The 64458-nt window shown below is 38.7% G+C and overlaps 2 protein-coding genes across 2 annotated transcripts; both read right to left on the bottom strand.

Moving 5' to 3' along the window:
* Nucleotides 1–2994: 2994 nt before the first annotated feature.
* Nucleotides 2995–13628, bottom strand: LOC137291677 (sodium-coupled monocarboxylate transporter 1-like). The gene is made up of 16 exons (XM_067823106.1): nucleotides 13282–13628; nucleotides 12875–12943; nucleotides 12036–12087; nucleotides 11749–11816; nucleotides 11123–11203; nucleotides 10625–10695; nucleotides 7931–8068; nucleotides 7128–7263; nucleotides 6730–6818; nucleotides 6414–6526; nucleotides 6133–6206; nucleotides 5682–5765; nucleotides 5262–5458; nucleotides 4578–4678; nucleotides 4323–4402; nucleotides 2995–3708 (listed from the first exon to the last, which is right to left on the bottom strand). The coding sequence occupies exons 1-16, from the start codon at nucleotides 13615–13617 to the stop codon at nucleotides 3613–3615; spliced, it is 1785 nt and encodes a 594-aa protein (XP_067679207.1). The 5' UTR covers nucleotides 13618–13628; the 3' UTR covers nucleotides 2995–3612.
* A 4302-nt stretch (nucleotides 13629–17930) lies between these two features.
* Nucleotides 17931–60146, bottom strand: LOC137292115 (sodium-coupled monocarboxylate transporter 1-like). The gene is made up of 17 exons (XM_067823656.1): nucleotides 59808–60146; nucleotides 59643–59711; nucleotides 59173–59224; nucleotides 58591–58658; nucleotides 56991–57071; nucleotides 56636–56706; nucleotides 56141–56278; nucleotides 55698–55833; nucleotides 55414–55502; nucleotides 54771–54883; nucleotides 54279–54352; nucleotides 43700–43786; nucleotides 43225–43439; nucleotides 37711–37811; nucleotides 37330–37448; nucleotides 18360–18461; nucleotides 17931–17993 (listed from the first exon to the last, which is right to left on the bottom strand). The coding sequence occupies exons 1-17, from the start codon at nucleotides 60144–60146 to the stop codon at nucleotides 17931–17933; spliced, it is 1917 nt and encodes a 638-aa protein (XP_067679757.1).
* Between the last annotated feature and the right edge of the window lie 4312 nt (nucleotides 60147–64458).

Raw genomic sequence — 64458 nt, forward strand, 5'->3', positions numbered from 1 at the left:
TTTACATGACTTCGGCTTGCTAGGTCATTTCCGCAATTTATAGCCAACTTTTTAAATGACAGTCAATTTCAGGTCCGAGTGGGTTCTACCCTGTCTGATCATTACAATCAAGATCAGGGTGTTCCACAAGGCAGTATTTTGTCTGTCACTCTTTTTAGCATCAAGATCAACAGTCTATGTAAAGTTTTAAACGATTCAATAGATGGTTCGCTATTTGTGGATGATTTTAATATTTCTTGCCGAGGTAAAAATATGCATACTATTGAACGGCAACTGCAGCTGTGCTTAAACAAAATAGATAAATGGTGTCTCGAAAATGGCTTCAAATTTTCTAAATCAAAAACCAATTGTATACACTTCTGCCGTAAATATAAACCCCATAAAGACCCAGAACTATTTCTCAGTGGCACCCCTATCAAAGTTGTCAAGGAGGCTAAGTTCTTGGGACTTATTTTTGATTCACATTTGACCTTTGTGCCCCATATTAAATCCCTAAAAGCCAAATGCTTAAAGGCTCTCGATTTATTAAAGGTTGTGTCCAATTCAAAATGGGGAGGAGATCAGACTACCCTCCTTCACTTATATAGATCACTTGTGCGGTCAAAACTTGATTATGGTTCCATCATATATCGTGGAGCCTGTCAAAGCAACCTAAAACTACTTGATTCTGTCCATCACCAAGGCCTAAGACTTTGTCTTGGTTCTTTTAGAACCTCTCCTATTGACAGTCTTTATGTTGAAGCCGATGAGCCTTCTCTCAACCAACGCCGTATAAAACTTTACAATACATCACAAAATTAGCTTCCAATGAGTCTAATCCCGCATTTAATTGTGTCTTTAATCCTCTGTATGAGGATTTGTATAACAAAAAGTCTTCTCTTGTTCCGCCTCTTGGTCTCAGAATTAAGCCATTTCTTGCTGCTTCCGGCCTTGAGTTGGAAAATATAGCTCCTTTCCGACTTTTTTCTTCTCCTCCTTGGCAGTTGATTAGGCCACAAGTTGACCTAACATTAACTACATATAAAAAATCAGAAACGAATGAATTACAGTATAAACAAGAATATAATCAATTGAAACATAAATATAGCACTTAAACTCCTTAATTACAGATGGGTCCAAGGACGGTGGTGCAGTGGCTTGTGCCACTGTCATTGGATCCATAACAATATCTTTCAGATTACCGGATAATAGTTCTATTTTCACAGCGGAAGCAAACGCTATACTAACGGCTCTTAAATATATTGAAAGACATCCTATACATAAACAGATTCTCTTTCTTGCCTCCAGGCAATTAAAAACCTGTCATGTAAACATCCATTTGTAATAGAAATAATTGAACTATATAATAATCTTGCTACTGGCCAATACGACATCATCTTTTGTTGGTTACCAAGCCATGTGGGCATTTCTGGCAACACAATGGCTGATCTTACTGCCAAGGCAGCACTCAGCAAATCTGTGACTCCATTTCTTATTCCATACTCTGATTATAAAGCTACTATTAGAGCGTATATCCGTGATCTGATGCAGAAGAAGTGGGACACCCAAGTGGGTATCAATAAACTACATGAAATAAAACCTTCTATTGGTTATACCCACTTGGGTTGTCAGTCCAGATTTGAGGAGGTCATTTTACGGCGATGTCGTATTGGCCATACGAGATATACTCATAAATACCTTTTGAAAGGTGAGGATCCTCCGTTCTGCATCCCTTGTGATGAAAGAATCACAGTCAAGCATATCTTGCTTGACTGTGTTGAGTATTCCATCACAAGGGATCAGTATTTTAATTCACAATCTGTGCAGGATCTTTTTAGCAATATTAGTCCTCATTTAATTATTGCATTTTTAAAGGAATTAGATTTGTTAAATGAACTGTAAATAGATAAATATTTTACAATTGGAAGATTAAAATAGTAACTCAAATCGTTAGTGGCTGTACCCTCAAAGGGGGTTGAAGTACCGTAAAATAATTGTCCTCCTGAGAGGGTACGTAAGTCCAAAAACATTTGAAGTAAATTTCCAGCTTTTTAATCGTAGAATAAGTGTGTTTTTACTTTATGGCTAGATTTGTCTAAATTGCTAACAGCTGAAGGGATGATGTAAATCCAACTAGGGTCCATGCAGGAAGCAAATGTACTGTAAGTCCCCATGGTCCTTAGTATGGTGATCTACCTTCAGTTGTTGGCAACCTATAGCTCATTTTTATATTATACTGTCCTCTATAGATACGTTGTTTTAGGTCTATTCACTAGTTTTACCTTCTACTCTGTGATATTCTAGTTAGTTTTACTGTCCTTCCTTGACAGGGTTTTACACTGTATGTGCTATCAATTCATTTGTATTTTTATAATTAATCATTCTCGTCACGCTATGGCTGTAATATTGCCGATGTGACGTTAAATATTAACTCACTCACTCACTGTTTCTTCAGTCATTCACTTGAAGACGGCACGGATCTTTTTTCCCTTTTTTGTCCCATCATGTCTGTATGTTTTGTGTCGTACAAAGCGATATTCCAGTTATGTGGCAGTTTGAACCAGTCCGTCCAGTGGGTGAGTGAGTGAGTGAGTGAGTGAGTGGATTTGTTTAACGCTGCACTCAGCAATATTCCACCTATATGGCGGCGGTTTTTAAATAATCGAGTCTGGACCAGACAGTACACTGATCAACAGCATCAATCTGGGCGATTGGAACCAATGATATGTGAATCACGCCTAACCTACCGATCCCGTCAGTCGCCTCTTACGACAAGTTTAGTCGTGTTTTGTGGCAAGCACGGGTTGTTGAAAACATATTCTACCCCGGATCTTCACGGGTCGTTAGTCCAGTGAAAGACATAATGACCGAACCATCTAACCCATATCTTTACGAGTTCGTAGGTTTAAAGTTCGTAGGTTGTAATATCACACTATTTGCTGATTGAACTGTGTTAGTTAATTCACTGCAGATAATTCCCCTGTGAAAAGAGGGATTTGTCGGTAAAAACAGATGCAATTGAACATATATTTATTGTTGTCTTCATTTTCTAAACAAATACATGGATTTTACACGCTGAAAATGGTGTACAAATTCATTCGACAATATTTTAAATTGTATTTTTTTTAACTTATGGCTTTGATGGATTGACATTGACATCAATAAAGATTTAAAATATCGAGTCAAGATACTACATATGCCGGTGGAAACTGTACAAGCTGACAGTAGAACAGAACACAAATTTTGTCCTCAAAAGTTACATATCATGACACATAGAACACACGGCAATTTTATATATATTACAACATTAAGCAAAGTCCAATTTGATGAATTTGGCAATTTTAGAGTTAAATGGTGAATACTCACATTTCATTAGATACACAAATGTTTCAATAGTAGGAAGCTTACAGTAATATGGGGAAGAAATTAATGTCTGAGGGCATTGCGTGCTGGGCACTATAATGGAAAGTGAAGTTCATCATAGACAGATGATGCACAAAGTTCTATTCCAGGTTCTATTACATCGTTCATTGCATTACTCATAGCACAATGAGAAACCTGTAAAACACATACGTGTGTAACAGTTTGAAATAGTCTATGTTTAGGCCACTAATAAAACTGTGGTGATTGACCTCAACTTCTGATCAAAGATTCTGTTTGTTGTCCATTTGTTGAACTGCTGGGTCCTTCCATCGTTGCATCCGATATGTGCATTAACCTTGTTCCCCTCTGAAACAGAAACAGAGAAGCCCATGACGTAGCCTAGATTTATGGCTTTTAGCCAACATAACTTTAGTTTTAATTCGTGATATTGGATGAAAATGCATTGGTTGCATCCTACACAGGACACAGTTTAAGCTGTAAACCTTGAACTAAAAATTAGAAATCTATGAAACACATACCAATATCACCCCAAGCTGATTCTAAAGTAAAGTATTCGCTCGTGTCTCACGAGACCCGGGTTCAATAACCAACATGGGTACAATGTGTGAAATCCATTTATGGTGTCCTCGCATTGATATTGCTGGAATACTGCTAAAAGCGGTGTAAAACTAGACTCACTCACTCTGAACTGAATGTGATGCATGGCAACCAATGCCGATTAATAGATCAGGCTTAATAGATCGTTGGTCGCATGTCAATGTACTTCCCTCGAATAGAGCATTACTTATTACATCAACTATGGGTTTCGGGTACTCAAGACTCCAGTGTTTACAAGACGCCCGCTGAAATCATGGTTAGTGAGGCACCGATCAATTGATCACCTGAACAAATACGATCAATTAATTGCTGGTCATTTCACAAATCTATAATCCTTGTATTCTTGTCCATGATATACAGACCGCCTCGTGCTCCTTTTCCAGTTCGCGTCTCCTGTAGAACTTTCTCAAGTAGATAGAGTTAACCTCATCCTTGTTTCCACCTGCACAAAAACATAAGTTCATATCTTTGGACTTGTATCCTTCATACTCGTGGGATGTTGACCTGAATATTGTCTATCAAGAGATATAACCTAACATTTATTAGTGTAGGAAAACAGTCATAGTCAGACAGAAAGATAAGACGAAAAGATTAAATTTGGTTTTAATGTCATTTACCTGTGGCCAGACTTAGGGCAACGCCCACCACCAACACGATGAGGAACCCAAACATATAGTAAAGTGTGTAGGAGAGACTGTAGAAGGCGTCCAGACCTGACCTGGTAGACAGTAATTCTAAGTTACTGACAGAAAGAAAACATGGACACAGGGTTTGTTACGACACGTGTTTCATAAGGTGTGAACGTTCAGATGGGATACTTATTACAAGTCATCTCTACTGTTATAAGAAACGTATTGGGAAAACACTTAATCGATTAATTAATATGAAGCAGTTAGACGATTATTTGTGTTAGCCATTATTTTCTACATTGTTTGTTTACAAGATAAACAATACAAGTCCATGTAGGTAGCAAAAGTAAGGTAAGTCCCCATAGTCCCTAGTATGGTGATCTACCTTCACCTGTTGGCAATCTATAGCCCACTTTCTTCTTATATTGTGTTGTCCTCTATAGTTAAACTGTTTTAGATTTAATTCCTAGTTTTAAATGGATATATGTGATAATATTGTATACCAGTGGTTTTACTGTTCTTCGTCAACAGGGTTTAGTTTCTTATATTCATTCATTCTACAATCATGTTATTATTACTTGTTCTCGTCAAGATATGGCTGCAATATTGCCGATGTGACGATGAATAGTAACTCACTCACTCATAAAGAATACAAAATGTCGCCAAAGTAACCGAGTATATTGACGTGGATCATCATAGGTTGAGTTTGGTGTCGTCATGAGCACTTCAGTAGTGAGGTTGGCACTCGGGCAGTTATCTGTCGGGGCAGGGGGTAGAGGGGGCGTCTGTCGCACCCCTGGTGAAACACCAGCGCCGACCAACAGCCACGTCAAGAAGCTGACACCTGCCAGAACCGCACAAATGGCGCTCTGAGAAGATAAAGCAGATGCTTAGTATAAAGATATGTGTTTCAGTTTGGGGTTCTCTCCCTTTTCGGCAGACTGGGGTAACATGGTGTTTTACAATGAACAATGAACAGTTGCAAACTTGCCACACCCAGTAAACTTCAATAAATTTGATATGAACAGTCATTTTTCTCATCAGTCAGGGAGTAATTGCTTGAAAATTGGAATATCGACAATGGAAACATACTTTTGTATTGACAAATGGGAACATAGCACCGAGGTAGAAAAGGCCGACAACTGGACCAGCTATAACTGCATTGGCGCTGTAAATCTGCAACAAAGTGTCTCTTTGCAATTAGCCTTATTTCAAATACAACAGATGGTGAGAAAATATGCCGATGATGTAACATAAATCAGTTCATTCAGACTCAGCTGGTGGTTTTGAGACAGCATCTCTTGCTGCTTCCTTTTGTGCCACTGAAGAGTGAGTTTGGATTTATTCCGCTTTTAGCAATATTACAGCAATATCATGGGTGGAAACACCAGATATTGGCTTCCCATGCTGTACCCATTTAAGGAATAACCTTAATACTTGGCCCCTTGAGAGAAAGGTGAAGGAATAATTGTTTTAATACCCAGTTTGACATTATTACTTTAGTCCGTTCAAAGACAAATACTGCGCTTCAGTCCGTTATTACCTGGAGTAGAGGGATGGATTTGATAGATGCCGTACATATCGCCAGGCAACAAATGAGAATTCCCCACGCCACCACTGAAAAGAGAAGCATGCAGTAAGCACTCATTCCTATAGTGCAGTCTGTTTTAGTGTAACTTCCCTTTGATTATCTGAAACGTTTTCTATCATTAGTAACTGTTTATGCTAAAATATATTTGGTCAGTCGTCAACCATCTCTGATAATATAATATTATATACATGCATGTGATCTATAACACTCAGAAACTGGTATTGCGGTCATACCTGATATTTTGGCGACTGCAATTTGCTTAAATTCAGACATTGTTGACACGCGGGCTTTTACAAACTCCTCCCATGTTATGTTTGCGAAGGCTGACAGTCCTGAAGATAATGAGCTGAAATATTATGATATTTCATTTTTAAGTTCATAGGTTGCAGTCGTACAGTAAGTGTTTGCGCAATTTGTTTATCTGTAGATAGATGGATACAGAATACGTGATATCTTTCCTCCCTTACTTGTAAGTATGCATTGATATACTGTGAACGTAATCACCATTTTTGCTAAATGGCATGTGTCAAGGCATTTCATCAAACTGACCTGAGAGACGCACTGTACAGCGCTGCCAGAAATACTCCAGGCATTCCTGGCAGGTTCCGGAAAATGTCTATTGTCAAGAAAGGTAATACCTGGGAGGGTGAGAGAAGGAGGGTAATAGGAATGTTTCACTCATCCCCTTTTTCCAGTTGCATGTTTACCGTTGCAATATCCATACCCAATACATACAACACGTTAACAAAATCTAAATAGTAACGTATATGTTTAAAGGAACAATACAGGTTCATTGTTAAAGCTATTCTACTTTACTGCAGAGTCAGGATATGTGAACAGATTCACACATTTTACCACGCCTGTGAATATGCCAAATACTGAGAACCACTTGAGCAGATGATGTGGTAACTACTCTGTAGACAATAAATAAAAGATCAATATCGTACCTGGTTAATATTGTCGATTTGATTGGACGATACAGGGTCGCATCTCTTGTAGTCATAGTAACCATATGCCACAAGACCGCAGAGGACGCAAAGGACTCCAAAGATAGGACTACAGAAGAGCCCTATCAGCACCGCTCTTTAAAGGAAATATTATTATGGTACGTCAATCAACGTAAGAAGAAGATATATATCAGGTATCTAGATAACATGAGCTTCCATAACCGTCAGGCAAATATTTATGGCTTATATAGGTGGCTGTCAAAAGCAACACATTCAAGAAATTTGTTGTTTAACGCCTTACTCACCAATCTTCCAGCTACATGACGATAGTATGTTCACCAGGACATCAAGTATGCGACGTCATGACCATGGATGTACGCAAGCATTTGATGATGTATATCAACCAAGTCAACGATTATGACCAAACGCCCATGTTGGTCGCCTCTTACGACAAGCATGGGCTGTTCAAGACCAGTTCTCACCCACATTTTCATGTGTGTATGAATGTATCACCCACGATTTAACGGAAATATTTGTCAAATTGTAAGAAGAAACCTAAGAGAAATTGCCCTTAGACTGTGAGTTGGTATAATGTTATTCAGCAAGTACTCACAATATTTGTATACAGAGATTCACTCATCGGATACCACTGGCTGCAAATGGGACAGTGAATGTGATCTGTATGGATGAAGACTGAACTGTATTGGCCCATTGTGTGTTATGAGCAAAGGCGTACGCGTCCCTGGTATAATGCAATTACTACTTATGATTATGGAAACACTCGAGAAAATATATGCAGATACCTCCTTGCTTCAGCGAGTGACTTTGTGGCGGCAATACGCTGAAGATAGGCGGGCTGGAAAAGTAAACCGAACCCAACAAATACACGGGCAACCCCCAAGTTCCACACGGTATGTCGGATTGTGGGGTCAGGGTCAAATCTGCAAAACACACCAGCAGTATGAATGGACATATGAAAAATTATACACTGGACCTGTGAGACACTTTCATGTTCCCGAATTTGTATGTTTCCCAACGACCAAGAATATTCAGTTCATTTTGGAGCAGCCCTAATCAATAAACAACACCCTGTATCTATCTTTTTCATCTTGAGAAGGCATATGATACAACTTGGAAATATGGCATTTTAAGAGGTTTACATGACTTCGGCTTGCTAGGTCATTTCCGCAATTTATAGCCAACTTTTTAAATGACAGTCAATTTCAGGTCCGAGTGGGTTCTACCCTGTCTGATCATTACAATCAAGATCAGGGTGTTCCACAAGGCAGTATTTTGTCTGTCACACTTTTTAGTATAAAGATAAATAGTTTATCGAAAGTTTTAAACGATTCCATTGATGGATCGTTATTTGTGGATGATTTTAAGATTATCTCTTGTCGTGGTACAGATATGCATATTATTGAACGGCAACTGCGGTTATGTTTAAACAAAATAGATAAATGGTGTCTTGAAAACGGCTTTAAGTTTTCTAAGTCAAAAACTAATTGCATACAATTTGCCGTAAATATAAACTACATAAGGACCCTGAACTATATCTTTAGATGGCACGCCAACTAAAGTTGTGAAGGAAGCTAAGCTCTTGGGTCTAATCTTTGACGTTTTTACCGCATATTAAATCCCTTAAAACTAAATGCCTGGAAGCACTTGACTTGTTGAAAGTGGTTTCAAATTCTAAATGGGGAGGTGATCAAGCTACCCCTTCCATCTGTATCGATCACTGGTTCGTTCCAAACTTGATTATGGCTCCATCGTACTATGGCGGAGCTTGTAAAAGCAACCTAAAACTGTTAGATTCTGTTCACCACCAAGTACTAGGACTTTGTCTTGGGTCCCTTAGAACCTCTCCTGTTGACAGTATCTACGTCGAGGCAAAATATAGCCCCTTTCGGACTTCTTTCTTCTCCTCCCTGGCAGTTGGTTAGGCCACAAGTTCACCTAACATTAACTACATGTAAAAAGTCAGAAACTAACGAATTAAAATGTAAACAGGAATATAATCAATTAAAGAGTAAATATAGAAATTAAAAATCTTTATTTACAGATGGGTCCAAGGATGGTGGCACAGTAGCTTGTGCCACTGTCATTGGATCCAGAACAATATCTTCTAGATTACCAGAAAACAGTTCTATTTTTACAGTTGAAGCAAATATATTAACAGCCCTTAAATATATTCAAAGACACCCAAAGCGTAAACAATGTATAATCTATTCCGACTCTCTTTCTTGTCTTCAGGCGATTAAACATTTATCATGTAAACATCCACGTTTAATACAAATTATTGCATTATATAATGATCTTGATACTGACCAAAACGACATCGTCTTTGGTTGGTTACCCAGACGCGTTGGTACTTCTGGGAACACTGGCCGATCTTACAGCGATAGCAGCGCTCAACAAATCTGTGACACCACATCTTATTCCATATTCAGATTACATTAGAACGTATATCCCTGATCTGATGCAAAAGAAGTGAGACACACAAGTAGGTATAAATAAATTACATGCTATAAAACCCTATATTGGTTACACCTACTTGGGTTGTCAGTCCAGATTTGAGGCGGTCATCATGTCATGATGTCGCGTTGGTCACACAAGATATACACATGGATATTTGCTTAAAGGTGAGGATCCTCCTTTTTGCATCCCTGGTGATCAAAGAATCACGGTCAAGCATGTCTTGCTTGACTGTGTTGAATATTCCATCACAAGGGATACATATTTCAAATCCCGAACTATGAAGGATCTTTTTAATAATGTCAGTTGTTAGCAATCTCTGGCCCATTTTTATATTGTATTGTCCTCTTTTAGTTATGATTACTAGTTTTACATTTTTTTTTTCTGTTATATTCTAGTTGTTGTACTGTCCTTGGTCGACAGATTTTTATAATACACAAATATATCATTACAGTGTAATGTTTCCGTCACGATATGGCTGAAATATTGCCGATGTGACGTTAAATATTAGCTCACTCACTCATTAACTCACTCATTCTGGAGCAGTGCTTAATAATATCTATTCATATTTTGTATGTATGCGCACGTATGTATGTGTGTGTATGGCATAGAGGCAAATGTGCAATATATCGTCAGTGGACAATTACAGTGACAGGAGGGTATTATCGGAGTGGAACCTGAACGTGCTTGGCCTACAGGATCATCTCACAACTTTGATTACAGTTCGCCTAGTATTGAACACTTTATACAGTAACAGGGTGACAACTTTCTACAACCTTCGGTTAGAAAAAAGCCTTTATACGCATCCCGTCTGAAAGAAGGCATTTTGCGGAGATCCAAGAACGTCATTGAGCCAGTCAGCGATCAAGAAATGATTTACTTCTAATACACAGATGGTAGAATAAGTCACAAAAGGCTCCAATCGGTGAATATCTTTGAAATCTTGATGGAATAAATATGTACCTCACTATGTGGATCGGAGCTGTTCAACACAGTTTTCCCCAAACAACACCAGTACTCACATGAACACAAGTCGTCCTCCTGAAAGTACCCTGTTCCATATCTCCTGCACTCCTCCTACCTCGATGGTTCCCTTTAAATTGATGTAATATTATCATCAAATAACATGTTTGATAATTACACAATTATTCTAGCAAATATCATAGTGGGAAGGCGACACTTTCGATGGTAAGAGATGTGCCTACCATGGTGACAACGGGCAACGGAGAATCAGGGTTCGATTCCGGAGAGGGAGCATGAGAAACGGCTACCACATCCACATAGTACATTTTATAGTTCATACATTAGATTCGAACCCCTTCGATGCCAATGATCACTTAGCTATTCCACCAAACTCAACATCAAAAGAGATTTACTTGACATACATCTGGCCGTGAAGGACTTTCGTGAACACTACGTCTGCATGTTGCGTGACGTTAGCTTATCCTTTAAGGTTGATGTTGTTATTAATAAGTGCAATTTATGCACGTGAAAGTTATATTAAATTACATATTTCCCACCTTTATTATAACGGCTAGTACCCCAGCAAACATTATAATGTACTGAAGAACATCTGTCCATATCACAGCCTTTAGCCCACCCTGGAAACATAATAACAATATTTTGATCAAAAACAATGAGTGAGGTGTAAAGATCACTTTTAAACCTGTAGTGAAATACTCATTTTGAAATAGTAAAGTCGAAATTGATTATCTAAAGCGCGTTTTCCTGTATCAGTAGATAAAGGACCTTCTTGTCAACAATTTACCCAGCACCTTTGCCCCACATCACATTATGATATGATTGTAAAAGATACACGTGTTTCGCCAGATATTATATCTTATTCATCATTGCACAACATTGTTTAAGCGTATTTGGGTATTTGCCAGGAGTAGATTACGAAGGATATTGGAATTATGGAATATGTCAATACCACATCACAGTGCAATGACAACTTATGTTCATGTAGTTGGCGAGAAAACAATTTTTCAGTCAAAGTTCCAAGACATAAATGTGTTCCCCCGATAGAGATTGTCAAATAAAAACACATTTTGGGGAATAATTATTTTAAATTTGAAATAATCAAAGCGTGACAAATAGATACAAGGAAATAACACTAAATATTCTGTGGTTAAGAATAACTTACAATAGTTGTGTAAAGAACAACTGCCGCTGACGTCACTAGGATTGACCCCAATGTAGAGAATCCTGTCACTGGAAAATATGAACAAAATGTACAATGGCTACACACAAGTAAGAATAATGTCTGCAGATTGTTGTGTTTGTGCCACTGTTGGATTCATGTGTATTATGAGTGTGGTGTGGTTAGTCACTGTGTATGACACTTATGCTGGAATGTCTCCACCGTGTATAAATTCGTTCAGTCCACATACAACAGGGGATCTCTTATACAATATCGTTCAATTTCCTCACCAGCCTGCAATGCTATTCCTTGGCCAAACAAGATGATGCTCATGTAAAAGACCTGAAATATAAGCGGTATAGGTAAATGTAAACCAAACGTGACTTTTTTTCAATGAGCTCAGACCGAAAAACCGACCGACTGGTTCACTTCTGTGCTTACAGTGTCGATAAACATAATGTGTTAGCCAATATCCCATGCATCAAATACTCAATAACACCCGAAAGTTGCCCAAAAAATGATGTAAGACGATAAAGGACATGACTCTTAGTTAATTATTGTGATAGTAGATCTTGATGTACTATATAAGCTGAGTTTGTTAAATGTAACGATTTCAAACCACAGTTTGTTTTACTTGGGCGCCATGGCGGTTGTGTTTTACTGTTCTCCTCTAGGCATCATGTGGTGATGTGGTATCTGTCGGGCCTTTAGGAGTGAAGTGACGAAACAATGATAATACAAGCGGGGTACGTGCGAGTTTTCGGCGAGTACAATTTCCTTTAAAGACAGAAAATATATACATGGTGCTTTTCAACCGTTCCAGTGCCTTGAAGCAATGACATTCAAAATAATGCAGATCTGTCAAAAGCATTTTCTGAAACCTGCTCTTCCATCTTCTGTGGTTATGAGTATCGCCACTTAGTATTGCGGAAGAAATCGCCTACATCTTGTGTAAGAGGAATACCCTGAAGTTGGAAGTTTAGAGTCTTTCATAAGTTATCATTTCTTGCCTTTACTTCAGCACAACCAGACACACAAGTCACATTCAATATAACCAAAACTGGATTCGAAACTAACTAAATTTGAGGAACATAACAAATGTTTCTTTTAATGTCCACATGAGTCTTACATTCTCCACACAAGACGCTCCCATCACGATGAGACTGAGAACCCTCGACTTGAAGCGACCCTCGATATACTGAAAAAGAGAAAAATATAAGGATTTTGTTTTCAAAAGACATATCCTTCAAGGTAATGAAAATATAAAGATACAGTCTAAAATGCTCATCATTGAGTCCATTTCTTAGCCTTTGAAGAACCAAGCTAACAAACCTCGTTCATGGTAAGTGATAAAGATTACTGACGGAAGTTTCTCATAGCTCTGTGGGTTTATTCAAAATAATTGTAGATACATTTACCCAACTAACACATATGCAACCGAATATAGTGGGAGATGAGGATGAAAGAACGCAGAATCAACGCACTGTAGAGGACTGTGCATGCTCATGGAGAAGAGAGTACAAAAGGCAGCACTACCTGAAATGGGCTTGATATGTTTAGTCTCTTCAGGAGGGCCAAAAGCAGGTACATCTCCAGAAGTTTTCCGACGGAGAGCGCTATTTCACTGAGAATCCACATGATGCCGTTATTATATGCCTCTGCTGATGCTCCCAGTATTTTAATGTTCGATGTGAGGGTTGCAAGTACCGATAAGGCGACAGGGAAGAAGGTCAGCTTTCTTCCAGCCAGAAGATATTCGTCCAGGCTACCATGCCGGCCGACTATGGCATGGTATATACCAATACTCACCGAGACGGCCACCATGACTCCAAACACAGCATAATCCCATTTTCCAAACGTGTGAGACTCCATCTGTATTCCGTCTGCTTCTGTACAAAAGGTTTCAAACAAATAATCTATACCGTCATTAATAAGAGGGTTTTTGTAAATGCTTCTAAGATAAATCTTTCGAAGGGTCCATTATCGACAAACGAATGCTTTTAAGCCGTATCCCATATCCACGAAGGACAGGCAATATTTGAGCAATCCTGGGCAGCTTGCACTATGCAATCTAACATAAATCCAACAATGAAATGTACTCTATGTTAAATCTGCCAGAGAATCTATGTTAACAACCGTTTCTAACATATCAATAGATTTGCCATGTAATACAATATATTCAGTCCACATGACTTAAACCGAACCTTCAGGGTGTGACATGCATACTGGTTCAGTGGGTCTGAATGGTCTGGTTGAGGACAACGAGAAGGCTGTTTTGTCGTTCCAAATAAACCTTACATGCAAGTACGTGTTTTGAGTCACCTCTTCGTTTTTTGGTTAAGGGTATGGTCGCAACCTTTTCATTTTTTGTAAGTACATCAGCCTGTTTAGAAGGACTGCGCGAAAAGAGCAACCCAGATGGTATCTGCTATTTCAGCAAGGTTCCCTTTTGAGCTGCATTCGCTGCCTTACACGCGCAAGCTGCATGTCGTTGGTTAACTGGACCCTGGAGCTTCAACGGAGAATGTTTCCGTTTGTGCTTATGCAAATTTATAGCCAAGAAATTAAGGTTTCTGTGATTTTAGGCTGTCTGATTTTCTTCCACAGACATCTCGGTGGAAGGATTTTCTTCAACCCAGCCTTCGGCGGAAGTCACCTGCGCCATCGTATTTTGGAAGCCTTCTGCCTTGTCATATCTATGCATGTTACACATGGCTGGAAACCCGAGGAAACGCTCTCACCAAATATGCAAACTTGAATATTATGCTGCCCCAGGTAACCGGTCCAGATTGAATCTCCGACGTGATGGTTTGTGTAATTTTACTGAACTTCAGTCTTCTATATCACAGCTATCATCATGCCACCATGCGGTCATGATATAATGGCAACTACTATTACATCTCATCTCATAAACTGAATTTCTATAAAGCATTTGAAAGCCATTTAAAGCGTGTTTTAGACAATGTATAGAACGCACATGTTGCACATTTACTTGTGAAGCTATATATATAGGTATTACTGTGCGAAATGCAACATATACTGGAGGTGATATAGATTGGCGGAATATAGATAAATCTGTACACCAGTTGTACCGGCGTCGTTAATATTTAAGTAATAGTTAATATAACTATAAAGCATTTGCAAGATCGTTCATGTGGGAATCTGGAAATATGTGATATGTTTGTGTGCGACATTAGATATTCGAGTTATACAGGAATGAATAATTATATACTTGACAGAACTAAAGTTACAATAGATTGGAATAAAGCCATAACACACCAATACCTGTAGTCTTAATATTTAAACCTTTAGTGTGATGGAAAGCCCTTGCCAATGCGGTTCTGCCAAGGTATAATGTGCATTTGAGTCGCAGCTGAGAGTGTGGCTATATGTGTGATTGTGTAACTGGACTTGCCTTTATTGCGGGTAAAATCGGGGATCTGGTGCCCATTACCCGTCAGTGTTGCGGCAGCTATAATTTCACGATCCATCATCAAACATCTAATGTGTAAAATGCATCGGAAAGCATTTGAAAATGCAGATCTGCCAAGGTATAATACGTTTTCCACTCACATGTGATAATCAGGCAATGCGCGTCAATATGTAAGTGCACTTGTGCCTGTAAAAACGGGGATTTGGTGGGCATCTTTCGTCAGCTGTTATTTCAGTATCCGTCATCCGAAATTAAAGGTGTAAAATGCGTCGGAAATACCTTGAAAATGCGGATCTACCAAGGTATAATATGCATCGGAATATACGTGCCATTATGTAACGACGTGTGTCTGTTTCCGAGGGAAAAAGCAAGGAATATGACGGTCTCTGCCTACGTGCGGAAGGTGGAGGAGGCGAACCGGCGCTAGAAGCAGGTGTTGCGACGCCGTCTGGATGCCACTCTATGGGACCACGCCAGCACATGAGAATGTGACCTACACTACTAGGGAAGGATGGCGTCCATTTGACATCAAAAACCAGTGCCCAGTTCTGGCTTTCAGTTCGTAAGTGTATATGTAAGTATGTTAAACGCTTGCTCACTCACGTTTCGATGTACGTAACATGAAAAGTACCTACAGCGTGAAAAACGTTTTCAGGATAAATCGAGCTTAAAAGCGCCCTGGCGTCGAACCCGGTAAAGACTGTTCACCTCTGATGATACCACCAGACACCTGATGATACCACCTGGGGACCAGCATTACGTCGATGTGCATGTGAATAGGATGTGAATAGGATGTGAATATTCAACGTTCAAGTGACGCTTAAAAGATGCGTCAGTAAGGTTGTTTACAAGTCTGTAACAGATGACAAGATGGGCGTAGACGCCCAACCAGGTGGTCCACGTCGACAACCTCAGGTGCTTCATGCACCTGGCGACATATTCATATATGATATTCGTGCAATATGTCTCTTTCTGCGGGTGCGAGACGATTGGTGCAATCGGAATGCAGAGATCAAACTCCTGTGACGTAAACTCTGAACTGAACTTAGTAAAACGATCCTTCCTGGTTCGTGTTTTAAAATAGTTATCCCTGTGATGGAATATTCAACAGACTCACGCAAGACATACTAGACACAAGGGATGCAGAATGGAGGATCCTCGCCTTTTAATAGGTACTCATGAGTATATCTTGCGTGGCCAACACGACATCGTTCTATGATGGACTGCTAGTATGGTGATCTACCTTCAGTTGTTGGCGATCTTTAGTCTGCTTTTATATTGTATTGTCCATATAGTGATGTCAGTATTGTAACTTTCCATGCTAGTTTTAATGCTACTTGTGATATTCTGGTTGTTTTACTGTCCTTCGTTGACAGGTTTTTTAACATAGATATAGTCCTTTTCATTGCTAAATGTTCTCGTCACGATATGACTGAAATATTGCCGACGTGACGTTAAAAATTAACTCACTCACTCACTCTTCTGGACTGAAACACAAGTAGGTATAACCGACATAGGGTTTTATTTCGTGTAATTTATTGATACCTACTTGGGTGTCCAACTTCTGCATTATTTCACGGATGTAAGATCTTATAACAGCTTTATAATCATAGTATGGAATAAGAAATGGTGTCACAGATTTGTTTAGCGCTGCCTTAGCAGCAAAATTGGTCTGTGTGTTCCCAGAAATACCAACATGGCTGAGAAACCAACAAGAGACGATGTCGCACTGGCCCTTAGTAAGATCATTAAACAATTCGAACACTTCTGTAAAAAGAAAGATGTTTAAAGGCCTGAGAGCCAAGAGGTTAAAGCATTCGCTCGTTACACCGAAGGCTCGGGGGCAATGTAATGTGTGAAGCTGGAGCTGATTTATCTGATATCATTGATAACATCACCCGAACACAACCATCCTTAGAAACAACATGCAAAATGTGTGGCATGAATGTGCTCCACTCTTCACACATGCACCCTGTAAACCTACCTGTAATCATTCTTCCGATACAACAAGCGGGTCCTAACTTCATTTTATGGATGATAATGCCCGTGCATGATGACGATGTCTTAAAGAGATGTTGTTTTGAGTGCTCAACAACATCACACAAATGGTCTGGCCTGCAAGGACACATGAACTTAATCCCACTGAACATGCTTAGGACATTAATTGAAGTCTTTTCATGCTTTCTTTACAGAGAGAATGGCAATACATTCGACATCATTTGGCTCATTTGGCCAATGCCTAGACGTGTACCAGCCTGTAGTTGTGTTCATCAACCTTGCTTCACTGTCTGACTTGAACCTTAACATTTTTTCCATCACTGCAGCACGTTTTGCTCAACAGTTTCACACTTCAAAAGGGCCACAAAATGGCCACAGAAAAGTCAAAATGGCCACAGAAAAGTCAAAATGGCCACAATTCTCTAGTGAAAATGGCCATACCAAAACGTCAAAACGGCCATACCAAAAGGTCAAATTGGCCACACCAAAAAGTCAAAATTGCCATACATAATTATTATAATATTATACTAGTACTCATAACGTTTGTATTATTTGATACCATGGTATAAAGATACGAAAGGAACTTATATCAGACAAAACGTGATGTCTATGACACATAATCAAATCATTTGAAAAATACATATATATATGTTCTTTATTCGTGTACAAGCAGCTTTTTATTGTTAATTTTTACTGTTTGTGAGCTACTTATAGTTCTTATAGTATCTTCTAATGGTCCAGTCAGCTGTTAAATCTAGTCAAAGACATTATCATTCCAATAATCCTCCTGAAGATCGGCCATGGCTGCTGCCTTCACCTGAAAAGTATAAGAACAATTACAATGGGCACAAGGATAAACAACTAATTGATCAATGGCCGCTAGTTAACGAGGCAATTCTAGGTTCACATATTAATTAAGGTTACAAATGCATGTAATCATGTGCTGATTATTAATGAACACGCTAATTAGAGGATAAGTGGGCATTACATCTCCTGACCTCTTGACGACTAAAATGAAATAAACTTAATAAATATTGCAAAATACATTATAATGTTTGTATAATATTTACAACATTACATTACAAATATGTATACAGTAATAAAGCATTACCATGAATTACCATTATTTACTAGATGATATATATTTATCATTCCAAAAAATATTTGAGAACAAGGGAAATACCTTTTGTAGATAGGTGTATTCACTAGACTCCATCAGTAGAAGTTTCCCCGTCTGTGAGCCGGTCTCGAGAAGGGTGAAGTTCTCTTCCAAGTCAGTGACAATCTCAAAGTATCAATTAGGAAAGTACTTCAATAATTAACACCAAGTTTTGGGTAATATAACTTCCACTGTTATTTAACACTTTGATATCAGGTAATATAAATGTCATGAGTGTGGCCATTTTGACTTTTTGTGTCGCCATTTTGGCCAGGCGTTGTGGTCATTGTCACTTTTTTGTGTGGCCATTTTGACTATTGTCAATGTGCCCATTTTGTCGTGTTCCCTGCTTTTGATGATTTGTCTATTATTGCTCAATACCATTTCATTTCATTTTGTTAATTGTGTGTACATATGTTTCACCTTTCTATTGTATCATTCTTTGTACATATTTCTTTGATGCATTTGCGTTGCATTTTATGTCAGCTTCTTTCACTCAAAATCATCAGATTTTGCGTCTGAAATAACTTTTGAACCAAATTATGAAGATATGGTATTTTGATTTCATATTTATTTTAGTCCAACTTCTATGAATTATGACCAATATTTACATATCAATGTGCCCGTTGCTGCATCACGACCAAAAAAACTTCAAGAATTAGAAAAGGCAGAGACAGAAAAGACCTGCCCTAGGATGAAACAGCATTTGTATAAAACGGCCAGTGTCTAAAACGTGTAAAACATTTAACAGGTTTGCAGAATGATCTGATGGTTTAGGCAAAAAGCTGTCTGTTTAACTTTTCATTTCCGGTTCCACAAACAGTGAGTGAGTTGATATTTAACGTCACATCGGCAATATTGCAGCCATATCGTGACGAGAACGAGTAATTATGATAATACAAATGAATTAATAGCACATACATTGTAAAACCCTGTCGACGAAGGACAGTAAAACTAACTAGGATATCACAGAGTAGAATGTAAAACTAGTGAATAGACCTAAAACAATGTATCTATAGAGGACAGTACAATATAAAAATGAGCTATAGGTTGCCAACAACTGAAGGTAGATCACCATACTAAGGACCATGGGGACTTACAGTACATTTGCTTCCTGCATGGAGCCTAGTTGGATTTACATCATCCCTTCATCTGTTAGCAATTTAGACAAATCTAGCCATAAAGTAAAAACACATTTATTCTATGATTAAAAAGCTGGAAAACTGAAATTTACTTCAACTGTTTTTGGACTTATGTACCCTCTCAGGAGGACAATTATTTTACGGTACTTCAATCCCCTTTGAGGGTACAGCCACTAATGATTTGAGTTACTAATTTAATCTTCCAATTTCAAAATATATATCTATTTACAGTGCAAGTAACAAATCTAATTCCTTTAAAAATGCAATAATTAAATGAGGGCTAATATTGCTAAAAAGATCCTTCATAGTTTGTGAATTAAAATTCTGATCCCTTGTGATGGAATACTCAACACAGTCAAGCAAGATATGCTTGACTGTGATTCTTTCATCACAAGGGATGCAGAACGGAGGATCTATTTTAAAATAGTTCTGGGTCTTTATGCTGTTTATACTTCCTGCAGAAATGCAAGCAATTTGTTTTTGTTATAGAAAATTTAAACCAGTTTTCAAGTGACCATTTTTCAATTTTATTGAGACAAATTTGTAATTGCCTCTCTATTGTATGCATATTTCTACCTCTACAAGAAACATTAAATCATCCACAAATAGTGATCCATCTACTGAATCACTTAAAACCTTAGAAAGACTATTGATTTTAATACTAAATAAAGTCACAGACAAAATGCTGCCTGTGTAACACCCTGATCTTGATGAAAGAAGTCTGAGAGGGTTGATTGAGTGAGTGAGTGAGTGAGTTAATATTTAACGTCACCTTGGCAGCCATATCGTGACGAGAACATTTAACAATGAACAGGATTATATGTATATTATAAAAACCTGTCATCGAAGGACAGTAAAACAAGCAGATTATCACAATTTGAAATAAAACTAGCGTGGAGCGTTAAAACTAATATCGCTATTTAGACGATGCAATATAAAAACAGGCTATATATATCGCCAACAACCGAAGGTAGATCACCACACTAGGGACCATGGGGACTTACAGTACCTTTGCTACCTACATGGACCCTAGCTGGATTTACACCATCCCTTCAGCTGTTGGCGATTGTAAGAAATGTAGCCACGATTAAAATAGAGGAGTACTACGTCTAAAAATCCTGGTAAGTTCAAATTTACTTCAAATGTTTTGGGACTTACGTATCCTCTCAGGGGGACAATAATTTTACAGTATTTTAACCCCCCTCGAGGATACAGCCACTAACAATCTTAGTTACAAATTCAAACTTCCATCCATAAAATATATATCTATTTACAAATCACTTAACAAATCTAATTCTTTTAAAAATGCAATAATTAAATGAGAATTTACGTTACTAAAAAGATCCTTCAAAGTTCGTGATTTAAAATAGTTATCCCTTGTGAGAGAATACTCAACACAGTCAAGCAAAATATGCTTGACTGTGATTCTTTCATCACAAGGGATGCAGAACGGAGGATCCTCGCCTTTCAATAGGTATTCATGAGTATACCTTGTGTGGCCAATGCGACATCGTCGCATAATGACCTCCTCAAATCTGGACTGATAACCCAAGTAAGTATAACCGATATAAGGTTTTATTTCATGTAATTTATTTAGACCTACCTGGGTATCCCACTTCTTCTGCATCAGATCACGGATGTAAGATCTTATTATAGCTTTATAATCTGAGCAAGGAATAAGAAGTGGTGTCATAGATTTGTTGAGTGCTGCCTTCGCAGCAAGATCGGCCATTGTGTTGCCAGAAATGCCTACGTGACTGGGTAACCAACAAAGGACGATGTCGCATTGGCCAGTAGCAAGATTATTATACAATTCACCAATTTCAATTAAAAGTGGATGTTTACAAGAAATATTTTTAATAGCCTGAAGGCAGGAAAGAGAGTCGGAATAGATTATATACTGTTTCTGTTTAGGGTGTCTTTCAATATATTTAAGAGCCGTTAGTGTGGCGTTAGCTTCTGCTGTAAAAATAGAACTATTACCTGGTAATCTAGAAGATATTGTTCTGGATCCAATGACAGTGGCACAAGCCACTGCGTCACCATCCTTGGACCCATCTGTAAATAAAGGTTCATAATTGCTATATTTATGTTTTAATTGATTATATTCTTGTTTGTATTGTAATTCATTTGTTTCTGATTTTTTAAAAGTAGTTAATGTTAGGTCCACTTGGGGAGTAACCAATTGCCAAGGAGGAGAAGACGGGAAGGAGCTATATATTCCAGCTCAATGCCGGCTGAAGAAAGAAATGGTTTAATTCTTAAACCAAGAGGCGGACCAAGAGAAGATTTCCTTTTGTATAAATCCTCATACAGAAAACTGAAAACACAGTTATATGCAGGGTTTGACTCACTGGAATATAATTTTGTTACATACTGTAAAGCCAATTTTATACGTCGCTGCTCAAGAGAAGTGGTGTCATAGCCTCAACGCACAGGCTGTCAACAGGTGAAGTTCGAAAGGAGCCAAGACAAAGTCTCAGACCTTGATGGTGAACACAATCCAAAAGTTTTAGGTTGCTTTTACAGGCTCCACCATATACAATGGAGCCATAATCAAGTTTTGACCGGATCAGTGATCGATAAAGCTGCAGGAGGGTAGCTTGATCCCCTCCCCACTTAGAATTTGAAACGACTTTCAACAAGTCAAGTGCCTTCAGGCATTTAGTTTTGAGGGATTTTGATATGTGGTAGAAACGACAAATATGAGTCAAAATTATTCCCAAAAACTTGGCCTCCTTTACAACTTTTATGGGAGATCCGTTTAGAAATAGTTCAGGATCATAATGCGGTTTATATTTTCTACAAAAGTGTATACAATTAGTTTTGGATTTAGAAAATTTAAAGCCGTTTTCAAGACACCATTTATCTATTTTATTTAAACACAACTGCAGTTGCCGTTCAATAGTATGCATATTTTTACCACGACAAGAAATATTAAAATCATCCACAAATAACGATCCATCAATTGAATCGTTTAAAACTTTTGAGAAACTATTTATCTTTATACTAAAACGTGTTACAGACAAAATACTGCCTTGTGGAACACCCTGATCCTGATTGTAATGATCAGACAGGGTAGAACCCACTCTAACTTGAAATTGCCTGTTATTTAAAAAGTTGGCTATGAACTGAGGTAAACGACCTCGTAAGCCAAAGTCATGTAAATCTCTTAAAATCCCATGTTTCCAAGTAGTGTCGTAGGCTTTTTCTAAATCGAAAAAAATCGATACTGCATGTTGCTTATTAATTATGGCATTCTTAACAAAAGATTCTAAACGCACTAAATGAATAACCACATTGAATATCTGTTATTAGGTTATTGGTTTCCAAGTACCAAACAAGTCGATTATTTATCATGCGTTCCATGGTTTTGCAAACACAGCTAGTTAATGAAATTGGCCTATAATTGGAAGCATCAGTATTATCACGTCCAGGTTTGGGGATGGGAACAATTATTGCATCACGCCACGACGAAGGGAAATTTCCACTTGTCCAGATGTTATCAAAAATATGTAACAGTGTCTCCAAACATGATTCTGGTAAGTGCTTCAGAAGTTGATAATGGATGTTATCAGCTCCAGAAGCAGTGTCGTGAGCCTGATCAAGAGCAGTATGAAGCTCATGTATCGAAAAGGTTTCATTGTAGTCTTCTCCATTATCTGCATTGAAATTAATATATTTCTTTTCTTGCTGGTTTTGATATTTTTGGAATTCAGGTACATAATTAGATGAGGAAGAATGTTTGGCCAACGTACCACCAAGTTTGTTTGCAATATCTGATTGATTAGTCAATAATTTGTTCCCATCTTTTAGATGGTGGATGCTAGATTTTGATCCCTTACCCTTTATTTTCTGGATCATATTCCACACCTTTGATATGGGCGTGCGCGAATTGATTCTTGATACATAGTTGCGCCAAGATTGGCGTTTACTTTGCTTGAAAGTACGCCGTGTTTTAGCATTAATGAGTGTTAATTTATCTAAATTGTGGACCATAGGATGGCGACGGAAGTAATGTTCAGCTTTCTTCCGTGCCTTCCTAGCCTGTTTGCACTCATCTGTAAACCATGGTTTTCGTATGTGAGGAACTGTAGAGGACTTTGGGATACATTCGTCAGCTATTTCATTTAGTGTATCTGAGAAACATTTTATGGCATCAGGGATATCATTAAAAAGTTCAGTTTTTAGTTGGTCAGCACAGAGACTTTCATATAAAGGCCAGCTAGCCTTTTTAAAATTCCATCTTGATGATGGAGGAACGTCAGATGGATTCACAGGGTTTAGTATGGTTGGGAAATGGTCACTTCCACAGAGGTCGTCGTGGACTGACCATTCAAATTCACTCAAAAGGTTGGAGTCCGTAATAGATAAATCAAGCGCTGAATATGTTCCTGTGCCAGGATGTAAATAAGTATTTGCACCGTCATTATAAATACACAAGTCATTATTTGAAATGAAATCCTCCAGTAATTTACCTTTGGTGTTTGTAACATTACCACCCCAGAGTGGGTTGTGGCCATTTAGGTCACCCATGATGATACATGGTTTAGGTAACTGATCATACAATGTCTGGAGATCAGACTGTTGAAGCACACAAGAAGGTGGAATATACAAAGAGCACAACGTAAACACAACGTGCAGTGTAATTCGCACAGCAACAGCTTGAAGATTGACATTCAGCAACACAGGGCTGTGGATCACTCCCTCCCTTACTAAAATAGATGAGCCTCCAGCAGCTCGTACCCCAGGAGGGGAAAAACTATGATACGAGCTAAAGTGTCGTATATCAATTGTATCTGACGCCTTCAAATACGTTTCTTGAAGGCAAAGAGCTGAAGGTTTCAATTCCTGGTTCAGTAGCTGTAATTCATTTAAGTTTGTCCTAAGTCCTCTACAATTCCATTGCATTAGTATTTGGGAATGATTCATCTCTTGGGCGGTTTGATTGGGGACCTCCTACCTCGCCCATTTCTTTTAGGTGAAGAACTTTCAATTCTACGGTGGATAGTTTCTGAGACATCCATCTCTTCTAATGATCCATACTTATTGTACAGTTTGATGGGATCATCTGAACCTTTAGACTGTCTACCAGTTTGATTTGCACGAGAAGATGTGTTGTCCGATTTACGTGACTCTTTAACGTTTTGGTCTTTTCCAGAATGTGCCTTTTGTGATAGTTCATGGTGTAAACCTGACTGTGATTTTGATGTAATTGTCATAGAAGGTAAGACGTCAGAGGCCTCTGTGGCTGAAATTTGATCAGCAGTTTGTGTAGTAGAATCAGATGTTACGATGGGCTTTGGGTTGACAGAATTCACCCACGTTATATCTGTCTGACATTGAGTTGATGCTGTCATTGTTGATACTGCGTTTCCTTTGGTCACATTTGCATACATATCAATCTGCTCATTATTTGGTACAAGTTTCTTTGCCTCTGCATACGTGATGTTTTTGGTGCATTTTATTTTGCTGATTTCCATCTCTCTTTTCCAAACTGGACAAGATTTACTGGAAGATGAATGAGACCCAGAACAGTTCGTACATTTTTTGACCGGACTGATACAGTCTTCAGTGACATGGGTAGTTTCACTGCAATGTGCACAGGTTATATTGTTTCTACAGGAATTGACACCATGCCCAAATTTCTGACATTTAAAACCCCGCAGTGGGTTAGGGATATACATGTCAACATCTATTTTACAGTATCCTGCTCTGACTGATTTTGGTGCAGTGGGAGATGAAAAGCTAAACAGGTACGTATTTGTGTTGATTGTTTCAGCACCTTGACGCCTGGTGAACCTTTTCACAAATCTAACACCTTGATCCCTCATTTCGTAAGTAATATCCAATTCAGTCATATCACTGAATAGTCTATCACGATCTCTAATAATTCCCCTGCTGGTATTGAGAGATCTGTGAGGAGACACACTGACTGGGACTCCGACAAGTTCATCAATTGACATCAGGTTTGTTGCTTGTTGTCGTTTGCAACACTCAATGAGAATTGATCCACTTCTCAACCGTTTGATATTTTTTATATCACCCGCTATTCCATGAATGCCCTTTGCAACAGCAAAAGGGTTAAGTTTAATTGGGGTTTTGTCAGGTGTTTCCATCACCAAGAATCGTGGCCAGTATTCAACAGATTTTGAAATGAGATCAACATCATCCGTCTCAGAATCATTTTCAAGCGTACGTTTGGATTTTTTAATGGGAGTTTGAAAAGCCATGTTTATATGGATAACGTTTCATCATCTTTACTCCCCACCCGCCACCGAGTGCCAACAAGGGCGATATCTATAGCTAACGCCTGTGGATGTCCAACAGACAGATATCAGAGATATAAGGATGATATACACCAGCAGTAAGTTCTACCAGTTTGGCCCATGAGCCATCGCCTTTTGGCACCAGCATCTAGGCAAATTTGTTTAAATTTAAAATTCATGTAACACAATGTATTCAAAAACACACAAGTCAGTAATATTTCTAAAACAACCAAGCCAAATAATCACAGAGCAATAACAATTAGGTGCTCAGGGCTCGGCATGACCAGCCGATTGATAGAACCGGGCCGGTTCTACCACCCGTCTAGGTGAAGTAGGGGCCAAAGTGGTGTGTTGAGCAAAGGGAACAATGTTCGAGCTCCCACTGCCCTCAACCACCAGACTACCGTCCTCCACCGACACGGGACGCAACCCACGGCAAACAGGTTGCCCAATTTGGTCGCCTCTTACGACCAGCAATGGGGTGCTGTAGACACATTCTGCCCCGGGTCCACACGGGAGAAGAGCACTTAGCGTTACCCAGCACCCACCACGAGGAGGTGGCTCTTCATGGGTGCCTGATCCCACACGTACTTTAAACTGTCTGTCATTTTAAAAAAATAGATATAAACTGAGGCAAACGACCTCTCAACTCAAAGAATGTAAATCTTTCAAAATACCATGCTTTCAAGTAGTATCATATGCTTTTTCAAGATAAAAAAAGATTGATACTGCATGTTGTTGTTTTTTAATGAAAGAATTTTTAACAAATGATTCCAAACGAACCAAGTGGTCAGTTGTGCTTCGGTTTTTACGAAAACCACATTGTATATCAGTAATCAGATTGCTGGTTTCCAAAATCAAAACTAAGTGATTATTTACCGTTCGCTCCATGGTTTTGCAAACGCAGCTAGTTAAGGAAATAGGTCGGTAATTTGATGGATCTGTATGATCCCTCCCAGGCTTTGGAATTGGAACAACTGTGGCTTTTCGCCATGAAGGGGGAAAATGTTGTGGTGTCCAAATATGGTCAAAAATGCCAAGTAACGTTTCGAGACCTGATTCAGGCAAGTGTTTTAAGAGCTGGTAATGGATATCATCAGGTCCTGTTGCAGTATCACGAGCCTGTGATAGCGCAGTATGAAGTTCATGTAATGAAAATACCTCATTATAATCTTCACCCTTATCAGATTAAACATTCACCGTTTTCTTCTCTTGGTGTGTTTGACAAGTCTGGAATTTTGGATGATAATTTGAGGAGGACGAATGTTCAGCCAAAGTTTCACCCAACTTGTTTGCAATATCGGATTTTTCAGTTAGTATGTTATTATCATTTCTGAGATGCTGAATACTACTTGATTTGGAACCCTTGCCTTTAATTTTTTGGATCATATTCCATACCCTTGACATAGGAGTACGGGAATTTATTTTGGAAACGTAATTTTTCCAAGTATGACGTTTAATGTGTTTAAACGTTCGTCGAGCTTTAGCGTTACATTATTTAAGTTATGTCCTGTGGGGTGAAGAAAATATTTCACTGCTTTCTTCCTCTTTTTCCTAGCCTGTTTGCATTCATCATTAAACCATGGTTTACGGATGTGCGGATTTACAGAGGACTTAGGAATAGTTTCATCAGCTATATGTTTCAGTTTGTCCGAGAACATTTTAATTGGATCAGGTACATCCATGAAAAGGTCTGGTTTAAGTTCCTTAAGGCAAGTGGCCTGAAATAATGGCCAATTGGCCTTTGAAAAATTCTATCTTGTTACAGGCGGATCAGCGGAAGGGTTAATTGCTGTATGTACTGTTGGAAAATGGTCACTACCACAAAGACCATTATGGACTGACCATTCAAACTCATTATAAACGTTTGAATCAGTGAGTGACAGGTCTATGGAAGAATATGTTCCCGTGGCGGGATGTAAATATGTGTCAGAGCCACCATTGAGTATACATAAATTATTATCAGATATAAACTCTTCAAGAACTTTCCCATTACTGTTGGTATCAAGACTTCCCCATAATGGGTTATGACCATTGAGATCACCCATTATGATACAGGGTTTTGGTAATTGGTCATACAAATCTTGAAGATCATTCTGATGGACAATGGAAGAAGGGGAGATATAGAAGGAACAAAGAGTAAGGGTTATATGTAAAGTAAGACGAACAGCAACAGCCTGACGATTGGTTTTAAGAGGAACAGGGCTATGAATTATACCATGTCTCACCAATACGGAAGCCCCACCTGTGGCTTTGTCACCAGGGGGTGAAAAAGAATAATAAGAATGGTATTTACGCAATTCGAACATTTTGTTTCAGGTACGTTTGTTGAAAACTAAATGCTGATGGTTTAAAATCATGTGCTAGTAATTGTACTTCATCAAAATTGGTCCTAAGTCCTCTGCAATTCCATTGGATTAAAAAGTTATTGTTCATTTTATAGCAGGTGGTAGTACTGGGGACCGACTTTTCCCCTTCCGAGGCGAACTGCTTCTATTTCGCGCACGGGGATGAGGAGAGACGTCCATGTCTTCTAAAAGTTGAAACTTGTTATAGATTTGTACAGGGTCACGTGATCCCTTTTGTACTCGATTAGTTTTTTGTCTGTAATCTACTTTTTGATAAGGATTTTTCACAACAGGAGATATTGTTTGTGATTCAGTCTGGCAAGCTGATGTTACATGGTGTTTATCAACAGTAGAATCTGATGCAATTAAAGTGTGTTTGTCAGCTTCAACCCAGGTGATATCTGTCTGACATGCAACTGACAGAACAGACTTAGTATTGGGGCGAGCAACAGCAATATGGTAGACCTGATGACTGCGGGAGGCGTCATTAACTAAACGTTTTGCCTCATGAGATGTGACATTCTTTTGGATTTGGATTTTGACAATTTCATATTCACGTTTCCAGACATGGCATGACTTTGACGAAGATATATGATCTCCAAGACAATTGACACATTTTGGAGACGACAAACAGTCAGAACCTTCATGATCATCTTTATCACATCTATAGCATGTTGCACGATTTCTGCAGGATTGGGCACCGTGACCAAACTTTTGACACTTGTAACAACGAAGTGGGTTTGGAATATACTGTCCCACTTCGATGTTACAATATCCAGCTTTTATGTACTTTGGGTGTTGGGGTTGAGAAAAAGAAATTAAGTATGATTTTGCATTCAAAGTTTCTCCATTTTTCTTAAACGTGATTCTTTTAACATGAGTGACTCCTTGGTTTTGCAGTTAAGTAACAATTTCCTTTTCACTCATGTGGGCAAGCCAGCGGTCTCTGTCCCTCAAGATGCCTTTGCTACTGTTCAAAGACTTGTGAGGAGAAACTGAAACTTCAGTATTTGCAAGCTGTTTTGTGGCTATGAGGGTACCTGATTGTTTTGCTGTTTTACACTCTATGAGGAGAAACCCTGATCTAATTTTTCTATTAGCTTGGACATCACCAATAAGTCTATAAATTGCTTTTGATGTGGCAAACAGATTTAGCTTGAGTGGTTCACCATCAGTCGAAGATACAACCAAGAATCTACTCCATGTATCTGGATATTTGTTTGTGATATTTTCCTCATCAGAGGACAAACACCCATCTAGTGCTCGTTTATGTTTTTTGGGTTGAGCCATGGTTAATAATAGAAATTTCAACATCCCAGCTCCCCACCCTCCACCGAGTAACACATGGACAATGCTATACACCAGTGGGTCTCCGACTGGCAGCACCAAGGATACTGAAATGGTATACTCCAGCAGAAGATTAATAGAAAATTAATCGATCTATAATATCTACAATATAAAATCAAATTTGTGCAGTTACATAGTCCACGCACAGGGCTTGGCATGGCCAGCCGATTGGTCGAACGATCATTCGACCACCCGTCTAGGCGAAGTCAGGGCCAAAGTGGTGTGTTGAGCAACAGGAACACGATTGCAGGCCCCTATTGCCAGGGTCCCCTCCTCCGCCGACATAGGGCCGCAACCCACGGCAAACAAGTTGGTGGACCAAATATCCCCCCGGGTCCACTACGGGGGTGTTAGCGAGCTCTTGGTGTTACCCAGCACCCACCACGAGGAGGTGGTGGCTCGCCACGGGTGCCGGTTCCACAAACAACTATCAAAGTTGGTGGCAGTAATATTCGTGTGGACACCTCAATACCACTACAGTGTTACTGCTGTCAGCGGTTTGAGCACAGTGCCTGAACATGTACCATCAGAACAATAACGCCATAACTAGGGAGAACCTGGTCACAAAACATTAATCCGGTTTTGTAGGACAATTTCAACACCAGTCAATATGACACATGAACAGAATATTTTGTTCTGGATGCAAAGCTTGTGTTATGTCAGCTGCTGTAGTTTTGTATATATGCTATAGTAGTTACCATCCATTAACACTGTTGATTGCCAGACAGGCATGATCTGGGTTACCAGCGTGTAACATCTTCTTTCTGTAACATCTTTCATAATCTCGTTCACCCGTCTGTTGCTGTGGTAAATGCAACCAAGTCAGTGATTTTACAAGGTATCAAAATAATGACTTACACTTTGATGAGACGCCATTGAAACCTCTTCTACTGTTATTAGAACCAGATTTTCAACGATCACTTCCTTTTCGGAAAGATTCGTAAAGAACCATTACAGCAATGAAGGAGTGATCAGCATTGTTTCTGTCATGCACTGACGAACAGATGTTTACACAGATACACAAATTAGTTATGGTCTTGGGATATATGTAAAATGTATCCTCAAAAAGATAATATTAGATAAATTGAATAGGTCAGTACAATTATATTCCTTTTCACCTATCACTCACTAGCAATTACTCTATCTTGCTGAATTAACATAGCCCTTTTCATCTAACCGTTTGACTTCAAACCGTGTAACTTTGCACTTGACAATTATCTGTTCTCACACCGATCTGAGCTTTAGTCTGAATGTGACTTACTCCACCAGGAATATAACCAGCATGGTGAGACATATCTTTTCCAACATAAAACGTGACATCACCATAACAGTGATTGAAGAAGTGGCCTTCCTCTGCCAGAAAGGTTCAATCGGCATGAAAAATATGAAGATTCCGTCACTGGAATGATCTCACCTATTGTTGTCCCTCCCTTGACCTTGACTGCCCAGACTGAATAGGGAAGTAACATCTACCAGGAACCACATGTCACATTGAATCTACTGTCAAAAGTTTTGACAAACTTGAATCTCAAACATACAACGTGATCGTGAGTGTCCAGGTTTCTATATATTGGGGGAATGTCCATCGCCTCGATAGATAATTACTTCACGATATTGCTGAAGTACTGCCGATGTGACTCTTAACTCACTCACTTTGCTATTTCCAGCCACTGCAACTTGTTGTTTGAATTAAATGGTGAATGATATATACGCTCTTAGCTCATAGAAATAGTGTGTACTGTTACGAGTGTGTATTTTCTGTATATTTATATATTTGTTGGAGTCACTGCCAACGCTTGATCATCAAATCCCGTCAACGCCTGAACCTACATTATCTGCTGTCGCACCGATCGCTGTGTTTACATTCTGCCATAGCTGTTCTCTCTCACACCAAGACTTTGGTGAGTTTGCTATATTGTATTTTGTCACCCATTGACTTAGATTTTGTCTCTCTTGAATCGTATTTGTAATCAGCATTGTTATATTGACTTATGGCTTTGTATACCTTGCTCTCGTTGCATAATAATACATAATTTTAACGTTTACGACTTGTCCTTGTTCTGTTTTGCAGGTTTACAAGGGGATTTCTTACATAGTTTATCATGGTAAATTCTGAACCGTCACAGTACCAACAATTACTGGGCCAGAATGAAAAGAATACATCGGCAGTTACTCGGACCCAAACATGTCCTATGGATGGAAACTTAACTAACGGGTATTTCCCTTGTTGATTAACTTACCTGAACAATATTTATGTTATACCTGCGTTAAGCATAGAAGCTGAAGATAAACTAGGTCATTCAGTCACTTCATTCCTCTGCTAAGGCAAAAGTTTTAGAACATGTAAGAGTTGTAGAGTTTTAGAGTGTGTGTGAGAGAGAGAGAGAGAGAGAGACAGAGAGAGAGAGTTGTAGATTCGCAATTCACACCAGAACCTCATGAGATGAAATGAACATGAGCATATTATGCCTGCTATGTTCCAAATCATTGATCTGAGTTGAATTTTGTGTCATGATACATGTACACGCATCTTTCATACATTTGCAACATAATAAATATTTTATCGAGAGAAAATATTCTCGAAGATTGGTCAAACTATTTTCGCTCGTAAGCAAAATGGTTTCTAATAACGCTATGATTTAAGAAGTATTACAAAATTAAAGTTAAAAATGGGTGAAAGTGTTTGTCATCATACTTACTGAAATGTTTCAATCCTATTCAACCTTTATTACGTGCGTTTTGAGCATGAGAAAACATTCTCACCCATGAGTTTTCGAATTACATTTTACATGTTGTCATCCTTAGCAGAGAGCCATGACAATAGTCTGTGACACTTTCTCGCTTTCTGGACAGAAATTAAACTCTGCTATGTATAGATGCCTATGGCGTCAGCCAGCATTACTGCTCTAAGATTAGGTTGTTCAATGGTTTGATCGAATGTGGCGACATTATCAGTAGTATAACAGGGTCAAAATTGTCATAGTTTACTTCCAGTTTTATATTAAAGTTCGAAATTCATTCTACAATGTATATTTGACTTTATTTTACACTAACAAACTCTACTTGCGCCTAGCAGCTGGCATATTATCACTTATTACCTCAGGATACAAGCTGTCCCAACTGGTCAAGCGATTCTACATACAATCACAACCGGTCAGGCGACACTACATGCAATTAAATGTTAGGTCATTTTGCATATTAATCGTAACACAGGGCTTTGGCAACGCAGGGAGCCTGATAGCGCAGCCACAGCTGACCAAGTCAAATATAATCTATCAAAGGAACCAGCACAAACTGTGACATTAAAGCGGCATTGATAATCTTTAATTATCTAACTTTCACTATTTCGGTATTCAGCGCTAAGCATCTCTCCTCCAAAACGGGCTTTAAGTAACCAGCATGTCACATATTCTGTTGTCGAAACTAACAATTAAACTTGTGCGTATGGTCTTGCTTTCAACTTCGGACAGGAGGACTCGGGTATATATACAGGATGGTTGCACAAATAATTCCTGCTTTGCCTGAGATCCCTCTCTGTTTGTTTTTGAAGGTAAGTCGATTTTACTTTGTCATTTTTGTAAGACTCTGTCTATAACTCTGGTACTCTGCTTGAACATTGAATGTAAGTTACATTTAGTCAAGATTCGTAAAATGCCGTTCCAACTCCCTAGTTTGTCGGGATATTTCATTTGAATTGTGTCGTCAAATACAGTACTCAACATATACAGTTTGGTATAAAAGGTTGATGTATTGTAGTGTTTTTACGTTACAATAGTTTATTCTTGTACGGGGTCGTGGATGCTAAAATAGTTTACACACATTCAACGTGTACAACGTTATTGAAGCAGTCCCAATTGTTACAGATATATCCTTGTTAGGTACACTATTTGCCATGTATGTTATATGGACGATTTTTCTATGCCATGTTATCGCCAGAAACTCATATATATTTATGTTCAAGATATCCAGTTTGTGACTGCATATGTTCTAGAATACAATAATACTTTATGTAAACTCATCTAGCTAAACGCGCACATTCTGGCAACGTCTTATAAATATATGTTCATGTAATGTGCACACATTATCATGACGCTGCGGCGATGTAGTAGTAGTCTAGAATAGTTCTAAATGTACAGGCATTTTTCTTTAATATCAGTCTCAGTATGACATAATCAGAGAGAATCCACTTTTCGTTATAACACATATATTATTGTGATCATTAAGCCGTCACGGTCAGGCGCACACAGGCGTCTGTGCAGTATGTAAATCATGAGGCTCAGCCTCATCGTCACCATGGCAACTGTAAACTTAAGTTGAAGTGCTTCGTCAGTTATTTCCATGTTTACCAGTTATCGTTTCTTTTAGAAATCAAAACTGCGAATGTTTCAAATATATTATCACGTTGAAGTATATACATACTATTGATCTCCATTTACTGTACTTACTCTAATATTTGACAATGATAAAGTTGAAATAGTTTTCATTATTCAAGCAATTATTCGCGTTACCTTTATTCTTGAAGTAAAAGTTAATGACTAATCCTTTCGGTTCGTCAGTGAATTTTAATTAGTCATTTATAGGTATTGCGTCAGAACAACTATGATGTTGATTACTTGTCTTACCTGGTTATTCTCGAATATCCGCAACTGATTGACCTGATTCATTGATTGTTCTGTTTACTGATTGATTGACTGGTTTACTGATTTATTGATTGTCTAAAGAATATTAAAGATTTCCTGCTTTGCCTGAGATCCCTCTCTGTTTGTTTTTGAAGGTGTAGAGATCCCCGAGTTAATTCCCCGCAATAGTTCTAGGCATAAACAGGCCAAAAACAAGCCTGTTTCAGCAGAACAACAACAGTGAAAACCACACACGAAACACTACATATTCTGGTTCGCAACATGATTCCACTACAGTTGTAGTGACCAGTAGATATTTGTCTAATTATGTTTTTAGCACAACGATGCCACAGTTTACAATGCGTCCCTGATCATAATTCCTGAGTCATCGATTGTGATGTCATCATTTCCTAAATATTTTTTATTTGTTTCAGATACTTGTTTTACTCCGGATTTATACATAAGTATATACTGAAAACATGTTGTGAGTGAATGATAGTTAATATGTATCGTCATATTGAGGGTATTTCAGCCACACCGTGACGATAACATTTAGTTATCACCAACAAGTGTGTAAATTAAAAATCCTGCTGACGAATAACAATAAATATGCTACAGTATCATAGAGAAGATAAAAGTAGCAGGAACAAGACACAAATAAAAATAGGCTATAGATTACCAGCACCTAAAGGTAAATCATCATACTAAAAACAAAGTGTGATATGTAATAAAATCCGACATATACATTGCATATTATCATAAATGGAGCCTCAGCACAGAAACGCGCAATACGAAGACAACATCTGGCATTTTAATTATGCCTGATTCATAAAATACTGCAGGAAAGACTTACCCTAGTTTAAACAAAATGTAGTAGATATTGCTTCGTGATAAAGTCAAGTGTCTGTAACAACAAATGTTGTATGTGAGAGCCCCACGCAGAAATTGTCGAACGTTTGAAACAGCGTTCTAGTGACTATTAGGCCATTCGTTTGGTATTTAAAACAGGTCAATGTGATATAATAACAGCTGTATTCTATAAGTGACCAAATTCTCATGCTACTATGAATAACTACTATAAATCACTTAGTCTATAAAGGTATTACAGTTACAGTACCATTCGAGAAACAACAGCACTGATTGCAGGATAGCGGTAGATATGGTAGTTTTCACCATGCTGCAACAATGACGCCAACATAGGCGGAGTATCCACTGTAAGGGTTATCTACACACAGTTGCTGGTTCTTGTGTCACGTATAGTCTCTTATATATACCACAACATAAATCATGAAGATTCGTCAACTCCAAATGTAAGAAAAGGCCATAACACAGATACAATTATTACACTTGGAACACCGCTACACATTGCATCACACTGTCACTTACAACAACCAGTGTAACTAAACACAAGCAATGTAAGGGATTATATCGCGTAGCGGTACTTACAATGATCACTGATATGTCGAGAGACAGTGTAGCTGCATTTACAAAAGACACTCTGACACTCATGCAATTTAAATACCTTGCAGCGGCACATTATAATGATTATTTCCAATTACGCGGTTGCTGGGTTCTGTTACACTGGATTAAATTCCAAACGCCAGTCTGGCGGAGTGTCTGATTTCCGAAACAGCGATGTTTGACAGTCAGATCTCCCTGACCTGCATGTGCTGCACGGATACACAATGTCATAGTGTCTCTGTTGACATGTGACACGACACGTCACTATCATTATTGATCAACAGATGTGTTTCTGTTTTGGGATATAACTGACAAACGGAACATATTTTCCTAGAGAGCCGACCTAAAGAACTGAAGGTGAATTCGAATCACTATAGATAGCGTTTTCACGTCAAGGACATGAATGTACTTGCCAACCTATACGAAGTAACCAATCTCAAAACTGTTCATTATGCGATTAAAACGGTAGTGAAGAAAATCTAGAGAGAACTAAATCCCAAGTGAAGCCCAGATGTTCTCTATCAACGTCTCAATCCACACTCTTTTGTTACTGTTGCAACTTCAAGCACTGTTCAAAATATATATTTATGAAAAACATTTGTTTGGAAAGACTTCTCTATGGAACAATGATAGATGCTGGGATGCATGAATGCGGAAGCTCGTACATGACGTCGCATGTCAATCCGTTGTCCACGTTATTGGTGACGGATCTGCAGATCAGCCTCACCTGATTCAGTCCATGCCATATTCAAACCACGTTTCGTTTAATTGCGACCAAATCTGCATATTATACAGTATGTAATAAATTGCTGAAAATGCAACAGTAAACAGTAAAACAGACTGAATAAAAGTAACAGATAGCACCTGGAAAGAACTACCTTTAAACTTAAATTACTGATAAACTGAATAGTAGCCGTATGGACATTAATCATTAGACCCCTCGCACCTCCACAACAAAGGTCTACGAAGACCGCTCATAACACGAGTGATGGTGCCAGGCGTATTACAATGATATCAATGACAGTGATGTATCATGGGTTTGAAATACCTATAGGACCAGGTATCGTACAGGTAACACCCTGTCACACTACAGCAAAGCAATTCAACTAAACCTATACTGAGTAGCAGCAGTACATTGAAAATTTATGTTGTGTGTCTATTTCCCTGATATTTCCCTGTCTATGACACTGATGCTGGCGGCCCTTCATCGTTTAGTTTCGGAAGTCCAGTACGTGCTGATGGTATCTGAAAAAACAGTAAGCAACGAGTAACCTTAAGTATGACAAACTGATGTAATTGCATGGACGTATGCTTTTCTGAGAGACATTCAGGATAACTACAAAAACAGAAAGGAGCACAGTTTTCTCAAAGACATTCTGAAATAGACATATCGTCCGTATTTAAAACTGTATTCCGTTATTACCAGCACGGATGTATACCTCATCTTGTGCTACCTCGATTCGTAATTGATATACTTAAAGCTTAAGTTCAAATCCTTTTTCTTTGTTTTTGTAAATCACACCAGAGATTCAGACCCACAGGCAAAAGGGGAGAGGTGACTAAACACAGCACCCGAAGGTTATCGACGTACTGGATGCCGCCTTCGCCTAAAATTGCATTATTCTTCCTAACTATTGACACATTCGAATTTCAATAACCCGTTTGCCTTCACTGTGTCTTACAATCCTTCAGTGACTATTAAAGCTTATTTCGATTCACTGCATTTGTTAGTTAGCTAGAACACTGACGGAAACACTATTTTGGTTCGAATTATTTTCACAGTAAATAATTGTATTCTCCAAACCCACCAACGTGAAACTATTGTCCGGACCACTTCCAGACAAACACCGTCGGAGTCTGGCAGGTAAGCATTGGATATCGCCCAGGTGGATGAAACATTCGGGGTGGACAGGGGTCTTGTTTCCACCTGCAGATGTTCACAGTAGACAACTCTGACTACGAGGACGTGAAAATCGACATCACGATAAGGAAGACATGTGATGATATCTTCAATCTTCCACGGTTTAAATTTGAAATCGAATATTGAACATTTGTAGTTTGATATTTTTTTAATGTGCGGAGATATGCCAAATCACAAGATACATCCATCCCATGTTTTAAAAGGTTGCCTCTCTTTTCGTTTACTTCCATCCAAATGTATAATTTGCATTTAAAATGCAGTAACCTACCTGTTATCCAGCTTGCGCATATCCCAACAAGAACAACGAGTGTGAGGCCAAAAGAATAGAAGAGCGTATAGGAGAGGTTGTACACTGTATCTAAGGCAGATCTGTTGAAGAAAACTCCACATCAATGTATGAAAACCTTTGTCATGCATGAACATTGTGCTCAATTTGCGTATCATTCAGAAGTGAGAAGAAAAGCAAGACTTTCTTAATTGTGAATATACACCACTATGGCCCTGACTTCGCCTAGACAGGTGGTTGAATGAGCCCCGTTCAACCAATCGGGATCATGCCAAGCCCTGTGCATGTGCATGGAATATATATATATATATATATATGTGTGTGTGTGTGTGTGTGTGTGTGTGTGTGTGTGTGTGTGTGTGTGTGTGTGTGTGCGCAAATTTTATTTAGACTTTTAACTTCGGTCTTGGCCTATTTGTTCATCGTGCTTTTCTGAACTTTGCCTAGAGATTTATGCCCACAAGGCGGTGGCTCATGGGCCAACTCGTGTATCAATAATTTATAATCATTCTGCTGGAGTATATCATCCGGGTATCCTTGGTGCTGCAAATTGGAGACCAACTTGCTTTTAGCATTGTTCTTGTGATACTCCGTAGTGGGTGGGGAGCTTGGATGATGAACCATATTACACTAACCATGGCTTATGAAATTCCACTCAAAAAACCCAAAACGTCCAGTTGATACTGACCACAGACCGTTTGCATCGATTGAGTATTGGCCTCGTTTCCTTGTGATTGAGACTATTGACAAGACACCGTTAAAGCTGAACCCCATATTGCCGTGGATGTCAAAAACATTAGACGCTTACGTTCGGGTGCGCTGCTAGTTGAGTGCGGGAAAAGACAACAATCAATCAACTTGATGAACATTAAGTCTTTTGAGGGCATTCCGGTCACGGTCTCGGCACACAAAACCTTGAACACAAGCAAAGGCATTGTCAGAGATCGTGATCGATTGTTTGATGATATGTCGGACCTTGATATAGTATCAGAAATGAAGGATCAAGGTGTGCTATATGTCAAGAGCTTTTCAACTCGGAAAAACAATGAAAACATCAAAACCAATACGGATCTGTTTACTTTTTCATGTCCAAATGCACCCAAATCAGTGAAGGCAGGCTACTGTACCATCCGAGTTGAAACCTACATTCCCAACCCGCTCAGGTGTTTTAAATGCCAGAAATATGGAGACTACCTGCACATTGTCTGTTGTGTGTGCTCACTGTGGTGAGAAAACACAGACAACAGAAGACTGTACAAGTGATTTTTAAAAATGCACCAACTGCTCAGGCGACCATTCATCATTTTCTGAACAGTGTCCTCTTTGGAAAGAGCAAATGGAGATAAACAAAATAAAATTGACTGAAAATATCTCTTTTTCTTAGGCAAAAAACTGGTAAAGAGATCTGATCTTCCAGAAAGTTCTGCTACAGTAGCAAAACTTCAATCTCAAGTTGTTGACAAACGTTGCTCATCGGCTTTGAATATAGACAGTACAGAATAGGCCCCAAAACGGAGCCCTTAGACACTGTAAATCTTATTGCCACACTCTGTGTTCTGTTTAACATATAGGACTGAACCCATGGTAATTCTTCTCCGGTCACACCATAGCTGTACTGTAGTCTTTGTAATAGTATGCCGTGATCTATTAGATCGAATGCTGCTGACTGATGAATCAACACCATTGCAACTGCAGTTTTGTTGTCTAGAGCTTTGATGAGGTCATGATGCACACGCAGGAGGGCAGTTTCCGTTGAGTGACTAGATCTGTAGGCAGACAGAAATTTGTCCCGGAGGTTATTGACTTGAAGATGTTGACTTAGGCGAGAAAACACAACCGTCTCTAAGATTTTGGAGATAAGGCACAAATTGGAGACAGGTATGTAGTGCTTCAACACCTCCTTGTCCAGGCCAGCTTTCTTTAGCAGTGGTCTCACCAAGGCTTGCTTGAAATGCTGTGGGACGCGTTACTCCTGGAGGGACATGCTGACGATGGCAGCACCTTGTCCAAGCATAGCTTCAGTAAGTGAGTTGGAACTGGGTCCAAATCACATGACTTGGAGGGAGCTTTCATGACGATATTTTGAATTTCTGATTCTGTAGTAGGTGAAAAATTAGAAAAGAAAACATTTCCCTTGGAATTCTGCATCGGCACTCAAAGTAGAACGATTGAAAAAATCAGACTGAGTACCGTTCCTGATAGTTTAAACTTTGTCAGTATAAAAGCCCTTGAACTGAAATCTTGTCAGATGAGCGACTAGGCAGGATAACTTCGCCTGTGTGTCTCATCAACGTTTTGTTGAATTTTGAAAAGAGCCACATTCGATGATCTTATTGCAAAAGTACTCACTCTTGGTCTTTACAAGTAGCTTGTGACATGACTGACACATACCCCTAAACTACTGATGGTGTACAACAAGCTTAGACCTCTGCCAGGGTCTCTCTGCTTTACGTCTTTGGTGGTTTAGTTCACGGAGCTCGTCACTATACGATGGAGAGTTTGGCCTCAGTGTTATGGCCTTGGTCAGTGCAGGAGCATGTTTATCAATCAGAGTTTGAAAACCGTTGTTGTAGGCACTCCGAAGTTCATCCAGAGAACCGTTTGTGAGCTGTAGGGATTCACTGGATTCCACATCTATGAGAAACTCCTGGATGGATATAGCTCTGTATCTACGGAAAGTACATGACTCTCTCAATAGTCGAGGTTTGACACAGCGGAGATCACAGGTTACTGCAAAATGATCTCGAGCTGAATTACCATTTTTGCCACAGAATCCAGGATAAACTACAACAGTAGAATAGGACTGTTGTGTCTGGTAATCAACACATCTAGTGTGTGGCTATATGTGTGGGTCCGGTAATATGCTGTTCAAGACCATGAGCGTCCATTAGACTGTGGAACTGCTTTGTATCAGAATTGGAAATGTCATCCAAGTGAATGTTTAAGTCTCCAGTAATTATTTCCTGGGGAATAAGATTCAACAGATTAAGATATTCCGCCCACTCTACCAAGAATGTGCTTTTTCTAAGGCCATTTACCCTGGAGGGCGATAAATTACACACAGAATGAAGTGGGTGTCACCTGCTGCCACAGAACACTCAATGTGGTCAAAGTGTGTAGCACCTTCATGAGCACATGCATTCATCTTCTTTGATTCTGTCCATCACCAAGGCCTAAGACTTTGTCTTGGTTCTTTTAGAACCTCTCCTATCGACGGTCTTTATGTCGATGCTGATGAACCTTCTCTCAACCAACGCCGTATAAAACTATCTTTAGAATACATTACAAAATTAGCTTCTATTGAGTCTAATCCTGTATTTAATTGTGTCTTCAATACTTTTCATGAGGATTTGTATAACAAAACGTCTTCCCTCGTTCTGCCTCTTGGGCTCAGAATTAAGCCATTTCTTGCCGCTTCCGGCACCGAGCTGGAAAACATAGCTCCTTCCCGACTTCTTTCTTCTCCTCCTTGGCAATTGGTTAGGACACAAGTTGACCTAACATTAACACCATTTAAAGAATCAGAAACTAATGAATTACAATATAAGCAAGAATAGAATCAATTAAAACATAAATATAGGAATTATAAATCCTTATTTACAGATGGGTCCAAGGACGGTGGCACATCATTGGATCCAGAACAATATCTTCTGGATTACCAGACAACAGTTCTATTTTTACAGCTGACGCTAACGCCATGTTAACGGCTCTTAACATAAACAGTATTCTATCTAAATCTATTCCGACTATCTTTCTAGCCTTCAGGCTATTAAAAATATTTCTTGTAAACATCCACTTTTAATTGAAATTACTGAATTGTATAATGATCTTGCTACTGGCCAATGCCATATCGCCTTCTGTTGGTTACAAAGGCACGTAGGCATTTGTGGTAGCGCAATGGCCCGTCTTGCTGCTAAGGCAGTGCTCAACAAATCTGTGACACCAAATAAAACCCTACTTTGGTTATACGTACTTGTGTTGTCAGTCCAGGTTTGAAGAGGTCATCATGTCACGATGATATATACCCATAACTTCCTGTTAAAAGATGAGGATCTTCCGTTTTGTATCCCTAGTGATGAGAGAGTCGCGGTCAGGTATATCCTGCTTGACTGTGTTGAATTCTCCATCACAAGGGATAAATATTTCAATGTCAAAACTGTTAAGGATCCTTTTTGCAACGTAAGTTCTCATTTAATTGTTGGCTTTTTAAAAGAGATTGATTTTTGGTTGAATTTTGAGTAATGTGTTCTGCAAAAAGGTGTATTTTAATTATTGGTAGTTTAGATTAGTAACTTGCATTGTTAGTGGCTGTACCCTCAAAGGGGTTTGAAGTATCAAATTATTGTCCTCCGGTGAGGGTACAAAAGTCCCAAAGCGTTCAAAGTCAATGTAAATTTACTAGGATTTTAAGCTTGGTATATTTATTTTAATTTTGGCTACATTTCCCTACAATCGCCAGCGGCTGAGGGGATGGTGTAAATCCAACTAGGGTTCATGCAGGTAGCAAAAGTACTGTAAGTCCCCATGGTCCCTAGTGTGGTGATCTACCTTCAGCTGTTGGCTATCTATAGCCTGTTTTTATATTGTATTGTCCATATAGTGATATCAGTTTTAACTTTCCATGCTAGTTTTAATGCTGCTTGTGATATTCTGGTCGTTTTACTGTCCTTCGTTGACAGGTTTTATAATGTACATGTAGTCCTTTTCATTGTTAAATGTTCTCGTCACGAGATGGCTGAAATATTGCCGATTTAACGTTAAATATTAACTCACTCACTCATTGTGAATAAAGATAAAGGAGGAAGCACTCCGAAATGTGGTGTTATTCATATTAAGGAATAAATCTTGCTTTTCTTATGCATTCCAGTTAAACTTAGTTGGGTGCTGATATACCAAATATACTAGCGGTTAATGGCAAAATCAGAAGGACTTAAAACATGCCATTACAAAGGACTGAAACGTAAACAGGAACTTCATGTACAGAAAAATGGGACACACAAGCATGTGTGGTGGCCATTAGGTGCCTCCCTCTGAGGGTGTGGGTTCGAATCCCGGATGGGACTCAACTCCAAAAAGTACTAGAATTTGTACCGCAGTAAGAAAGTGTAATCCCAAATAAAACATACGTTATATTTCCACAAGTCGTCAAGCAGGTCCGATACGAACCCCATTGAACATTTTTGGAACTATCTTGGATACCAAGTTCGATCAAGAGATCATCCAGCCTGAAGGAATTCGAGGCTGGCAGATGTTTTCCGTGCAAGGGGTGGATACTAGTTATGTGGTCGTCAGTTTTTGGTTACAATTATGATGGCCATCAGATTGGTGTCGTTGTTATGGTGACTATACTGTTGATAGTTGTTGGTGTATACCTCTCAGATATGACCCATGGATCAATGAATGTCTTACCCAGCTGTCGTATTTCGTATTTCTTGCAAAAATAATTGCTCTTGACAAGTTTCATAGGGTGGGAGAAAAGAGGGTCATATACGGTACCTTGTGTTGTTCTGGCTGCTACTGTTTGCCCAGGACACAGAGTTGGTGATTTCTGGTGTGTTGTTGAAAGAGTTTGAGGACATATTGAAACCTGGACATTGATCAGTCGGTGCCAAAGGCAGGTAGGTAGACGGTGCGCCACTGTCTGAGAACATGGAACCAACACACAGCCACAGCATAACTCCGACACCAACCACAAGCCCAGTGATGGCTCCCTGTTAAGAATTTAGTTTAGAGTGAGTTCTGGTTTCATAGGTACATTTACAGGCTTTAACAGGCATTTACACACTGCACAAGGTGAATCGTGTTCGTTAACGGTTCATAAAACGACTCGTCGTATATCTGTGTAACACAGCAAGGATTATGTTGCAGATTTACTTTTGAGACACATAAAGACACATTTCAACATTTTGAGACACATCAGAAAACAATCTGACAAATGACACGATATAACGAGTGAATAACGTTAACATACCTTTGTATTGACAAAGGGGAAAAAGATTCCTAAGAAGAACATTGCCAAAAGCGGTGGATCAGTAGCAGCCTTGAAGGTATATATTATCTGCAACGTAAACAGAAGCAAAAAAAACCTTTCCGCATTCATAGAAAATCTTTCCTGAAAGCCGAGTTGATTGTACAATTGCGAATATATCGCAATTGCCATGTTGCCTATATGGATTTGTGGGGAAAGCTGTCTCATAAAGAATCTATGTTAGGAACCATCCAACGCTATATTTGTAAAATGTTACAGTGTTTTTGACAGGTGTATGCCTAATGAAGTTATAGATGAACCTGGTATTGTATCAAGCATGTACAGATCAACGTTCTATTTTGCTACTTGGTGTAACATCTCTATTAACCCCATGGATGACAAGTTCTTGTCAGGCGCACATTTTCATAAGGTTTGTGAACGTTATGCGAGAATTGCGCTCGCATGGTCCTGGATCTGCGTACGGCTATAAAATTACACAGAAATGTAGAATATATAGTATCCTATCCGTTGGTATAAATATAACTGCGACTAACCCAGGGGTTGGGGAACTAGACGCTGCTAAATGTTGTGCAAAACCTTTGTATGCGTTACAAAACAGTAAATTTCTCCGCTTTTAAATTTATTTCATTTGACTCAGCTTGCTTACTTTTTGACACCAAAATAGCACCAATATTGTTATATGGATCTGAAATTTGGGGAGTAAACTACTTCGAAGCCATTGAAAATGTGCATGCATCATATTTTAAAAGATTTCTTACTGTAGGTAAATTTGCTTCCAACAAAGCCGTACTTGGCGATACAGGACGCTATACCATGCATATTGAGAGTCAAATGAGAGTTATCAGATACTGGATTAAACTTATAAGAATGCCTGATTACCGCTACCCGTATCAAAGCTATCAATTACTATTATCCCTAGACAAACGTGGAAAGTATTCTTGGGCTTCGGGTGTGCGAAATGTGTTATTTTCAAGCGGGTTTTCCTATGTTTGGTTTAAGCAAGATGTTGGTGATATAAAAATGTTTCTGTCAGTATTTAAACAACGAATAAAAGATTCAGAATTGGCACGCATCAGTAAATTCATCGAGTTTTCTAAGTCATTATTCACAATGTAAATCGATGTTTGGACCTGAAAAATATATTAGGGTCCTTAATGATAAGTCCCTTTTAAGAAATTTTTGTAAATTTAGAATCTCTCTACATGCCTTAAAAATACAGCGTTATAGAAAAGATAAAAATACACTAGAAGATTTATCATGTTCTTATTGTTCTTCTGGTAAAACTGAAGACGAACGTCACCTATTATTAGATTGTGAGGCATTCTCTGTTGGCCGAAGTAAGTATTTAAAATGCTTTAATGATGCCCCACAAACGATATATAAAATACTTAAATCTAATAACGATGACACTATTAAATCAGCTGCCATTTTTATTAAACATTTGATGTCCATCCTTAAATTACATGTAAAACCATAATTTCGTGTCACGTGACCAATATTTGTTAAAAAGAAAAATTAACTGTACTATGGGCCACTGGGCCTTCACTACTGAATAAAACCTGTCTGTCTGTCTGTCTGCTTTTTTATCCTGCACCATTAAAAGCACTCTGCTACGTTTTTTTCTTTAATTTGTCACCTTTACGAAAAATGTGAGAGAAGAAAATACAGCCTGATGTCTGAACGACATAACGACGTCGCAGAATTAGAAGGTTGTATCTGCAGATTTGCAAATGTTTAAACTTCTGAGATAATCGAGAAAAACTGTTTTAAACACATATTTCTTGAAATTTTGATTTGAACCTTTTCATGTTAGTAAAGTCATAACAAAGGAGTATTTTCATGCTATGTACCTTATTCATTTTAAGAGGCATTATTTATTTTTTAAAGTTTAATTTCGTTTTTATTCTGACACATGTCTCGAAGTTCGTAAGTGACACATACTGCCTTTTGATGCTTTGTATAAATCTACACTAAGGCTGTAAATGGCACTTACGGCCTTTCAAGTGACCATGATAGTCTACCCTATACGCAGAGATACGTCCAGCTGTGTATTCCCGTTTGTACACCATATTGAGGGATGCTTGTGCAGGAGTTTTTATGATATAATTGCAAATAAATCTGTACTGTGTGTAGTTTTAAACATTGTTAAACGTATCTGATGAACGGGAGGCAAAGATTGCTGGGATTTTACAAGTCTAGGATGAAAAACATATTCAAGGTTATCATTTGCATGAATCTTTACTCAACGGAGCAATATCAATCGGTATCATTACTTCAAAAAGAGCAGTGACAACTGGATATAAATGAATGACTACGAGAAGATTTCTCAGCAACATTATCCACAGGCAACAAATAACCTAAATGTTTTTCCTTCTGGAAAATAACCAGCCATTTGCAAACTGATACTCAGTTGACAAAACTGACAAAACTAGACAATTCTAAACATGGCTATGGTTTCACACAGACCAATTAAACTTAGTTACCATACATGATTCTCTGAAATAACAGTAACGCTTTTGAAACATTAAGTATATTAAAGAACTGTCAAACCTATTTGTTAAACGAATGATTAAAGAACAACACTTTCATAAACATAATTATTTCTGAGAAACCATTTCAAAGGAAGTTTTCAGCAATATTTTTCAAATATCTGAATCAGAGCTCTCCTCTTCGTCTGGCTCGGGGAGTCTGTCTTTGTTGTGGTCACCATGGGCCAGTGATGTATAGAAATACCTTCAGTTTTCTGGAATAAGGCCTTTGGAACACAAGTTTAACAAATCTCTGTATTTGGCATCGCTTATAGGTATGGCTGCAGAATACTAAGGTCTAACTTCAACACCTTTGAGGGATTTAGCACGTTGTCCAGCTGCATGTCTGATATTTGCCCTGTTGATTGAGAATGAGCTGTATTCATCTCCAAAATCATATCTGAAGAACACGTCTTGAAGCTGACTCTTTTTTCGTACGTCTGCTTTTCTCAGTTGCCTTTACGTGACGTTTCAGAAAATCACGCTGTCTTTCATACGATAATTTCCAATAGGATGAGAAAACATGGTACCTGTCTTCATCTTTGAATGCTCTGCAGAAATATTTGCATTTGCATGGACATTGTTTACATTCTCACATTGGGACTCTTTTTCCTCGAGTATTTGTGTACTCCTCTCCATTGTTTTTTTTTTCTTTTCCGTTCATTTGATTTCCATTTTTCAGGATTGCGAGTTGGTTTCATTTTACAAATACTGGTTGTATCCCCTTCTGCTGTGTCATCAAACGACGATAGCAAAGTGAGTTCGCTAGATGCAGATGTTTTATCATAAGAACTAGATTCAAGAAGGTCTGAATTGAAACTTATGTCTTCAGGAGTTGATGAACCACTACACAACTCCATGGAAGTTACAGGATACCCACTACTGTTGGATGTAAATAGCGCATTAGACAGCAAATGGCTCAGGGGTATGTCATCATCTGAGTCAAACTGGATGTCATCATTACTTGAGGTTTCCTTCATCAGTGTACACTGCCTGTTAGAAGCGTCATCTCTATCATTGAATGACCAAAGATTTACTTCATTTGATGTCAACTGTATACGTTTTGTTTTTCATTAAGTCAGATGTCTGACTATGGCTTGAGAAAGTGCAGTAATTATTACTTGGAGGATTGTCAAATGGTAGAGAGTGCTGATCTTCTCTGCTTTGCTCAGTAAAGCTTGGTATGTTATCAACATGGGTTTGAAGCACTGGAAACTGATTCAGATCGGGACGCTGTGCATGCTCACATGTACTATCTTGGATACAATATTCACTGAATGTCGTATTCGTGGAGGTAAGAGTCTTCTATGCTCTAGTGCCATCCTTCTGCTGCTCCTCACAGGTAAAAATGTTCTCTGCTCTACTGCCATCCATCTGCTGCTCACAGGTAAGATTATTTTCTGCTCCAGTCTCATCCATCAGATGGTCCTTACGGGTGAGAATCTTCTGTGCTCTGTCATCCCCTTGCTGTCCATCACTTATAAAAATCTTCTCTTCACCTCTCTCATCCATCTGGCGGTCCTTACGTAGAGGTATTTTCCCCTCTCCAGTCTCATCCACCAGCTGCTTCTCGCCGGAAAGCATCGTCTCTGCTCGGTTACCATTCACCTGCTGCTCCTCACAGGTAAGCATCATCTCCACTCTGTTACCATTCAGCCGCTGCTCCTCGCAGGTAGGCATCGTCTCTGCTCTGTTACCATTCACCTGCTGCTCCTCACAGGTAAGTATCATCTCCGCTCTGTTACCATCCACCGCCTGCTCCTCGCAGGTAGGCATCATCTCGGCTCTGTTACCATCCACCGACTGCTCCTCGCAGGTAGGCATCATCTCGGCTCTGTTACCATCCACCGACTGCTCCTCGCAGGTAGGTATCATCTCGGCTCTGTTACCATCCACCGACTCCTCCTCGCAGGTAGGCATCATCTCGGCTCTGTTACCATCCACCGACTGCTCCTCGCAGGTAGGCATCATCTCCGCTCTGTTACCATCCACCGACAGCTCCTCGCAGGTAGGCATCATCTCCGATCTGTTACCATCCACCAACTGCTCCTCGCAGGTAAGCATCATCTCTGCTCTACTGCCATCCACCAACTGCTCCTCACAGGTAAGAATCTTCTCTGCTCTACAGCCACCCATCTGCTGCTCCACAAATGCGAGAATATTCTCTTCGCTACTCTCATCCATCTGATGGTCCTTACAGGTAAGAATCTTTCGTGCCCCACTGTCATCAAAGGCAAGAAACTTCTCTGCCCCATTGTCGCCATACACTTTCGGGGCAAGAACCTTTGAAATACTGTTTTCAATTTCCTCAAAACTTGTGACAAGTGCTTCAACAAAACTATCATCTGACATCTCATCTTCATTGATGTGACTTGTAACAACAGTACCATTCTGTTGTGGAAGACTGGTTGATAGAGAGTCACTAATGGTGACGTCAATATTTTCCTTCATGCAGATACTAGCTTCATCCAAACTGTCATCAGACATGTCAGTAGCACCGATATAGGTCGCAGTAATATTCAGTGAAATATAATCTTCACCTATCTCACTAGTTTCAACCTTCTTCACACGTGACTGTTTTCCCCTTCGTTGCTGACCCACTGGTTTGATCTGTTAATTAGCACATATTATGGATTTGCAGTCAATAAGTCCAAAAAGACACGGATGGCAAACGTACAACCTTTTTACTGCACATTAATGTAACAACTTGTATGCCTACTTTAAAGTCTTCCAGATCTGTTCAACACAAAAAGCAGGAGTTCCCAGTTAACAATTCCTACAATGTCAGTTTGGGGACGTGTTAAATTCGTCCCAAAGACCAGTGTTTTATAATTTCCTAGTTTTCATTAGCATTAACCTGCAACAAAAGATGAAATTATTAGTGTATATGTATCTGTTTGAAAAACTGTGATATGACTTCCAAATCAGGTGACAAAAAGTCGCAAGTGTCAGTTACGACCCTGAAGTGATATACCAGAATCAGCAGAATGTTTACAGTTACGACTTTATTATCTGTCAAACTTTCCTCACAAAATTGACAATGATATAAACATATATTCCACATGTGTCTGTAAATATGCAATAGCAAACATACACGCAACATTATATTTCAATTATTTAAATCTCTGCATTGCTTGTAGACCGTACTTACCTAATTTCTGTCACAGTTCACACCGTGCGTGTTTCCTAGACTCGATGGTCACTTGATTTTGTAGATTCATCGCTGTGGTATTGCAAATCCACCAAAATCAAAACCTGGATACTTTGGTCCATGAAATGTAATATTTTAACTATACCATTTAAACTGTTCTTTTATAGAACTTCAAATTTGACATGATTTGCACATGTTTAATTGCAATGCATCGAGTTAGTCGGAAGTACCACTTACAACTCTTTGTTTTTCCGCCTCATCCTAAACTTAACACCAGAGGGTCGTAAGTGATGTGAGAGTGTCACTTACGTCTTTTTAATTCTACGTTCAACAGTGCACGATTTTTTTAGAAAATGCACAAGACTAATACAAGTAAAAAGAGAACAAAAAAGTTTTTTGGGCGTAAGTGTCAGATACGACTATTTAATTCTGCGACGTCGATAAGTGTATATGAAATGGATTTATGTGCTATTGCATAACGTTATACGTTCAACACTAAAAATGACCTGCAATAAATGTCAAAAACAGATTTTCTTCCATGAAAACGTCGACAGAGAGATCATGCACGTATAAACATAAGGGGGCATAACTCCGCTATGCTTTTTATATTAGATCCATATAACTAAGATCTCATGGAGAGAATTCGCTGTGGATACGTACGGTATATTTTCGTTGTTTTGTTCACAGTGAACCGAATTATTCCAATACAAAGGTAGCCAATGTGAGCGGATTCCTTTTGGTAGTGTCCTAATATATCAACAATTAGACGGTTTTACTACGTATCTTATTGTGAGCAACACGCGCACCTGTCTGGCATCAATTTGAGGTAAATGGAAAAAAATATTTCACAACACCCGAATATTCATTGAATATTCATTTAGAAAATAGACTTTTCTTCTTATGATTCTGTAATTATTTCTCTTCATAAGTATACACTGAAAGGTACAAAGAGAGGTATGCTTTTAGTATGGAACTATTAGAATATGAGTGTATTATTGAAAACAATGATAATGAATCATAAAACGCTTCTGACAAACTCGCACCTGGTCAATCAATTTTCGTAATTGTTTTGTCCATAAAAACGACACAAATTCAGTGAACACGACAATTCCTTAAATATGTGTGCCTATACATTTCATAAAATGTATAAATCATTTTCATTAATATTATCAGTTTTACTTACAAGGTTGAATTAAATCGCTGTTTATTAACCTGTTCATATGAAACTGCAATATTAGTCACAACGTACTGAATATTGAACATCACAGGAACTAAAGCACATGTTGCAGTAATGGCTGCGTGTGATCTTGCATGTGTAGAGGCTGATAATGTGGCATAGTACACTTAATGAATCAATTTCCCATGTAAATATACATAAAAAGCACATACCATATATCCACATATGATGTTGAACAAGGATATGCAAACGTAGATACTGAAATTAGTTTCATTAAAAATATGTGAACGAAACGCAAAATATACATCATAATACTGAATACGTAACCGGAATGATAGGACGATTTTGTTTTCTCTTGTTCAACCGACCTTCACTTCAAAGAAATTGCCTAAAATGTCCAACTGTGTTGACGTGTGACATCACCGCCGATGGCGCTGGACGGAAACTTTCCGAAAGTGCTACGCGGTGTAAAATCGGACTTTTTTTCAAACAAGCGCAGTTTTTCGAGCACGGCGTTCGTTCTCATACACAGTACCTTTCGTATCATTATATCTAGACAGTTGGTATTGGTGACAAAGACCATTTGTAATTTGATTCTAAGATGTATGGGGAATTCAATGATGCATTTGTCGCTGCTGACTATGAATTATTCGTGATGTAATAGGCGTCTCAATACCGGCCTTCTCGAAACGTGATTTTGTAAACACTATCCAATATGGCGGAAAGCGCACTTCGGCGTTCGTGTAAGTGTATTTTCGAAAACATCCCAACCGATTCTAGGAACATCGGTGACGTTTTAGAATTATCATTACTGGTTACATGAAAACTTGATATCAGTGGTCATTAATATGCTATTTTTGAAATTCAATACTACCAGTATTTATCCGACTTTCACATTTCAAAACACAGCAAATTACGCTGTGAATCGCGATTTTGTATGTTGTGAAAAATGGCGACATTTACGACGAAGCCTATTTTGAAAGGTAATTTGCAAGCACTTTAGCTTGGTCTGAGATAATAGTGGATGGTATCAAGAAATAAACATTTTTCTGCCGAATTCAAAACTGAAGGATATATATGTGCGTGACATATTGGACGTGGGTTAAAGAGAAAAGAACACATATGTCGCTGTGGCATCCATGGGTTAAAGTTCCTTTCTAACAGTTGTTTTTACATAGAATCTTGCAATATGACAATGAAATTATGGTTGGCAGAAAGCATGAACGAGGTATGAAATTTCCTACATTTCATATAATGGAATTATTACCTAAATATGATATCCAGGGCAAAATTAGACAACATGTAGTATGTTCTAACTGTTTATGTAGAAAGAAATGGTCAAGAGTGGTACGGGAAAATGTCATACAAGGTTATTGTAACGGGTTTAGGGTGGAGGAGCGTGGCTGTGAGGATATTTTACGGTTTGGTTCCACCTCAATCGTCAGTTTACTAGATATATGCAAAACGGATTAAAAGAAAATTCTAACAAATAAATAAGGTCAATGAAAATCTTTACTCTCTGTTGTTTGTTATTTCTACATAAACTACAATTCAATTTAGAGATAGGGAAACTGCAAGACGAACTTAAAGTTTGCAGGTCTAACGGCTTGTCCGTTACGCCAATCCAGAAAAATCTATCATTTCTGCAATTTCTATATTTTTAATTCCCCAAATATAATTATTATGCACAAATGCATTGCTCAGATTGCAGCACCGTAATTATTACTAATTCTAACGTAAAACTCTAAAATACCTGTGCAACTGGAAAATTTCCTAAAAAGTATCTCAGTCCGAAACATCTACAACTTACATTGGCCTGTTAAGTCACCAACTCCTTTAGAACGACAGCATGTTATATGTGACGTCATTCTACTTCCGGTGACCAAGAAGCAGAAGCCACCAAACGTTAGAGCGAAAAGAATGCAGTCTAACATCCAAACAAGACGTGACATTACTTAAAACGGATTTAGTGTACTTGATATCACTTCCGGAAACCCTTCTGCATGAGTAGTTTTTAATATTAATTTGTAATTTCGTAGATTTAATGTCTAAAACAATCTCTGAATCAACAACACATGTTTTGATGACGAAATCACCTGGAGATCACGGGACGATCTCTCGAGCGAATCATAACTGTTAAATCTTACGAAACAATATATGAATTGAACTTGAACCACAATAAACAATGTTTATACATACACAACGTTTATATGATAAGATAAAATCTTTGGCGTTTGACAGTCCAAGATACTACAAAAGCATTGACTTTCTAATTAACTGGGTCTTGTCCCCATTCAAGAATAAGGCACTGAAGAACATGGTATTTTAAAGCATGCCCTTATGCTTTGTAAGACAAATATGTCATGTACATTTCTGATGTATCATGTACAAGCAATACCGCTGTATATTATATAGTTGTAATCTTCAAACTTTGGAGGAAATAAAGAATATCTATCTATCATGAGCATATATTTATTTCAGCAGTATTACAGCTGTATGATATTGTTTGATAACGCTCGTGTTTATGTATTGTGTCCAAGTAGTATTGCTAAAGGCACGCAGGACTATGCAAAGATACTGAAATCCATTAGAAAGGCATCGCAGTATTATCATTCATCATGCAATATGCAAAACAAATTTTGTAACCTTGCCACCTTTGACAAATAAACGCAATGCACACCAAAAGGTACAATTGTTGACTTTGCATTACGCCATGTTTATCAGCTGTTGAGAGAAAAAGGAGACGTTTGGTTTCTTGAGATTAGTTTGTCAACAGGTCAAGTGACCACAAATTCAAAAGTCAACAATCGTCAGCTTATCACAGAGCCAACGACAAACTGGCGCAACCAATCATCGACCACGCACTGTGCAAACACCTCTGACGTCACTGCCCAGAACAGCCACTACCATTCGTCAGTCCCAAGACGTTCGTGACGCTGTCTGTGTGAAAGTGTGGAGTGCAAGTAACATTTCAGTTTCACCCCCGTCGAGTGAGTAAATGAGTTAATATTTAACGTCACAGCGTCAATATTTCAGCCACATCGTGACCAGGACAATGTAACTTATATCAATAAGTTAAGAACATCAAAAAAAAAAAAACAGTCATCGAAGGACAGTAAAACTACTAGGGTATCACACTTCTCAATTTGTAACAGCTACGCTGTCATAAATAATGCAACAATACAGTCAACAGTACAACATATATAGATTTGAAGGCTGATCACCATACTAGGGACCATGCGGACTTACAGTACCTTTGCTACCCGCATGGACCCTAGCTGGATTTACATCACCCCATCAGCCGTTGGTGATTAGTCATAACTTATAAAAATGCTACGTTTGAAAATAGTCGGTACTTCCCTCGTTTGATGGTAATTTACGGTGCACTAAACTGATGAGAGGTATTTTTGTTCCCCTGTTGACTGATAATTTCAGTGTCATTAAGGACAAGTTCACTTCATTTATCAGGGAGATAAAACTTTGTATCCCGGTGATGCGTTTCTTATGAAGTATATGGTAGTGTTTCCATATCAACATATCCCATGAATACAAATACCATAATAAAGGATAAACTGGGCGAATCAATGATGTCATCGAATCAACTTCAACTCGACGGTCTTACAACGTGTGTGTCTCCTGAGAACTGCGTTCCTGTGTTTCCTACTCTTACTGTTCTGAAAACAAACGACACCTGTTTGAACATACCTGGTTCAGGGTTTTCGCTCCAAGCAGTGATACAAGGATCGCAGCAAGGGAGCCCAAAACACCAACAAACACCACTGGAAAAAATAAACGAAAGAAGGAATTATTTCATATTTGTTCATTTGTGTGTTCATAATATCTGATAGTTTCTATTCTGCTTCAATGCCAATTTAATGACGAATGTGACCGTGTCACTTAAGTAACGGCATTGAGTCTGGTATAATCATGAAAGTGTCTAGGAAAAAATACGCATAAAAGTTTTTCCATTGCTTGTATCACCAAAACCAAATATGGCATGGTAAATACGATAAAAATTACCTTATCAAACAGGTGTTACACCCTTCGCGTATCTCGTGGCTTGCCACACTGCTCTCATTACTTATCACCATGATTGCTTTGTGGTTATGGGAACCGTTTTGACGCTTCTGTTTAATGCATTCAGATTTCCATAACTTAACTCACATATGAGCCTGAGCCTACGTTTATTTGATCTACCTGTCGTCTTTGCAGCAATGACTCCTTTGTACTCTGGCGTATTCGGTCTCCATGGTTTGATCAGATCGTACCAAATGATACTGGCCACAGCTGAGAGACAAGAAGAGATGGTGCTGGAACACAAAGAGCATTGTCAAACTACCCCCTACCATAACCATAGTTTATCTAACCATTGTATATAGGAAGATCTGCATATCTTTATCTTGGCTCCCACATCTTCTAAAGCTGAGGAAGGAATGACAAATTTTCACAAGAAGACAGGTTTTCACATACAGTTGTGTTATCATCTAATTGGAAACACTGTATTTAATGACAATCAATATTCTATATCCTCTCTCTACCTACAATCGCCATCGGCTGAAGGGATGGTATACATCTAACTAAGGTCCACACAGGTTGCAAATCCATTGTAAGGCCCCATGAAATCCAGCTTTGGAGATTCGAGCTAAATTTGTATTTATTGATAGTGTAATATTCTAGTTGGCTTTAGAGACTCTCATTCGGGTTTTTTTCATAATTTACAGGTATTTATGGTGAATTCAAAATTTGTTTAGTCACATGGGTGAAATATTGCCAGTGTCACTGTAAATCTCACTGACTCACTGACTCACTCACACACTCTCAACATCTTTCAATATCCTACCTAAGAGACGCACTGGTCAGTGCGGCTAAAAACAGTCCTGGCAGTCCTGGCTGATTCTGGAATAGTTCTAGGATCAGGAAGGGGATTATCTGTGAAATGATTAATGAGGACGTCAGTCAAAATTGTAAAATAAATGCGTAGGTACCACATTTAGAGATTGTCTATCTCTCAACCTTGTTTGTACATATACTCATAGAAACAAATAAGGGAACATTTGAAAATACAGGTGTTCCTTTATTTATTTCCACTAGTTCACCAACATTGCAAAATATTTTCCTTTGTACCTGATTTGGACTTCCCACTTGTTTGGACGCCACAGGGTCGCATCCTTTGTGAAAGAAGTAGCCAAACGCAACAATTCCTTCAGCTAAGGCCATGCTAATCACGATCGTAAATCCAGGAATCGTTAGAAGAAGCGCTCTGCGATGGAAAATTAATAATGAATTGTCTGTTAATATAAGTCCTGAATTCATTTTGGAGAGGGGGAAACAAGGACGATACGTTTATAGAGGAGGGCAAATTACTTCTCTGAGAGAAGCAAGCACTCTTCTTTGTCATTTACACAGAGAAAACAGAGCAGCTGTTTCTGCAGTTGTATCTTGTTGGTACTTATGAACAGTTTAACAGCAAACTCGGCACTCACACAATGGACAGGATCCGTTTCTTTGCTTGGCTGGGGTGTATTACCTTATCTCTTTTGATATATTTTCATTCCCCGTTTACTTACCGCCTACATTCTTTGAGGGATTTTGTTGAGGAAATCCTTTGCAATACAGCAGGACTAAACAGAAACCCAAAGCCTGTAAGGATTCGACCAAAATACAGGTTCCATACTGTGTGTCGCACCGTAGGGTCGGGATCCATACTGAAGAAAATAATACTTTCTATGACTAGTGTTAAGATACACTTGTTGATAGCAAGGAAGCTGATGCAAACAGAGCATCGTATCAGTAGCATGTCTAAGTTGACTTCGATAGCTAAAACGGATGCAGTGGGTGGACTGGTCATCGTCCATCGCTCATACAGTCTTCTCCGACCCTCACGTGGAATCTCTTACAACTATGGTGATTTAGCTATGCATTTCAGTATACGTTAATACTTATGTCGCAATGTCATAACTGCAGTATTCATAACGAATAAAAAAAACATTTCACAGTCACGGACAAAACTGTGAATCCGTGCAACAAGGATGAGTTCATGAAGCCCACCTGGATGCCCTCACCTGAAGTCCAGTCTGCCTGTTTCCGCTGCGCGAACCCAGACCTCAGACACTCCTCCCCCGTCAACGGTTCCCTGCACACATAGGAACATGTATTCTTAACATATGATTATGGAGCATGTCATGTTACAGTTGGTGACTGGACTCAGTCAAAATACATACACTAAACAATGGTTGTTGAACTGGAGAATAGCTCACGTTGAACTTTATGATGTTAGACATAATCCACGAAACGGGCCACCATCGCATCATAGTGTTTATTGTGACAGAATGCTTGCAAAATAGCACCCTAATGTAATAACATTCGTAAAATCTATTGATTATTAGGTCTTACACAAAGCAACAATCAGCAGCACACCTTTATTGACACTGCAAGCAGTCCGGTGATCATAATCATGAACTGTAACACATCCGTCCAGATAACAGCCTTCAGACCACCCTGATTTGACAAAAGATTTGAAACATTTTGTTATCATAGCAGCTGTTGTATACATGTTGACCCCATAATTACGGGAGATACATGTTTCTAATGAGTGAGTGAGTTTAGTTTTACGCCGCTTTTAGCAATATTCCAGCAATATCACGGCGGGGGACACCAGAAAATGGGCTTCACACATTGTACCCATGTGGGGAATCGAACGCGGGTCTTCGGCGTGATGAGCGAACGCTTTAACCACTAGGCTACCCCACCGCCCCTGTTTCTAATGAAGAGTGGGTACGTTTCATTTCAGACCGAGGAATTGCTAATACAAGACACTATTATGGATGACAACTTCGTCTGGTGGATAATGAACATAGGTAACATTGCAGAATATATACAGGTATACATGAAGCCAGAGAGGTAATATGTAAATAAATGTAATTAGGTATGTAATATCACAGAAGAGAGACGAAAGGAGGAAAGTTTTAACAGTACATAGTTGTTTACACAGCTGATAGATTGAGAGTCTGTGAGTCCTTGTTGACACACCAGGCAGAGGGTAGGTACACGCCTTGATCTCTATTGATCTGAGGTTGTAATCTTCTGATGTTGATTGCTTCCCAAAGCTTCCTTCTCCGCCAATCACTGATGTTGGAAGCCAGGATCTCGGTGTTTTTCCACTTGATGGAGTGTTTTGGATAGTTGACGATGTGTTCAGAGAGGGCCGATTTCAGATCTAATTTTCTTACTGAAGTTTGGTGCTCTTTGAGTCTGATGTTGAATGGTCTGCAGGTTTCACCTATGTAGCTGCTGCCGCAATCACAGTTTATATTGTAGATGCAGCCTCTGGGGTTGGGGTTGGTTTGATCACTGCCTCCTCTTTGAAAGAAGTTGTCATCCATAATAGTGTCTTGTATTACCTCACCAACTTCTGAATGCCCTTGAAGAATTTCGAGGAATTGCTCACTAACACAAAATCTAATAATTGCAACAAAACCAAATTGTGCGTAGTTACGTGAAATCGACAGACCAACACTGATAATTTATCTCATGATTTTGAAATAAGAAAGTTGTCTAACAATCGATCCTTATTTTGTTTTCACTTTTTTCTCTGTTCTTTTTATTTGGGGACCACTTGCTGGTAGAAAAATCAGGTGTGCGAGTTGCACATGTAAAAATGAAATTTCACTGCACATGCTTGTTGATTATCAATCTGTTCTACCAGTTTCCCCTTTCGTAAAATATACCGAAACGCGAAAACACAGTAATGATCGTTTGCTCAACAACTTGCTATTCGGGTGTCCAAAATTATGACAACTTGACTGTGCACAACTTGGATTTGATGCAATTATTACATTTTGTGTTAGTGAACAATTAATTAGTCTCACATGAAATCAAACGGTATGTACAGAATGCCACAATATTATCCACGATCGCCATTATGTCTGCATAATATGTCTCCACAAAATATACCATTAAAAGCAATAATTATTAGTGGCGACGAAATACGCTTCCCGTAATCTACGTTTATACCTACTATGGTTGTATAGATGATAGCCACGGCGGCTGTTGCCACAATAGATCCATACGTAGAAAGCCCGATCACTGGCAATAATAAAGACTGCTTCAGGAAAACTCATCAAAAGATAAATGCAATTTGCAATGTACGTATGTACGTATTTTATGTCATAGTGGAACAATATGGTTTTTTTCTTTAGAGGTTTTTTCACTTACACACTTTGGCTAATTTTAGGAACATGGCAAATGAAATTTTTAAAAATTCTGTGTATATGCTAGTTTAAAGCTAAATCAGAATATTCACGAAATACTCACAACATCACATTATGGTGAAAATTCGAGATAACTGCCTTTACCACACAGAATTAGTTGAATATAAAACACAATAAAGCGTCATATTGTCGTCAGCAGAGGCACGCATGCACATGTCTATCCCCGTCAAATTCTTATCCAATATTTGAAACATTTAAACTTAGGGTACAATTAAAAATAATATTATTTAAGAAACACAGTAAAGAAAATATATTTTGTTAATGAATTAGTTGTATCGTTTGTATTAGTATATGGACAGTATTCACAGTAATATTAAGAGATCACACACTTGCTTGTAGAGCGATAGCCTGACCATAAAGCACAATACTGATGTACTGGATCTGGAAAACAGCGTCACAAATTATCAGCTATGTAGTGATGGCAGTGAACATACAAATATTTACAATATTACATTGTTGGTTGTTTTCCATTGTTAAACTATAGGGCTGTTAAAAACATAAATCCTCCGTTCATGGCTACAACAAAGAGATATGATTCGTCAGTTCATGTCACACAACTCTGGGGAAAACGTTACATCACATGAGTATATCAGTATATCAACGACAGAAGAACCCTGCTCTCATTAAAGTATAATGGGTTGTTTTACATCAGGAATTTTATTGGTTGAGGCCTCAAGTGTTCACAGTCCAATCATTAATACTGTCTCGGTATGTTTGTCACTACGTTCAATTAAACACAATCTGACTGAATGGAAAACAGTAAATATTCAACGATCAGACATTATAAAATGGTACTTACAAAACTCAGGCAGGAAATAAGATTGGCAAGTACTCTAAGACGGCGGGACTTGAAGCGCCTTTCATAATACTGGAAAATGGATGTTCGGATCATGGAAAATGTCATTTAATGCAAATTTTATACATGTCAAAGTTAAAATCAGTTATTGGTTTTAATCTGTTTTACCTCAAAGGGAGTCGACAAATTGAGTCTCCTTAAAAAACCTAAAATAAAAAAAATGCTGATCAGCATTCCAGTTTCGCTTCCAAGTTCACTGAGTATCCATTGTATACCATGGACGTAGGACTCAGCAGGTGTTCCCAGCATCATGACAGAGGATTCATATGTCGCCAGCAGAGACAAGGCTACAGGGATACAAGACATGGACTGTCCAGCGATGAAGTATTCAGATGTATTGCCCCGCTTTCTGGCCATTATTGCATAATATATCCCGATACTGATTGAAGCAGTAAGCATCAACCCGAAGACAGCGTAATCCGCGATCCCAAATGATGCCGTTGACATTATATCTTTTGAAATACAGTTGGACAGACTATGCGCTGCGTGTAAAGGTCAGTGCTCAGATGAACTGCGCTGTGCTCACTAGTGTCAGCACTGAAGGAAGATATACAGTCATTTGGGCGAGTGACGTGATGTTACATTGGCATGTCGTGTTATAATGTTATTTAAGACCTACGTATCTTTGTAACATGATCAGATTTCACTCTTATGCCTTTGCTTTGATAATGAGATCCAGTTCGCTTTTCATGTTAATATCTTGCAAGCATGGCATTCCATTCCGTCGTGGCTGGATATGTCACGTTTAACACCAAAAATAATCTGCTGTCTATAGAATTATGACGAAGTCACATATTGTGAAAATGTAAAAAATGTAATCACAATTCATAGTATTAGGTGTTTTGTGTGTTTTTACTGTAACACGTGTAACGGGTTTGGCTCTGTGTTCACAACACAACTTCGTTGAGGCTTTGAGTCCGGTTTTATTTACTGTACATGATAATGTTTATGTGCATATAGTTCCCCATCAACATATCTATTTCATTAAATTCATTTCATGTCATTGAACGTTGGTTTGGATAATTAACAACTGTAATACTGCCTCTGAACGAACTGAAATCAAATGGACATCACAGAACTATTGGTTCATTTGCATACTGAAATCCGTAGGAATGTAATTGTGGAATGCAAATGGCATCTTCAAAGCAACCATGAAATATCTCAACATGTCTTGGAATTCATATGATTGCATCACACTGACCCCAGCGGTGAGACACCAACGTGCACCAACAAAGCACCAACCAAGGACCTAAAATAGGTATGACTTAATAAGCTTTTAGAAATACTAATTCTAACCAGTAAAGTAAACGTACAATTTGTTTGGATTCGAACATAAGTCCGAATCTATTGCAAGTGAAACTTCCTGCCATGGCCTTTTAACCAGCTTGTCAGGTTAGGAGAAAGACAGCAATTGAACAAACGTCACACTTTCCTAATGCATTTAAATTCAAAATCCAATCAAGATGTTGCACATATTCAGCTAATCAAAGCAACGGACAAGGCAGCATAGGAACTGCTTTTGACCCATGGCCCAGTGCTAGCAAATAACGCATGGACTTGTGAAAATATAAGCGTTTCAAATGACAATTGTATTATTCGGTACGCCTTCAAAGGGGTAACATTGCAGTTCTGACTTGGTTGACACATGTTATAGCATCCCAGTTAGGTAGATGGGTGTTCATGTTGTTGATCACTGGATTGTCTTGTTCAGACTCAGTTATTTATAGACCACTGTCATATTGCTAGAATATTGATGAGTGCATTGTGAACCTAAACTCACACAGTAGACCTGGCTGGTTGCTTGATCCTACCCAAAGAAGTTCAAAGATGGACTTTGATGGGTCCCCACCACAAAGTGTGCAAATGTTTAAAGGGGTCTTTACTGGGGAACTCGACCTCTGACGATGACGCAGCTTTTGATTATACCAAACACTGTATACTCTGTTAAGCTTTGGAGTGAGTGAGTTAAAATTTAACGTCACGTCGGTAATATTGCAGCCATATAGTGACCAGAAATCTTATAGATGCACACAATAAATACAAGTAATTAAAGAACCAGTCATCGAATGACTGTAAAATAACTAGAGTGTCACAAAAAAAGTTAAAACTAGCTAGAATCTATCTTTAAAAGCAGAAAACTATGTTAGACAATACCACGTAAAAATTGGCCATTGATCACCAACAACTGAAGGTAGATCACTATACTAGGGGCCACGGGGACTTACAGTACCTTAGCTAACTGCATGATCCCTAGATGGATTTACACCATCCCTTCCGCTACTGGCGATTGTATGCAAGTTTAGCCACGAATTAAAATGACAATAATATTACATCTAGAAGTGTGGAAGATTAATTTTACTTTGGGACTCTACCCTCTCAGCAGGACAATAATTTTACGGTACTTCAACCTCCCTTGAGGATACTGCCACTAACAATCTGAGTTATTGATTTAAAGTTCCAATCATAAAATATTGATCTATTTACAAATCAGTCAACAAATCCAGTTCTTTTAAAAATGCATTAATTAAATGAGAACTTATATTGTTAAAAAGATCCTTCATTCGTGATTTACAATAGGCATTCCTTGTGATGGAGTATTCAACACAGTCAAGCAGGACGTGCTTGACTGTGATTCTTTCATCACAAGGGATGCAGAACGGAGGATCCTCACCTTTCACTAGGTAGTTGTGGGTATATCTGGTGTGGCCAATACGACATCGTCGCATGGTGACCTCTTCAAACCTTGACTGACAACCCAGGCAGGTGTAACCGACATAGGGTTTTATTTCATGTAATTTTGTTGATACCTACCTGAGTGTCCCACTTCTCCTGCATCAGATCATGGGTGTAAGATCTAATGGTAGCTTTATAATAAGTGTAGGGAATAAGAAGTGATGTCACAGATTTGCTGAGTGCTGCCTTGGCAGCAAGGTCAACCAGTGTGTTCCAAGAAATGCCTACGTGGCTGGGTAACCAACAAAAGACGATGTCGTATTGGCCAGTAGCAAGATCAGTGTACATTTCGATAATTAAAAGTGGATGTTTACAAGAAATGGCCTGAAGGCAAGAAAGATAGTCTGAATAGATTATATATTGTTTTTGTTTAGAGTGTTTTTGAATATATTTAAGAGCCGTTAATATGGCGTTAGCTTCTGCTGTAAATATAGAACTGTTCTGTGGTAATCTAGAAGATATTGTTCTGGATCCAATGACAGTGGCACAAGCCACTGCGTCACCGTCCTTGGACCCATCTGGGAATAAGGATTTGTAATTGCAGTATTTATTTTTTAATTGATTAAATTTTCATTTGTTTCTAATTTCTTAAAAATAGTTAAAGTTAAATCAACTTGTGCCCTAACCAATTGTCAAGGGGAGACGAAAGAAGACGGGAAGGAGATATATTTTCCAGATCAATGCCAGCAGCAATAGTAAATGGCTTAATCCTGAGCCCAAGAGGCGGAACATGAGAAGATTTCTTATTGTACAAATCCTCATAGAGAGCATTGAAGACACAGTCATATGCAGGATTTGACTCATTGGAACATAATTTTGTGATATACTGTAAAGACAATTCTATACGGCGTTGGTCAAGAGATGGCTCATCAGCCTCGACATAAAGGCTGTCTACAGGCGAAGTTCTGAAAGATCCAAGACAAAGTCTTAGACCTTGGTGGTGGACGGAATCTAAAAGTTTAAGGTTGCTTTTACAGGCTCCATCATATACGATGGAACCATAATCAAGTTTAAATCGTATTAATGATCTGTATAATTGAAGGAGGGTAGCTTGATTCCCTCGACACTTTGAATTTGAAACAAACTATAACAAGTCTAGTGCCTTCAGGCATTTAGCTTTAAAGGATTTAATGTGTGTTAAGAACGATAAATGAGAATCGAAAATCAAACCCCAAAACTTGGCCTCCTTTACAACCTTGATGGGAGTGCCATTTAAAAATAGTTCAGGGTCCTTCAGTCCATTGCTTTTTTGTCTGTCTCTAAATCCTTTGAGTTTCCTGCTCAACGGGGAGGAAGGGTACCATCCCGGACCTCCTCAGCACAGATCTCCAACACCTCTCACTCATCTCCTCTACATGGATGACATCGAGCTCCTTGCCAAAGGAGAGACCAATTTGAAAGAACAGGTTCTCCTTGTCGAGTCCTTCTCTAATGATATTGGCATGACATTTGGACTCGACAAATGTAATACTCTTCATCTGAAACGTGGCAAGGTAACTATTGATGGATCGGTCAAGTTACAAGGGGGAGGAGTTATTGAGCATCTCGTGGAAGATCAGGCCTACACCTATCTTGGAATGCAAGTTCGAGACAAGCTCCAGAATGCCCTGATTCAAGATAAACTTCGGGCCGAGTATAAATCTCGTTTAAAGAAAATCTGGAGTTCAGAGCTAAATGCTCGAAACAAGATCAAAGCCACCAATACTTTTGCTGTGCCAGTCCTCTCCTACTCCTTTGGAGTAGTTGATTGGACAAAACAAGACATCCAGAGTCATGACCGCCTGACCAGAAGGATCATGTCTGATAACAGAGCACACCACCCTCGTTCCTCTCTTAATCGTTTATATATGCCAATCAATTCAGGAGGTCGGGGTTTGATTAATGTGGAAGCTCTTCATGACAGAATTTTATTGTGTACTTTTGCACATATTTATTTGTCAGATGATTCTCTGGTGATGCACGTCAAGATTCATGATGAAAGCAAGGAATTCCACAGCTATTTTAAGCGTGCCAAGGTTGTTGGACA

Source organism: Haliotis asinina, chromosome 7, assembly GCF_037392515.1.
Source record: "Haliotis asinina isolate JCU_RB_2024 chromosome 7, JCU_Hal_asi_v2, whole genome shotgun sequence".
Lineage (NCBI taxonomy): Eukaryota > Metazoa > Mollusca > Gastropoda > Lepetellida > Haliotidae > Haliotis > Haliotis asinina.

Coding starts and splice junctions, on each gene's coding strand:
- LOC137291677 (XM_067823106.1), bottom strand. CDS start 13,617: ATGGAGTCTCACACGTTTGGAAAATGGGATTATGCTGTGTTTGGAGTC. Junction 7,264..7,930: donor TCACTCGCTGAAGCAAGGAG/GTATCTGCATAT, acceptor TTTCCTTTAAAG/AGCGGTGCTGATAGGGCTCT. Junction 6,207..6,413: donor TGCAGTCGCCAAAATATCAG/GTATGACCGCAA, acceptor TTCTCTTTTCAG/TGGTGGCGTGGGGAATTCTC.
- LOC137292115 (XM_067823656.1), bottom strand. CDS start 60,146: ATGTCAACGGCATCATTTGGGATCGCGGATTACGCTGTCTTCGGGTTG. Junction 57,072..58,590: donor CTATCATCTATACAACCATA/GTAGGTATAAAC, acceptor TTGTCAAATCAG/GGTGGTCTGAAGGCTGTTAT. Junction 54,884..55,413: donor CTGACCAGTGCGTCTCTTAG/GTAGGATATTGA, acceptor TTTGTGTTCCAG/CACCATCTCTTCTTGTCTCT.